General features: G+C 36.9%; 3 protein-coding genes, 1 non-coding gene and 1 pseudogene across 7 annotated transcripts; 2 read left to right on the forward strand and 3 right to left on the reverse strand.

Annotated features, from left to right (window-relative positions):
• Positions 1-20,106: 20,106 nt before the first annotated feature.
• On the reverse strand, positions 20,107-23,794 carry LOC149813148 (uncharacterized). The gene is made up of 2 exons (XM_089991067.1): positions 23,717-23,794; positions 20,107-20,517 (listed from the first exon to the last, which is right to left on the reverse strand). Exons 1-2 carry the CDS (start codon positions 23,792-23,794, stop codon positions 20,107-20,109), a joined length of 489 nt encoding a protein of 162 aa, XP_089847193.1.
• Positions 23,795-32,084: 8,290 nt separating this feature from the next.
• LOC149813149 (pentatricopeptide repeat-containing protein At3g47530 pseudogene) lies at positions 32,085-32,432 on the forward strand (annotated as a pseudogene).
• Positions 32,433-34,983: 2,551 nt separating this feature from the next.
• Positions 34,984-35,106, forward strand: LOC149813150 (small nucleolar RNA SNORA17). The gene has a single exon (XR_016428398.1). It is a non-coding gene; the product is annotated as a small nucleolar RNA SNORA17 (small nucleolar RNA).
• A 1,187-nt stretch (positions 35,107-36,293) lies between these two features.
• On the reverse strand, positions 36,294-49,810 carry LOC149813151 (chorismate mutase 1, chloroplastic-like). 4 transcript variants are annotated; one of them, XM_089991380.1, is made up of 7 exons: positions 49,579-49,810; positions 49,313-49,487; positions 39,839-40,061; positions 39,660-39,746; positions 38,391-38,534; positions 37,017-37,109; positions 36,294-36,949 (listed from the first exon to the last, which is right to left on the reverse strand). In XM_089991380.1, the coding sequence occupies exons 2-7, from the start codon at positions 49,474-49,476 to the stop codon at positions 36,662-36,664; spliced, it is 999 nt and encodes a 332-aa protein (XP_089847506.1). In that variant the 5' UTR covers positions 49,477-49,487; positions 49,579-49,810; the 3' UTR covers positions 36,294-36,661. The 4 variants fall into 4 exon arrangements, with proteins under 4 accessions (XP_089847506.1, XP_089847507.1, XP_089847508.1 ...); XM_089991381.1 differs by lacking the exon at positions 49,579-49,810 and having other exon boundaries at positions 36,294-36,944; positions 49,313-49,572; XM_089991382.1 differs by lacking the exon at positions 49,579-49,810 and having other exon boundaries at positions 36,409-36,900; positions 49,313-49,572.
• A 17,230-nt stretch (positions 49,811-67,040) lies between these two features.
• On the reverse strand, positions 67,041-68,864 carry LOC149813152 (pentatricopeptide repeat-containing protein At3g29230-like). The gene has a single exon (XM_089991068.1). It carries the CDS (start codon positions 68,862-68,864, stop codon positions 67,041-67,043), a length of 1,824 nt encoding a protein of 607 aa, XP_089847194.1.
• Between the last annotated feature and the right edge of the window lie 3,225 nt (positions 68,865-72,089).

Genomic DNA, 72,089 nt, shown 5'->3' on the forward strand with positions numbered 1-72,089 from the left:
TCCATCTATGAATGAAATCCCTGGCCTTCTCGTTTTCCTTCTGCCTCAGACTGCAGAGATGACTGAGAGTCGGGAGTGCTTCAGCATTGAATAGAAAGCGCTCAATAAATAAATTGACCACTTTGTCGAATTCTTTCAGTTCTATCGGATTAATGTGCTCTGAGTACCACTTTGCTGCGACACCTTCCAAACTGCGAGGGAAGCAGAGAAATAAGGCACGATTGTTCCTCTTGAACCTGGAACATTCTGCGAAGAATAGGGCGAGATGTGCTTTTGGGTCACCCGAACCATCAAACTTGATAAATTTCTTGGGGAGATTATCAAGATCATCATCCCCATCCAGTCCATCATAGAAGTCTTCACTTGTAAAGACTCTTTTACCCTTGTCATGCGCTTGAAGATCCTTAACCATCTTCACCACATCTTTCAGTTGTGACTGCGTAGGGTCGTCAACAGACTGATTCTTGGATTTGTAGGTCGATCCCTGCCCCTGAGTCGACCTTTTGAATTCTTGCTTGTTTTCATACTCTTTGTCAGTATCATCTGCTGATTCTGACTCATCAGACATTTCCTCATGACAATTCTGCTTTTTACTGGTCTTCACATTCTTGGTTGCATGACCCTTTTCTTTCTGTTTGGTCTGAATTTGCTCAGTACTAGCCTCAGCTTGCTCTGCCAGCATCTTGGTCATCATCTTTTTGAACATGGCGTACATTTGGGGATCGATGCCATCATCCGCCTGCTGACCCTGACTTTGGATTGATCGAGGTGAGTCCATCTCTTCTTCTGAAGCTACTGAGTACGCGACGCCTTCAACTGATGCGGCTTTCTTTCTGGATCTTGTATCAACCATCGGGTATCGCAAATGTTCTCTTGGATATTACTGATGCTCTCTGCAGGGCAGAACTGATGGTTAGGCTTCTGAAGGAAATTTGGTTTGAAGGAAAATATTTGTTGAGAATTTTGGTAGACAATTGAAATAATATCCCATTACTAGGGATTGAGTCGTCGCTGGGATTACGACAATTGCGTTGCTATTCTTTACAAGATAAACAACTGAAAATATGCCTTGTTACCTAGGCGAGGTCGTCAAACCAATGTAAAATAAAGGAATTTTTATTGAGAGGAAAAACATGATTTTATCAATAATACACTTGACAGAGGGGAGGGGGACAGACAATTTTCCACCACTCCAGATAATCAGAAGATACACGAGGACCAGGAAAAATAGTAAGACTGACAAAGGAATCCCAGCCATGTCTGGCAGAATGGTATGCTCCGGACCACTGATCTGATGCGAGATCGAATTCTGGCAGAACCCCGGCTAGTGGACGAATCTCTACGCGCTTCTGCCTCTGAGAGAACTGCCTGACACACCGCTCTGGATGATAGTATGCGCAGAAGAATGGGCCAAGTAGCCTGAATTGCTTGCCATATGCATAAGTATATCTGGGAGGTGATTCCTGGCGATCAAAGTAGTCTCATACGACCTCTTCCTCCTGAAGATTGTCGATCAAGAACCGGTATCGCGCAACTGGAAGAAGCTTTTCACCATTGTATCTGAAGGAACTGGCTCGGACTGGCACATGTTGGAGGAACCAAGACTGCAACGCGTAGGTGCACCCTTCGACTAGGATCGACTCTCCGAGTGCGAAACGAGTCAACCCTCGGTATAGAAAAGCGAGTGCGGCCATGGCTATTGAGAGGTGGCTGGTCTGTTGACTTTCCCATCTCCTTAGAAGCTGAACTATTCTGATATCCATGTAATTTCGTCCATCGGGAAAGAAAGCTAATCCTACCATGCACAGAACCATCGCGTGCTGAATTCTCTCTCGAGCTGTTCTGGACAACGAGCTGACTTCTGCAAATGTCCCATATTGTCTGTAGATTTCGAGCAGGTCCACATATTCGTTTCCATCCTCCTCGATCAATGGCCAAGACTTGCGTCCTGTCATGCGAGCTAAGGCATTCTTAGGGTCCAGACCCTTGACATTGATAAAAAACTGTTTCTCCAATGGATCTCCAGGCTGACCGGTTGGCTCAGGCAATCCCATAATCTCTGAAAATTCATCCATCAGCACTGTCATCTCGCCCCACGGGAACCAGAAGGTAGAAGTGCTCGGATTCCACCGCTCTGCTAGTGCATGGATCAAGTTGCCGTTGACTATCTGCTTTCCCACTGCGGACGCCAGTTCCAATCCACACTCGTCCAGATGGTCCGGAAACATACGAGAGAAGTTCTTGAACCATGAATAATACCACCGGGGAAAGAAGGATCCGGTGCTGAGGACTTGATGTTCGGGAAGACGTTGTCGCACCTCGTAGGAGATGTGACCCTCAGGGAAGACTGAATCAAGTTGACTGGATGCCATCGGACTGGAAGACATGGAAATTGGAATAAGACTTGGAAAATACAGGAATTTTGAGGAAAATGCAGGCAGGATAAAATGAAGCAGAAAATTCGAGATCCAGAAGAAAGGAAAGGTGGGAAATCACCTGGAGTTTTGAAGGAAATGAAGGGAAATTTGGAAAATCGTCCAGGGTTTGATGAAATATGAAGAAATGAAGCATTTGAAAAATCGTCCAAGGTTTAAAACTTGGACAGTACATGGACATAGATTGGGGAATTTTGAAAAATCGTCCAGTATTTTTAGAAAATATGACTATAACATATTCAATCACATTCTGCACAAACAAGTATGCACATACAGCATTCTCTAAAAGCTGACTCTAGATGCACAAATTTTGAAATGGCTATAGGACCTTAATCCTAACTCTAAAGTTCAGATCAACTGTATCCAATCCAGTTATGCCTATATACTCAAGCCAAGGCTCGATGTACGTGGCATAAAATCAATTTCTCCGGTTCTAGGTTCAAGTTTTCCAACATCCTTGAGCACCTGCCGATATACGTTGGACTATGGCCCTTGGTACGTGGCAGGGGGGGTTTCACCCAAATAGGTGGCCCAGTTGTGAGGCTTTGTCCCGAACTATGGTTCTGGAAGAGAGCCCAGCAACGTGAAGACCGGGACAATATAGGTGGGGTGATTTTTGAAAAACATGAGCACATGCAATCAAACAGAAGGCTCTAAGTCCTAAAGAGATAGAATTTTGAAATATTTGAAGAAGCAAACATTGTTTTCATACAATTCCTAAATTGAGGAGTGTTGTATTAGGCCTAAGTCTATGTGAGCATGAATAATTCTCCTCAATATGGTCCTACCAAACCATACCTAGTCTATATGCATTCCATGTCAGCTGGGTTCAAGTCTAGGCTCCTAGGTTCACATGATATCATAAAGCAAAGCTGACATTCCATGGAAATCGATTTTGACAATTTGAACTAAGTAGAGCATTAGATTGATCAGGCGAAGACAGGTCCCATCACGGTCGCCAAACCTGTTATCATCACAAAATTTTTACTTTTGCAAATCAAACTGACCTTTGAAAAAGTTTTTGAAAATAACTCGCCTCCGTTTTTTAAAATGCGGGAAAATTCCGTAGAATGGGACTCGCCTGTCGGTACGAGGTTCAACCGTTCCTGCCACCTTTAACAGGGGTAATTGAACCAAGGATCAATCTTATGCTCTACTCTATTCAACTTGTCTAAATCATATTCTAATTTCTAAATGCACATAGAATCAGGCATGTGCTATGAATTTTCAGAAAATGCCCATTTTGAAAACATGATGTTTGCTTTGAATGATTGAAATATTTAGAATAGGTATCACATGGAAAATCGTGAATTGGGATTTGAAATGTACTTCTGAGAAAAGTAAAAATCGATTTTGAGAAATCCTTAACATTTAGTGAAAATCGACTCTGAGAGACTTGGTTTCTCTGAATTCAAACTTTGAAATTGAAATTCTAACTTAGAAAATTTGAATTTGGAACTTGGGAAATATTTGAAATATCATTGGCAAATCCATATTCTTTTGAATAAGACTTAGAAAAATTCTAACTTCAAACTTTGAAATTGACTGCATAACTTTGGAAAATTGAGTTTATGAACTTGAGAAACACTTGAAATGTTCTTTGAAATTCAATGCTTTTGGGAAAATCGATTTTGCTATAAGACTTGGGAGATTTTGAGAAAATGAACTTCTTTGAATTGAAATTTGAATTGGAATTGGCAAATGCATGAAATGAATGAATATGGCTTTGAGGAATTGAGAAATACTTTTTGTATTTTTGAAAAATGCAGTGCATTTTGAAGTTAGCCTAAGAGTGTAGGCTGAATGTGGCTAATGTGAAGATCATAAATCTGGGTATCATTCGTATTCTGACTATGGCCATAAATACAAATTCCACCAAGTTTATAAACTTCATAGAAGCTAGTGCATGTGCCATTCGTGTAGACCATAGTGAGTTTGAATATGCATGAATCATCATCCATCACACATTAACATTATTTAAAAAGATAAACTATATGCAATGCAACCTAAGCTAAGCAGGAAATGTAAATTCTTATTCCAAAGTTTAATTACAAATTACATCACTATTGAAATTTAAATACATGAAAAATAAAGTCTTCAATGTACCTGCAAAACTAGAAAACTTGGTTAATGAATATATGTTGGCTTTTCTAGATTTATCCAACAATATCAGGAAATTGTTGGATTTTGCTAGATATAAGCCTTTTTGCCATGATTCCCTTAAATCAAAATGATAAAATATGAAATAAAATTGAATAAATAAGGAAGATAAGATATGAAATTTCGAAATTGGGGTCCAAATGACCAAAATACCCCTAATAACAAGACTATGGTCTTAAAATTAGGGTTTTTAGAAAGATATTTTGATAAAATGCAAGTTTTGGAATTTGAATGGAATAAACTCAAACCAAATATGCTATGACATGATTAAAAATATGAAATTAGGGTTAGGGATTTTGAAATTTAGGTCAAATGACCAAATTGCCCCCGATAGCAAGACTATGGCCTTGAAATCAGGGTTTTTAGAAAGAGATTTTGGTAAAAACTTAGGTTTTATGCACTAAATGAAATCAAATGAGCATCAAATTAAACCTAAAGCATCCTAATATGATTATGAACATGATTAAACCCTAAAAATATATGCTCATGCACGAAAATCCAATAATATCACAAAAACCGTGATTTGAGCAGTGTTTTGGATCTTTCAGGAACCCGGTTTTGCAATTTGCTTGATTCAGCCATCAAATGGATTCCAAAATCCATAAAGATTGGTACCTGCACTTTTTATAACCCTAATGTCGAATTGGAATTATAAAAATAATTTTTTGACATTAAATTAATCCAAAAATTGCATTAAACCCTAAAAATATGCTATTTTTGACCTAATTCACCAACTAGTCTCAGTCCAAGACCTGAATCAGGGGTCAAATCTCCATGGAAATTTATGAAATTTTACAGAGACTAACTAAGAATAAAGACAGAGATTTCCCAATTTACAGATCGGAAAAATCATCTCCGGTTAGGGAGAAACCCTTCCGGCAATCTGAGCTAAAATATATCACTCTTAACAGGGATTAAAACAGCTATTCCAGATTGAAAATACAAACATAAATAGCAAACCTAAACAAAAATCTCTGAAATTTTAATGGTGAACAGTAGACAGAAAAATAACAATGCTCACTTTTTACAGATCTAAAATCGGATCTGTGGTTTGGGATTTATGACTAACACAAGTCTGATTAGGGTTTTGGTAAACCCTAACGAGTTTTAAATTTAAAAACAGATTCTCTGAAAGGGGAAAAATACTAAACAGTGATCAAAAAATCTGAAAATTTCACAGAAGACATATCTACTCAACATGAATCCATATCACTTTCCAGATCTAAAATCAGATATAAGATGAGAGAAATATCATAACAGCAAGTTACCTTCCTGATTTTAACCATGATTTTAAAGCTTTAAAAACCCGATTTGATGTCTGATTTTTTTGACAGGGTTTCCGAGATCCAAAACCTCTGATGTTTCTACAGTAACTCAATAACTCATGCATGCATCACATATAAAAAAATCAGAAATAAACAATGAGTGCTTCAATCCGAACTAACATCATTTTTAGTGTTCTAAACCTACAACACACAGAAATTTAAGAGACTTGAAAAACCATGCATTAACTAATGTAAATCAATAAAATAAACCATAAAACAGTAAATAAAAATTATTTCTATGCTATAGAACGTAAAACAAACATGAATAAACCATGAAAATAAAATAAAAACAGGGAATCAATGGCTGGAATTTGATATCACCTTTAAAACATAGATTTAACCCATTAAAAAGGGTAAATCATATATTTTATTGGTTAATAATGTAAAGAATCATATTAAAATCAATTCTAATGGATTAAAATCTCTGTAAATCATCCAAAACAGGGTTAGATCACCTTCTTGGATCATTCTTGCTGATTCTTGATGGTTCTTGAGGTTGAATCCATGGTTTAATCCATGAAGGGGATGACACCAATGACTAAAATTGATTTAAAACATGAAAAAGTATTAAATAAAACTAAAAAATATTAAAAATATTACCTTGGTGCTTGCAGCAATGGAGGAAGGGCTGGAGAGGAGAGAGAAGATCCAAGAATCCAATAGGAGAGAGATGGATCAATCGACCCCCCTTATGCATCTATTTATAATAAAAAAATTAGGTTTAAAAATTGACAATTTTGAAAATTTTGGACTCTAAAGGGGGGGCGATTTTGGGGTGGAGTTACCTAACTACCCCTAGTCTAAATTATCCTAAATAGTTCCTAATTAACCCCTAGCTAAACCTAAGATTCCCCCAAATGTGGTGCCACTTGGCATTCTCTCACATTGGTTTTTTTAAAACACTTTTAAAAACCTTTAAAAACACTAGTTTTAAAAACTAACTTTCAAAAATGAGTTTTTCAAAATGGTTTTGACTCTTCTAAACCTCTAACACTAACCAAGACATCAACTAACCCTAGTCTAGCCCTGACTTACTCGAATATGGCGCCACCCCGAGTGGGCCCTACTTGAGTTTTTCAAAAAGCGATTTTAAAACTTGAAATTGAAGGAGTTTTCAAAAGATTTTCAAAAGTAAACTTAAAATTAGGATTTTTGGAATGGCATAAGGTCCTAACTGAGTTAGAATTCCTCTGGATATGGTGCCAACTGAGCGGGCCCACATCGAATTTTGAACATTTTTGAAATAAACACTGAAAATGGCTTTGAAAAAGGGTTAAAATTGACATTTGAAATTCAAGATCTTTGAAAATAGGGTCTCAAGCGAACTGGAACTCCGGGTTAGAGTCCTGAACTCTTAGGACTCTGAGATTTTAGATTTTAAAAGCCAAATGAAAGAATTTTCAAAAGATTTTATCAAGAAATGATGAAATAAGTCAAAAAAACACAGTCAGGGTTAGACTCCTAACTCGACCAAACTCTAAAATAGAGTCCTGAACTCTGTAAAATGACCTAAATTTTGAAAATAATCAAAAAAGATTAAAAATGGAAGTAAGACAGACTTAAAAACGGACTCCTGACTGGATCAGGACTCTAAGACAGAGTCCTGATCGGACTGAAACTTTCAAAATTTTGGGAAATTTGATGAATAGAGGAATTCAGAAGCGACACCACCTCAATGGGTCTCATCTGTGAATTGAAATCGATTAAAATGTGAATTTGGAATGAATCCAGCTTATTTTTCTGAGAAAATATTTCGAAATATAAAGTCCTGGGGTTGGAAAATGACAAAGTATTGAATAAAAACCCAGGTTTTGAAATTGATTTTGAAATAAAGCTTTACAATTCAAATCTGGATTGAATGTTTTGAAATAGGAGTGCTGGATCTCGAAAATGAGATGCAATGTCATACAATGCTATGCAAAATACGTGCAATGACATGCAATGATCTGTAATGACTTATGAAATGGACAAACACTGGATGAAGGTAAAAATTTGGGGTGTTTACAACTCCCTAAAGGCTTACTCTAAATACAATATTTGAAATGGCTTGTAGGACCTTAATCCTAACTCTATGGCTCAAATCATCTTATTTCAATCAAGGTATGACGATATACTCAAGTCGAAGCTCGAAGTACGTGGCATATAAAATATTTATCCATTTCTAAAGAAATGGCTTTCCAACATCCTTGAGCACCTACTGATATACCTCAGACTATGGCCCTTAGGTACGTGGTAGGGGGCGCTTAACCCAAATAAGTGGTTCAGTTGTGAGGCTCTCTCCCAAACTATGGTTTAGTGAGACAGCCCAGCAATGTGAAGACCAGGACAATATAGGTAGGGATGTTTTCAAAACATGTTCAACATGCAAGAAATCATATGACTCTAATGCAAGTCCTAAAGAGATAGAATTTTAAATGAAGAGAAACATGCACTTGCATACATTGTTTGCATTCAATCCCTAAATTGAAGAGTGTTGTATTTCTGACTTAAGTCTAAATGAGCATGAATAAATTCTCCTCAATACAGTCCTACCAAACCATCCTTAAATCCTATATGCTTTTATGTCAGCTAGGACAGAGTCTAGGTTCCTAAGGTTTGCATGGAAATAAAGCTGACATTTGTAGAATAAAGACTTAGATAACATCAAAGCAAAGCAAAAAGGCGCAAATTTGACCAGATAAAGACGAGTCCCATCATGGTCGCCAACTTCTGTGATCATCGCAAAATTTTTCCTCTCCTTCCTCTTTTCCTTCTCTTTGCCTTTCTAGCCTCTATTTCCCTTTTTGAAGAGGAATAAAAGATAGAAAAGATAAAAGAAAGGAAAGAAGAGAGAGGAACTCTTTTGCAAGGTCTCATTTGACCAAAAAATGTTTTGAAAATCACTCTCCTCCGTTTTTTGAAAATTTGCGGAAAAGATGGAGAGACGAGATTCGCTCGTCGGTACGAGGTTCGACCGTTCTTGGTGCCTTTACCAGAGGTAATTGAACCAAGGATCGAATTTTATGCCTTTTGCTTTGCCAAAATAATATCTAAGAATTTATTCTAACTCTAAAATGCACAAACAATCATGCTTGTGCAATGCAAATGCAGAAATGTATGCTTTTGAAAAAAATAGTTTAGAAATTTAGGATTTTCCAAGTGATCCTGAAATAGATTTGATAATATAGTGAAGAAATGATTCAGAGGGTTGAATTTGATTTGAAAAAGTTAGATTTTGAATCTAATTCAGAATTGGAAATAGATTTGGAAGAAGAGACTTGAAATTCCCAAGTCTCGGAATGATCAGAATTTGGAAAGATAAGCTTTTAGATGAAGAGAAAAGAAATTTAGAATCGGATTTTTGAAATAAGAATGACTTTTCAAAGTCATAATGAACTTTTGAATTTGGATTGATTTTCAAGAATCGATTTTGAAAAGGAAATTTTGAATTCAAGATCTAAAACAGAATTTGAATTTGAATTTAGACTTGAAAAATAGATTTGAAATTGGCTTGGGAAATGAGAATTGGAACTGGATTTGAAATCTGGAATCCTAGATAGAATTTGATCCAAAATCTGGAATCCTAGATGGAGTTGGATCTGAAGTCTAGAATCTAAAATGGAGTTGAATTAAGGATCTGGAATCCTAAATGGAATTGGATCCGAAGTCTGGAATCCAAAGTTGAGATTGGATTTGGAAATCTGGAATCCTAAATGGAATTGGATCCGAAGTCTGGAATCCAAAGTGGAGATTGGATTTGGAAATTTGAATTCAAGGTGGAACTCGGTTCTAAATCTAGAATCCAAGATGGAATTAGATTTTGAAAATCCAAATGAGACTTTTGAGGATGGATATGGATTTTGGAAATCCAGATTTGAATTCAAAAGAGAAAATCAAATTTTGAGATTCAGAATCAATCAAAAAAAAAAAACTTTGATTTTGAATTGAGAATCAAGACTCAACCTTTAGATAGAACTTTGAAAAATAAAGGATGAACTTGATTTAAAGCTTGAGTTTTAAAATCAAAAGATGAATAAGGAATTTCAAAGTTTAATTTGAACTTTGAAATTTGGCCTGAGATGCTAAATTGAATTTGAAATTGAATCCTGGAAATAAAAATGAATTTGAATTTTCAAAGTTTGAATTGAACTTTTGAAATTGGATTTGGATTTTGAATATGAAAATGAATTTGAAATTTCAAAGTCAAATTGGACTTTAAAATTGAAGTTTGAATTTTTGAAATAAATTGAAGATTGATTTGAGAAATGAAGAAGATGCTTGAAAATATATCTCAAAATCACTTGGATTTTGAAAAAGAATGTTTGAAAATATGATGTAATTCTAGCCTAAATGATGAAATGAAATTTGAAATTGAATTTGAAAAAGCATATTTCATTCTTTTAAGTGAATTAAAATAAGATTGAAGATATAATACATCCCTGACTATGGTCATTGAATGTATTGAATAATAATCATATTTAAATTCAAGTGAGGAATAAAATACATTTTTGTGCCTTTATAGAGTTTAAAATTAAATTTACTCTTAATATATCCTGACTATGGCCATTGATATATAGCTTGAGTTAATTTTAAATTAAACTCTAATAAAGGAAGAAAATATTTTGAAAACATGATGATTTTTGAAAAGGACCCAGTGTGGATCCAATGTTATTCCATAAAAGATGAAAAGCCTAAGTTTTGTTCACATCCTGACTATGGCCATTGATGCAAATCGTCAACTTAGGAATTAATCACCTTTTATTAGAATGATGCACATGTCATTCGTGTTCCCATTCGTGGATTTTCAAAAAATAAAGGCAAAATGATATGAAACAAGCAATTTATGACATTTACATGCTCATTCATTCTATCTAAGACTGAAAATGTAAACTTTTCATTAATATCTAGCTATTACAATATTGGATTTAACTCAAAATTACAAGAGTTTTTAATTCTAGGAAAGGAAATATCAATTCTTATGAATTTTCTATAAAATAGGATTAGCATCACACAAAGTATAAAGAACAATTCATAAATTCTATTGAGACTGGAATGTACATAATGATATCTAAATGTCTATGAGGGAATGGATATTAACACAGGTATGTGATGCACCAAACTAGTGAGAAAATATATATTGGAGTGCATGCGACAATGCTAAACTATATGTTACTATTCCTGAGCTTAATGAAGGCATAATGATATATGCACACAGGGAGAGGGAAAAACATACAATGTTGTTGCACTGCTGTGGAAAAGAAGCCACAGTCTTGCTTGGTACAGTTATAAATGCAAGGAGAACCTCCAAGGTGCTTGGAGAGATGTAGAAGAGGTATAAGGTGATAGACTGATGCAATTATGTTATAGACAGATCTTGGTACTGTGATGGATGTGATGAAGAGATTGTTTATGCAACTCAAGGAATGACATGCTGCAAGTGAATACTTATAAGTAAATGGCAAGGCAACTGGAGAATGGTATGGCAGCAGGGGATATACATAAGTGTAGCAGTTGTAGGGACTGCTACGTATATTGGTAGTGGTGTATTGGTTGTGAAGTGTGACAGGGATACATAGCCAGGGAAGGTGAAGCTGGATGTGATGAAAGGTGTGGGATAGCACGGAAATGATGTGTTAGTAGGCAGGTGCTACAGTGATTATACAAATGCAAATGCATTGCTGGCATGCCAAATGTGGAGCGCTCAGTGGTTAGCAAGTGCATTAGATGGCAATGTGGATGTGCAGTGAAGTGTAAAGGTGTAGTGCAGAAGATGATAGTGACATGGTGAAAATGAAAGTGTTGTGGGAATGAAGATGTTGGTAGTGAAGTGGGTATGTGCATAGTATGGGTGTGTTACTGTTGTTAATAGGGTGTATTGTTACCACATATAAGTATCATGATGAGGAGGTGTTATCATCGCAAAATTTTTCCCTTCCCTGCGGGAGAGAGGGGAAACGATCCTGCAAGTCAAACTTGACCAAAGTTTGAAAAATTGTTTTAAAATACTCGCCTCCGTTTTGAAAATAGCAGGAAATATTTTGTAGAATGGGACTCGACCTGCCGCCTTTAACAGGGGTAGTCAAACCAAGGATCAAATGTGTGTTTGACTTGGTTAAATCATCAAAATCGTATTTTATCCTAAATATACAAAGAATTCAGGCATGTGTTATGAAATTTTGTAAAATGCAGGTTGAAAAACATGATGTATGCTTGGAAAATATTTAGGAATTGGAAAATATTTCTGAGGCCAATGATGGAAATCGATTTCTCAAGAAAACCCTAAGGAAAGGATTTAAAATCTTAAGAAAATTCATAAAGAGTTGGGAAAATCATGAATGGATGAAGATCCTGGGAAAATAGAAAGAAAATGTTTGTCATGAAAACTTCCACTTTGAAAATTTTCTTTGGAAAATGATTGAAGATTCATAGGAAAATTCTTTTTAGTAAAGGAAAATCAAAACTCAAGAAATGGAAATTCTGAGAATCTTAGTCTTGAAATGTTGATTTTGGATTTTGAGAACAATGTAAAACTCCCTTTTGAATCATTTAAAATGAATTCTAAGGAAAGCATATTTTTCAGAAAAATCCTGGAAAATCTGGCTTGGGAAAATCCGATTTTGAAAATTTAAAGATTCTCTTGGGGAATCGATTTCCTTAGAATGAAATTTTCTTGAGAAAATCATTAGAAATGCAAATGATTCTATGATGCAAATGATTTGAATGGATTAATGTACTTTAATAGAGATATCAAAAAAAAATTCTGAGGAATTTGTTGGAAAAATGTGTATTAAACCAAAGTAAACTCTTCACATATTCCGACTGTGGCCGTGAACATGTTTAGAATTTGATTGATTTAATTCACAATATTTTGTAAAATTGAAAATATGATGTGCTTTTGAAGATAACCTAAGAGTGTAGGCTCGGTGTGACTAATAGAAAGATGCTGAATCTGGGTTTCGTCCATAATCCGACTAGGGCCGTAAATATGGACTCCACCGAGTTCATCAACTCCCTAAAAGTTGGTGTTTGTGCCATTCGTGTTCATACACAGTGATTTTCTAAATAAAATGTATGATTCATGTAATCAGGACATTGCAGAAGGAAACTATATGATATGCATCCTAATCTAAGCAATAAAAGTAAATATTATTCCAAATTTACATTTGATTGTTACATTGTTGACAAAAAAAAATGAAATAAAGAAAAAATCAAGAGAACTGACGCCTTCTAGACTTTCCTGCAAATGAGAGTTGGTACAAGAAATGCAGCATATAGAAGAGAAATTGGAAATCTCATATTAACGCTAATACACCTGCGATTATGTGTAGATTACAATAGAAATGCATAATTGGATGCCAAAAGCCTGAATGGAATGCATAGGAAAGTGCCTAAATGCCTATATGCAACTACCAGTATAATATATATGTATACAGGTGTTGTGATACTAAAGGCTGAAACAGATGGCGCCTAAGTACATTGCACAGGAATATATCATGTTACTAATGATGGGTAGGTATTAAGATGATGCTATAGGAAAAAGAACAAACACCAGTGATAAAAAAAAATTCAAATTGCAAGGTGCTGTGATGAATGGATCAATAAACAAATTCAAAAAGTAGGTGTAGAGAATAGGCTGTGTAATAAAGTGAGATGTATACAGGGGAAGAATATAGGGTGCAAATGCAAGTGAGCATGAATAACAAGAAACAAAACAAAATCCAAGGGTGACAATATGCTGATGGTATGCAGTGATGAAGTTGCTAGTTACTGTGGAATGCATGATGAAGTTGCTAGTTACTGTGGAATGCATGGGTGGCTAATGAATATGCCTCAAATGAACTGCCAGCTACAATGGAATTCCTGCAAACTGATTTTAGTGGTCAACAGTCAAGGGCCATCTTATCATGTTAAAAGCTTCACCATACATACATACATCTGTTAGTAACAGTGAAAAACCATGACAGGCTTGTCCTAGAAATACAGGCTTTTTGTATATAGCATAGTCCCTTGATTTCTGCAACTAAGAATCAGGAAATTGATAATATGATGATAGATGATATGAAGTGTTAAGACAGAATGAAAATGCAGTTGTGACAATGGAAGTGCTGAAGGTAAAGTGTGTAAAGAAACAACTGTTGTGGCTGAATATTGATGTAAAATGACATTGATGATACAGGAAAATAGAATGACATAAAATAAATAAATAAAAAAGGAATTAATGATGCATGATGCTATCTAATGCCAATGGAATATATGGGTGGTCTTTAACTGGCTGTGGTTACCATGAAAAAAGAACCCAATAGGCCTGCAAGCGTATAGCTTCAACGAAATTAGAAACTTGGGTAAGATGCCAATTACAACTCCCAAACAACTAGTTGATCATCACATGAAGCATAAAAGGCCCAACGGATTAATCAAAACCATAATATGCTATAGGATTGATAATTTAGTGAAGGACATGCAATATATAACAAACGACATTGGGGCAGTATCATGAATACTATCCAAGTTTATGCATGTAACAAACATAACCAGGAGTGAATGCCAAACAGGAGGTTGACCCACTGCATTAATAAAATAAAAAAAAAATTGTGCAGTAACAGTGACGTATAATACTTAAGCATCTTAGTATGAGCAAAACAATCATTGTTCTCAGGATCAAACTTAATGAAAATGTGTTGAGTAATGCGCTAGATAAAAGAGCTAACTTTAAACAAAAGGAAAGTGACAGCTAATGAAAGACTAAATGCATATGGGATGCAAAGACACTTATGATATATATATATATATATATATATATATATATATATATATATATATATATATATATATATATATTGTAAAAGATGGTATAAGCCATTCAACAGAGCAGAGATACACATGAATATGGATGAATAGGGGAACAAATATGATACCTAATGTTGGTTGAATATGAGATGCTACGTGAAATAACCATATGAGACACACATGAATTAATGCAAATGCCAAAATGAGAGATGCTGCATATGTTAGAAACAGGAAATGACAAGGGGAACGTAATGAACAAAATTCATCTAAGCAATATAACAGACATTTAAACAAAGACCAGAGAGAAAGTGAAAACAATACATTAAAGCAAAGGGTAAATTATGTGATATATGTTGGCCTCAAATGCAATATGCCTCGATACTGTTGCAAAACTTGTAGCATTGATGCTGTTATTGGCAGCTCAATGATACACAACACTGCTTTTGGGTGAACAGGGAAATAAGAAAAGGGAAAACGTGAAGATCCTAGAAAACGAAATGGAAAAAAGGAAAATATCATCGATCAAAGAGGGAATTGCTTACCGTGAATCAGAGGAGCAGATGCTTCCCTATATATTATTGCTACAAACTAATCTCGCAGATGAAGTGATGCCTTCGTTGTCTATTGAGATGAATCGAGTTCTTCCATGAGACTGGTGCTTCAGGGCCAACTTTTACGAACCAGTCGAAGGTGAGCTTCTATTATCATCGCAAAATTTTACTTTTGCAAGTCAAACTGACCTTTGAAAACGATTTTGAAAATAACTCGCATCCGTTTTAAAATGCAGGATAATTCTGAAGAATGGGACTCGCCGTCGGTACGAGGTTCAACCGTTCCTGGTGCCTTTACTAGGGGTAATTGAACCAAGGATCAATTGTGTGCTTAGCTTTGCTCAACTTGTCTAAATCATATTTTATTTCCTAAATGCACAAAGAATCAGGCATGTGCTATGAATTTCTGAAAATGCATATTTGAAAACATGATGTTTGATTTGAATATTGGAAAAGATTTGGAGAATTCTTGGAAAAGATGTCATTTGGAAAATCGTGGGCTTTATGAGAGAATATTTCTGAGGAAAAGTGAAAATCGATTTCTAAAGAATTCAAGTGTTTTAGGAAAATCGATTTCTGAGAAATTTCTAAATTAAAAAAAAACTTGATTTCTTTGAATTCAAACTTTGACATTAAAGCTATAACTTGGAAAATCGAATTTTGAACTTTGAAAAATACTTGAAATATCATTTGAAAACTTAGAGTTTTGAGAAAATTGATTTCTGAATAAGACTTAGAAAAATTTGAGAAAACTGATTTTCTGATTTGCAATTTGAACTGGCAAATGAATGAAATGAATGAATATGGACTTGAAAGACTTGATTTTGAGGAATTGAGGAAATCCTTTTTGTATTTTTTAGAAATGCAGTGCATTTTTGAAGTTAGCCTAATAGTGTAGGCTGAATGTGGCTAATACGAAAATTACAAATCTAGGTCTCATTCGTATTTTGACTATGGCCATAAATACAAATTCCACCAAGTTTGTCAACTCCATAAGAGCTAGTGCACGTGCCATTCGTGTAGACCATAGTGAATTGGTAAAAATATGCATGAATTAGCATACATAACAGTTATATATCAAAGTTTAAAATTATATGCAATGCATCCTATTCTATGCAGGAATTGAAATTCTTATTCCAAAATTAATTACAATTTACATCACTAATAAAATTTAAATACAGGAAATAAAGGAAAATAAAGTCTTCAATGTTCCTTCAAAACTAGAAAACTTGTTAGTGAAAATATGTTGGCTTTTCAAGATTTATCCAGTAATATCTAGAAATTACTGGATTTTACTAGACATAAGCCTTTATCCATGACTCCCTGATATAAACTTAATAAAATATGAAATAAGATGTAATGAATAAAAATGGAATTTGAAATTTCGAAATTGGGGTCAAAATGACCAAAATACCCCTGATAACAAGACTATGGCCTTGAAATCAGGGTTTTTAGAAAGATATTTTGTAAAATATAACTTTTGAAATACAAATAATGATAAATTAACTCAAATATGATATGACATGATTAAAATGTGAAAATTAGGCTTTTGAATTTCGAAATTTAGGTCAAATGACCAAATTACCCCTGATAGCAAGACTATGGCCTTGAAATCAGGGTTTTTAGAAATAGGTTTTGGTAAAAACTTGGGATTTATGATTGAAATAAAACACAAAATCAAACATAAAACACCCTAACATGATTCTAAACATGAACTAACCCTAAAAACACACACTTATGAACAAAAATCAAGAAATATCACAAAAAAATGTGATTTTGGCAGTGTTTCGGGATCCTACGGGTGCCCTGTTTTGTAATTTGATTAATTCAGGCATCAAACGGATTTTAAATTTCATACAAATTGGTACCTGTACTTGTTATGTCCCTAAAATCAGGTTAAAATCATAAAAATAATTTTTTGACATTATTTTAATCCAAAAATTGCATTAAAACCCTAAAATATGCTATTTTTAGCCTAGGTCACAAACCAGTTTCAGAATTAGACCCGCATCAGGGGTCAATCCTCCATAAAAAATTCTAAATTTTTACAGAGGCAAACTAGATATCAAAACAGAGGTTTTCCTTTTTACAGATCGGAAAAATCATCTTTGGTTAGGGAGAAACTCTTCCGGCAATCTGAACTAAAATATAACAAATCTAACAGGGGTTAAAACAACTACTGCGAATTGAAAATACAGAAATAAATATCAAACTTAATCAAACATTTCTGAATTTTTAGCAGTAAACAGTAGACAAAAAAATAATAAAACTCTTTTTTTACAAATTATGAATTGGATCTGTGGTTTGAGATCTATGGTCATTACAAGTCTGATTAGGGTTTTGGTAAACCCTAACGAGTTTTAAATTTAAAATCAGACTTTCTGTCAAAGGAAAAATACTAAACAGAGGCCAAAAATTACAAAAATTTTACAGTAAATAGATCATCTCAACATGAATTCACAGCACTTTACAGATCTCAAATTGGATATCGAATGAGCAAAAAAATATAACAGCAAGTTACCTCTTGAATTTAAATAATGATTTTAAAGATTTAAAATCACGGTTTGATGTCTAATTTTTCTGACAGAGTTTTCGAATCCCAAAACATACGAATTTTTTACAGTAATTCAATGACATATCCATGTTTCACATATTAAAAAATCAGAAATTTACAGTGAGTGCTTCAATAGAAATAACATATTCTTTGCTGATCCATACTTAAAAACACACAGAAATTTAATGAAATCTAATAAACCATGCATTAATTAATGAAAACAATAAGGAAAATAGTAATCTGCAAAACGAAATTGATTTCTATGTTAAAACACATATAATAAACATAACTAAGTAAATAAATAAAAAAAAAATAGGGAATCCATGGCTGAAATTTGATTTTACCTTAAAAGGCATGGATTTGACCCATTTAACGGGTAAATCGCATGTTTTAATGATTAAGAACATGAAAAACCATGCTATAATCGATTCTAGTGGATTAGAATCCCTGAAAAAACGTCAAAACAGAGTTAGATCATCGTCTTGATCCTCTCTTGAGGTTCTTGGACTTGAATCCATGGTTTAATCCATGGAATAGATGGAGCCAATGGTTAAAATTGATTTAAACCATTTAAAAAACATTAAATAAAAAGCTAAAAATAAAAAAAAAATATCTTTTGGTTGTTGCAATGGAAGAAGGGTTGGAGAAGAGAGAGAAGCTCCAAGAATTTCTAAAGAGGTGAATGGAAAAATCGTCCCCCCTATGGCATCTATTTATAGAAATTTTTTAGGTTTAAAAATTGAGAATTTTGAAAATTTTGGACTCTAAAGGGGGGCGATTTTTGGGTGGAGTTACTATTATACCCCTAACCTAATTAATCTAATTAACACCTAATTGAAGTCCTAACTAAACCTAAAGACCCCCAAATGTGGCGCCACTTGGCATTTTCCACATTTGTTGTTCAACTAAATAGGAGAAAGAGCGATTCTAACAGCATTTTTTTTCTCATAAACCCATTCATATTTATTTAATTTCAAACTAATTGTATTAACACCAGTAGCATTTAACTTGTTGAAATGATCAAAACATCTTTAAAAGCAATATCGCTCTTTGTGAAATAGGCATCAGCTGAGCAAAAGACGTTCTTATCCGCTAATCTTGACTTCACGAAGGATGCTTACTCTTTCATCCATGCATCATTCTAAGGGAGTTTGAGCTGGTGTTTTAACTCAAATCTCTCATGCAGCGAGATTACAGAGATGTGTTCATCTTCTGTGACACCACCAGGGGCGTAGCTAGGATTCATGTGGGGGGGGGGTGTGGTGTGCAAACAGGGGTGTAGCAAAAAAAAATTTGGTGTGATAGCCGAGGGTTCGGGGGCAGCGCCCCCCAAATTTTTTTTTTGAGATAAAAAAAATGGCTACAATTATTAATAAAAATCTATTTCATATGGACAAATTAAACTATTTGCTGCAGTCTTTCTCAACCTCAACGGAAAGTTCTTAAACATTATCTAATGACAATATATAACATTGGTGCGATAATTTGAAGTTCATAACAATGCATAAATTTTATTTATGACAAAATAAATCAAAATACAAAAGTACCAAATAAAATAGACCCCGATGGTTACCCGCAGCATAAAATTCATCTATAAGAAAATCTATAACTAAATTCATAGTATATTCTTGTTCGATGTGCAATGTCATACAGTCAGCAAGAAAACCATCGTCTATTTTGTTACGAATTTTTGTCTTCACATGCTTCATCACTGAAAATGCTCGTTCTGTAGTGGCCGTAGAAACTGGTAATGTCAATACAAGACAAAATAATCTAGTTAGCATGACATACCTTTCTGACCTTCCACTTGCAACCAACTTTTGATACAAATCAGGTAGAGTATGTACTTGAAATCGAGGATCAGAAACCACATCAATCTGATAATGTTGTAACTCTGCTTTTAAGTAAAATATATCTTGTGGTGTAAAATCTTGAGGATAGAACTTCTCTGCAAGCTTGCAAATATCAGCTATATTAAAGGATTCAAATGAGTTTTTAGGATCCAATGCTGCATCGTGAGAAAGATGTTCGACTAATGTGTCATTAAATCCAGTATTTAACTCCACCAACAAGAAATCTATAGCTTTATTGAAAACATCAAAATGATAGTGATGCTCAACTGAGGGATACTCACGACCATGGAATCGACCAACCATATATGAACCACTAAAGTCAGGTAGTCAAATATCATTTGTTGAACAAAATGATGTTACCTCTTGAAGGAATTCTTTACAACCATCTTCTCTCAAAGCTTGAAGCACATTCTTTATAGTGTAGACAAATTTCATAACAGTCAAGATATCTTGATTTTTCTTCTAAAGGGCCTGACATAGAATATCAGTAACTGCAAATATTTGATTCATCAAATGCAAGACAAATACAAATTCGAAACCTGTAATACAAGTGTATGCACCATCAACTTCAGCTTGAAATCTAGCACTTGGAGAATTTTCAACCAGGCACTCAACTACTTTATATGTTGCAACGTACATATCCATCAAGCTCTTTACAGATTCATAATGAGAACACCAACGAGTAGCTCCAGCTCTATGCAAGTTCCCAATCTGATTAGCCTCACTTCCTGTCGACCGTTCTCCAGCTTCTAACAAATGCTCAATTTCTTTTCTGTGTGCAGCTTTCAACTCATCAACACGCTTAGGCGAATAAGTAATAATGTTAACAACATTATCCAAATGAGAAAAGAATTGCCAAATATCACGAACATCCTTAGTTGCAGAAACCAATGTTAATTGCAAGTGATGCGCAAAACAATGAACATAATATGCATAAGGACAATCCTTTAGAAATAAAGCTTGGAGCCCATTTTAAGCACCCCGCATATTACTAGCACCATCGTACCCTTGTCCTCGCATATTCTGAATTTGAAGGTTGTGACTACTTAGAATACAAAAAAATTGATTTTTCAAATTCAACGAGGTAGTATCACTAACACTTTTAATTGCAAAAAATCATTCTCTTAAAATTCCTTCTTTATTGACAAACCTCAATATAATGCACATTTATTCTCATTTAGATGCATCTTGTGCTTCATCAACAAGGATACAATACAATGCATCTCCAACTTCATTACAAATCATACCTCGTACTCTGTTTGCCATAATGTGCAAAATCTCTCTCTGGATATCTGGAGAAGTGTATGTGGCATTTCTTAGAGCATTAGCCAAAACAACTTTACTAACATCTGCATTCATTTTTTCATAATAATCAACCAGTTCAATAAAATTTCCATAATTCAATGAAGATAAAGATTCATCATGACCCCTAAATGTGCAACCTTGGAGCGCTAACTACTGAAGAGCTAACATTGATGTTCTTACTCTCAAACGAGCTTTCTGACGTTCCTCTTGGGATACAACATTCATCACTTTGTCAATGTGATGACCCAGTCTCATCAAAATCTCTGCATTTCTTACACATACATTATGATATGAAGACAGTGAAGAGCCGACGAAAAGCATATTTTTCTCCTTGACTAACCCTCTTTCAATTATTAAACCTAACTGTTGTCAATGCTGAGAGATTCGAAGAAGGGTTATTATCAAGAAAAAGAAAGCAATAAAAACAATATGCTTTATCTTCTGTCGGAGAATACTCTAGCCAATGAAACTTATCATACCAATGTTCTTGACATCGACACACTTGTTTACCACATTGTCTACTTGGGTATTGTGCAAGTTTTGGCTGAAAAGGTCTCGCCCTAAGATAAGCTTGTCTAATTCAATCTATTTCATTAACAGGGTGATCATACATACACTTTATTTTACCCGGATCTCTTTCAATATAAAAATCAGATTCAGAAGTTGGATTCGAAGATGGAATATGCTCAGGTGATGATGGAATGGTTGGAGTAGGACTTGGAGTTTCCTCAACTTGTCCATCTGAAGAGTTGTCTAACTTCAAAAAAAATGATAACAAGTTTTTTCTTTTCTTAGTGCTCGAAGATTGTCCTCTTTCCATTTCAAATTCTACAATTAAATAAGATACTACATGAGCAATCAATCAAAAAGCATATTGTAACAGAGGGGACTCAGGAGAGAGTGATGTAACTTGAAAAGACGTAGGGGGCGTTGGCTCTCTGTCGGGGACGACGCCCCTTCTCTGCAACTCGAAAAGACGTAGAAATAGAGAGCATGGAGGAGACTCGTGTTACGACAATAAAGCCATACATGATACTTCAAGTACAAGGTTTTGATGATGAACAAGTGAATCAACTGCATTTCAGCTAAGGCAATAAAGAAAGATGACAATCATTGAAGAATTCGATGAAGAATCTTTGAAGACTAGTGTGCAAATATTAAATTCATTAAAAGTCTTAGATTCTTGTAAGAGCCTTACTTAGAGTGCATATTTCGGTTGCATTTCACCTAAAAAGTCTTTAAAAAAACTTTTCTAAAAGTACCCTTCATGAAAATCTTTTTAGAAAACTCTTTATTTAATTTTTCATGTTTATTAGTCGACCAATAGACTCACCAGTCGACTAATCCTTTCGCGCTAAATTTTCTAAACAAAATGTCATTTTTGTCAAATTAGTCGACCGATGGTTTTATCAGTCGACCGGACAGAATGTCTGTTTTCTGAAAATTTAGCAGCAGTCGACTAATGATTTTATCAGTCGACCGGACATAATATGTATTTTCAAAAAAATTTAGCAGCAGTCGACTGAAAGGTTTTTCAGTCTACTGATGATATTATCAGTCGACTAATTTTTTCTCTAGTCGACTAAGTTTCAAATCTTCAGATTTTCAAACGGCTTGATAAACACATTAGTCGACCGACGATAACTGTCAATCTACTAATAGTTAATTATCAGTCGACTAACTATTGTTCCAGTTGACTAATTTTGCCGTTTTTCCTGAAACTTTTAAAAGGCGTGTCTTTTCATTTTTCAAACGTTTTGATCGTTCAAAATGGACTATTTTGACACCCTTTCATACCCTCAACATATGAAATCTTTCAACTATAAATATGATTGCATTCTACACTCAAAAGTAATCAAATTGAATACAATTACATTGAATTATTCTTTGCTTTTCACTCATATTCAGTTTCTCACTCACTTGATATTTTTCACTTCAGTTTTTCACTCAAATTCCTTTGAGAGACAGTGAATTCGTGAGTAGAGTATTTCAACAACCTCAAAAGCCAATTGCATCTCATTTGCATTCATAAGAAGGGCTCGTAGGTTGTTTTGTAAGTTGTTACTTCTTTCAATTTTCTGTAAAAGGAAGGACTCCTTGGTTTAAAGTAGTTGTTTGCTTTTAGTAGGTGTGTTACTAAAAGTGGAACCAAATTTCGTTTGTATGATCTTGTAGTTACATAAGGTTGATAGTGGAAATCTCAAGTGGGTTTTGCTTGGGGACTGGATGTAGGTCGGGAAAGACCGAACCAGGATAAATTATTGTGCTCTTTGTGTGATTGCTTTGCGAATTGCAAAATCCGTCAAAATTCTGAAAACGATATTTAAAAGCACTATTCACCCCCCCCCCTCTAGTGCTCGTTGCATTGATCCTACTGTACTTTCAACTCAGAGGAGAGTGATACAACCGGGGGGAGTCGGTTCTCTGCTGACCTCCCAACAAATACGATACAAAGGGGGGGGGCTCCCTACCGATGATCTGAGAGAGGCGTAAAGGAAAAAGGGGCATGGCAGGGGGCCATCGGCCTCCCGCCGATCTCTCGGCAGCACAGAGAGGCACAAAGGGGGGAATTGGTGCAGGGAGGCCTGTCGGCCTCCCAGCAAATACGATACAGAGGGGGAGGCAGAGCGTCGCCTTAGGGGGGGGGGCTCCCTGCCGACCTTCCGGTGACCTTAGAGAGGCATAAAGGAAAAAGGGGCACGATAGGGGGCCATCAGCCTTCCTCCAGTCTATCGACAACACAAAGAGGCACAAAGGGGGGAATCACCGCAGGGAGGCCCGTCAGCTCCCTGCCAGCCTCCTGGCGATCACAATTCAGAGGGAAATCACAACAGGGAGCGGCCATTGGCTCCCTATCGGCCTCCCGAGTCCCTGAAACATGCATAGAAGGGGAAAGATGAAGGAGAAAACAGAGGGAGAGAGGGACAGAGAGACGGCGTACCTGGATTCTGCTGGCATCGTCGGTTGCTGCAAGCAGGGAGCGAGAGATGGGGGAGAAAGGGAATACATAATGGAGGGAGAGGCTGCACTTGAAAAGGAAGAGAAAGAGATCGGGCTGTGATTTAAAACCCTATAGGGTTTCATATCCGGATCGGGTCCAACCTGGCTTCTGAGGCAGGACTGGGCTAGCCCCCCCCCCCCCCCCCCAGCTCTGCCTTTGGACACCACAACTTTGCCATTTAAGCTGAAGAATCATCATCATGATTGTGATCATGGTCATCACTATCATCATGTGCATCCACATTGGGCATGTGTCATCTGCATGAAGCCAGTTGTCTAGACGAGAGGTTCCCACTTGTTGCCAAATGCCTACCATGTGTTGTTTAAACTACCATCCAAAAAATACGAGCTGCATGTAAATTCAAAAGTTGAACATGTCTTCCAGTTGGTATGTCATTCTCTACCACACTTTCAGACTGTCACGGGCATAAAATTTTTTGCAAACCTTTGACGCGTCAGACGGTTTAGTCTGGATAGCCTAACGGTCAAAGGCCGCATACCAATACTTTTTCATGTACTAAATCATTTCATTGGCCCTGCGCACCACCTCGTGCGTAGCTGCCTAACGGAAGCTAATCAAGCACATCTTCAAATGCGTATTCTAGGTAATCCATGCCACTTAGTGCATAACTGTCTCATACTAGCTATCACTTCTAAAAAGAGTACAAACTTGCCTTAGCCTTGCGTGTCATGGAACGTATTGCGACTCCATGTGTACAGTATAACAAAACCTCATCACTGAAGGAACAAAACCTTACGCCCCCCAGTCCGAAAACCAGTTGATAATTGAACACCATAGCACCACCCAGACTCATTCAGCGATGCTTAAGCATTCACTCGCCTAGCCCTGAGTCACCATACTCGGTTGGAATCACCTAAGGTGATGTTTGGGGGAATTAGCCCTAACCCACACGCACTCCTGTGCGTCCAAACGTTATGTGTGAAAAACTCCTACAAGCTGAGAGATCCTTAACCAAATCTTCAAAAGCATCCTTTGATCCGCTGACATTGCTTAACCAAAATGCTCAATGTTTGTACCGCCATACAAAAATGCACTAACGACGATATTGTTGCTTATCGCGTACCTTATTATCACCGCACGCCACCGATCAAGCCAATACATACCACATATTTCTACACTCATTTTTTCACTCAGTAGAGCATCACACTGCACCTGCCCCCATTCTGAAAGCTCTGTTCGGGACCGACAATGTTAGTACCATAATAAATAAAGTTGCAAGAAATAATCAATCAAATAAAAAGGCTCTTGACACCTCATGAAACTGAATTTAAATCAGTCAGTCAAATTTTCAATATACCCATTATTTAAAGCAATAAGATTTTTTTTAGTACCAAATCATACTCAATATATACGAGAATGGGACATGAGGAACCAGCATTAAGAGTTCCAATCAAGGTTTGGAACCTCAAATAGGAGTGTCTCATCGTTTCTTTCTGGGGATGGAGAGAACTCAACAAAGGTTGCTGTTGGCCCCTCCTCTACAACGAGGGATCGACTTTGAACCATGGTGCTATCCCAACTCCCATATGTCCCATCACCAATGATCTCGCAATAGAAAATGTGCATTGCAAGTCGGAGACCCATTCTTAACAAAGGGATGTTCATGGGCACCAAAGACTAGCCGAAGGTCTCGAGCAATCCTTTGAAACTACACTCAGATGTTGAGATGCATTCTGCAGAGAGGTCTTTGGTTACCTGGAACACCATGATCACCGGCCTAGTGCAGAATGAGATGCGCTCGGGCTTTTCCGGCGGATGCAAACCGATGGCATGAGGCCGAATGAAGTCACATTGGTTGGTGTTCTTTCAGGTTGTGCTCAATTGGGTGCGCTGGAGGTTGGGAAATGGCTGCACAACTATGTCGACAAGAACGACATTAAGCTGAGTGTTTTCTTTAGTAATTCTCTCATAGATATGTACGTGAAAAGTGGAACTTTGGAATACGCACAAGTTTTGATGGTATGTGTGAGAGGACTGTGGTCTCGTGGAACGCCATGATATCAGAGTTGGCACTACACGGGCATGGGGAGGATGTTCTCACCCTCTTCTAACAGATGGAGAAGGAAGGAGTTGAGCCCAATGATGTTATTTCATTGTCATTTTGAGTGCCTACATGCATGCCGGGTTGCTTGACGATGGAAAGCGGTTTTTCTATCTCATGCTTGGAAGATATGGAATTGAGCCCAAGGTGGAGCATTATAGGTGCATGATCGACCTCCTTGGTCGAGCTGGGCGTGTGGTTGAGGCTCATGAGCTGGTGAAGTCTTTGAGGGTTGCACCCAGTGGCGGAGCCACGGGTGGGCGGCCGCCCACCCTAAACTTTGAAACCGAGTCGACTCATGACTCGGGAAACCGAGTCGACCGGGACCCGGGCTCTCGATGAGTCTAGAGCCTGCCAAAAGGGGCGAGGGGTAAAACCCTTGCCAGTTTTCTAAAGCTTTGCCCCTCCGTTCCGGCGTTCCCCTTCTGTCACAGGCAAGGCGGCAACCCCATTTGCCGGCAACCCCTGTGCTCTGCAGTGTCGTCGGGCCGCCGGCCTCCCTTCGGTGAACCCGCGGTGGCGGTGCCCCCCTCCGAGCTTCTCCCTCTCTGCTGCAATCTCCGGCGACGCGAGGCACTGGTGTCGCAGTCAGTCGGACCTTCACCAATCTCCGGTGACCATCGCTAGCAGCCGACCGTCGCACTGTCTCAGGTAACCTCCCTAGTCCCTACCCTTGGGGTCTTGTCTCATGAGTCTTTTTCTTTCGCTTGTTCGAAGGTGAAAGTCTGAATTTGATTCTTCCTCCCCACTGAACACCCACCACTGCAACAACATCTTTTCTGTCTCTTTTCGTACAATCTCATCCATTTCCAAATTGCCATGTTTTCCTGAATGATGGAAAGTCAATTATTCCTTAAACAAGGTTGTTATCACTGAAATGGGTGCTCCTCATTGAGTCTTCCTTCTTTCTGCTTCCTTTTTCTGTATAAATGGTAGCTTCAGTGGGTGCATCTTTCTCTTGGTCTTCCTCTTCTAACTCCCCAAGTTATTACCTCCACAATTTCAGGGTATGTTTTCTTTTCCTTTCTCCTCTTTGGGCTGTGAGCAATTCTGTTTGAGTTTTTGTTATGTTTCATTACCATTTGTTGTTCTCGTGAATTTTTGGTTGAAAATCTCTTGTTGGTTTATGCTAGAAAGGATGAAAAGTTTTTCTTTTCTTTTCATGTTCTTCATGGTATTGAGATTATGCTTTGCGGTGTCTTTCAGTTTCGGCAAACTATTGTGTGTTGATTTTGGTTGGCGGGGAATTCATTTAGTCATGTTTTAGTACTAAATAGTTTTTTTTAATCTTCTTATACCTGCATAATTTTTCTATGCTTTGAATTGTATTCATATTTCATGATATTCATTAAATTTGCTTTTCCTAAAATGTTCTTTAAGTGGCGAGTTTTCCTAATCAGTTAGGTATTTAGGGAAAATATTGTCATTGTTATTGATTATGGATTTATGAGTACCCCCTCTCTCTTGTTTTTCTTGTCGACGATAACCCTGTTTGCGGTTTCTGAGAAACCAAAGCCTTCGGTTTCTCAGAAACCGCAAAGCATCAGCAAGAGCGTCTCTTACTAGGAGGTGAGATCTTCGGCGGTTCCTCGTCGAGAGAATGAGTTTCTAGTTTTTTTTTTACTTCTAATCCGAACTGGGGAACATGAAAAATCTTGTTTGGTGTATTTACTTCAGAAAAAAGAAGAAAAAACTATTTCAGGTTATTATTTAGTGAGTCTTTGTGGAGCTATGTGATGGATAGGGATGCTAATGTTTTTGACAGTTTAAGTGAGCTATTCGTGAAAAGTTGGTATATTCCCTAAATTTGATTTATGTGAGATTGATATATCATGTTAAAGAGCTATTTAATTTTCATGGAAGGAACAAAATTGTCAATTTTTCTAATGCACAATGTAAAAGGTATTTTTAATTCGTCTAGTTAGATGCATGTCTTTACTCAGGAAGGTATTTTAAATTAGACACAAGTTTTTAGTATTTAATCATGTAGCTTGGACTTGTTTGGGGCAATATATTTTTCTAGCTTCTTTTGGTGTCCAATTCTAGTCCATCTACATGGCCTGGATTCAAACACTCGATATTTCTGCTATACTAGGCATTGTCTAGGTTTTGAGTGTGTTTCTTAACTATCTTTTGCTATTTGACTCTTCAACTAGTAATATTTCACATTTTGTGCCATGTATGATTTGATTTAACTAGTAATGTTTCACGTTCTGTTGTATGTTTCTTTGTAATGAAGATCTTTGTTTAAGTTGAGGTGGTATGAAATGCTTGGTCCATTTTCTAAATAGGATTGTGATGAATGAGCCCATTTTGCAACAATAGCACAACCCTTAAAACTCATTTATGATTAGATGAGCTTTGTCAGCCTGTTGTATCAGGTAAGTGAGCTTGAGTGACATTGACCTGGGCCAACTTGGTCGATTGATACAGAATAATGTTTTTGAAATTTTAGCCATGTTTTATGTTAATTCTGTTTGTTACTACTTATGAAGCTTCTCATGTTTCTTTTTGGTTGAGTGATTAATGAACTTTATTGTTTAAATTCTTCTTCCAGCTCTCTCTCTCTCTGTAATCTTGACCCTCACTTCTTTACTAAAGGCTTCCTTATACTATGACTTCACGGAGTGTGTCTCTACAAATGGTAAAGGGGCATATAGGTGAACTGTTTTTATGAGGTATAGAGGTGGGAGCATGGTGCTTATCTGTATGTATCTCATACTACAGAGGTTGTTTTCTGACAAGGACTTTGGTTAGTACGGAAAGTCTGATAGTATATAAATGTTTAAGTGATTTAGATTGTGTATGGTAAATTTATAGAAACTTGTAGGATGCTATCCTAAACTTTCAAGAAAAGTCATCCATATCCCTTTATATACAAGTCATACTGGAAACTTCATAAAAATGGTTGTATTCCTGTATCTGCAGTCGTATCCATGTGACATAGGTTGTAGGCATTCTGACAGCTTGTTATGAAAGAAGGTTAAACCTATTTATCTTGATTTCAATGACTAATTTATGTGTTATGAGTTGGCTAAATGAATTATCATTCATCAAGAACTTGATTTTTCAGACTGACACTGGACTTTGCTTCCACTGCCTCATCTGATTGCTAACAGGGGGCTTCGCCCCCTGCCTTGTTCTTATTGTCATTTCATTTTACTCGATCATTTTTTGCAATGAGATTTGGCTTATATAACATTGTCATATTTTTTTTCGTTGCGTAGGAATGGATAAGTTTATATCGAAAAGGTCAATCTTTGATAAATCTTCTGTAACTCGAGAAGGAGAACCAAGTTAGAAAATATACAAAACAGAAAATGATGAATCAGAGTTACCTGCAGACCCTGCACTTCGTCCTTCTATTTCTAGTTATCATCCTAATATCCAAGATAATGTTCGTAGAGCATATATGATCTGAGGTCCTTGTCAACCTCGAGATTGTATGTTTCAACTAAACCATAAAAAACAAAGGTTCATTCCAGCTTGGTATGATGAGTATAAGGATTGGTTGGAGTATAGTACAAGTAAGCATAAAGCATATTGTTTGCAGTGTTATCTTTTCAGGCCAAAAAGCACAGAGAAGATTAGTTTAGAGGCATTCGTATCTGAATGATTTGATAACTGGAAAGACAAGAAGATGTTTGATAAACATGTTGGAAGCTCTGGCAGTTTTCACAATTCAACACGAATGAAGTGTCAAAATTTGATGCAACAAAAACAACATATTGATTCTATACTTTATCAACAAAGTGTTCGACAGAAAGATGAATATAGACTTCGCCTTTGGGCAACTGTTAATGCAATTAGATACTTGTTAAGTCAAGGATTGGCATTTCGAGGGCATGATGAAGCTAAAGAATCTCTTAATAGAGGAAATTTTATTGAGTTGTTGAAGATATTTGCAAAGATCAATGATGACATAAATAAAGTTGTATTGAAAAGTGCTCCAGAAAATAACAAATTGATATCTCCTGATATACAAAAGGATATTGTCAAGGCTGCTTCTATACAAACCACAAATGCTATTATCATGGAACTTGGAGATACTTTTTTTTCTATTTTACTTGATGATTCTCGTGATGTATCAACTAAAGAACAAATGGCTATTATTTTACGGTTTGTTAATGAAAAAGGTCGATTGGTTGAGCGATTTCTTACTCTTGTGCATGTTCTTGAAACAAGTTCTTTGTCACTCAAACAAGCAATTGAAGAAGCATTCTGTAAGAATAAATTAAGCATATTAAGTTTGCGTAGACAGGGTTATGATGGAGCAAGTAATATGAGAGGGGAGTTTAATGGATTGAAAAGTCTTATATTACATGAAAATGCATCTGCATATTATATTCATTGTTTTGCACATCAACTTCAATCGGCATTAGTTGGTGTTGCTAAAAAAAATTCATTGCTTGATGTGTTTTTCAATATATTAGGCAGGTTGTCAACTTTTTTCTCCACTTCATGCAAGAGATCTGAGCTTATTCGAGAAGCAAAATTTATGCGAATTGCTGAAGCACTTGCATTGGGTGAACTTGAAACAGGACGAGGATTAAATCAAGAAATAAATTCCAAACGACCTGGTGATACTCGGTGGGGTTCTCATTACGATGCTTTAGTTAATTTACTCAGTATGTATTCTTCTGTTATTCAAGTGTTAGATTTCATTGCAGAAGATACATATTCAGGAAAAAGTTCAGATGCAATTATTTTATATCATCATTTGCAAGATTTTGAATTTGTATTTTGCTTACATTTGATGTGTAAAGTTTTGGGAATAATTGATGATCTTTCACAAGCACTTCAGCGAAAAGATCAAGACATTGTGAATGCTATGAGTTTAGTCACTATATCAAAACAGTGCCTTCAAGGTCTGAGAGACAATGGATGAGACTCTCTCATAAACAAAGTGTTCATATTTTGTAAGAGATTTGATATTCTGATTCCTGATCTAGGGGACTCATATACACCTCAAGGACGACCAAGACATAAGGTTGAAAAGATCACCACATTGCATCATTATCGTATTGATATGTTTTATGTTATTATTGATTTGCAACTTCAAGAGTTGAATGATCGTTTCACTGAAGCAAATACAGAGCTCCTCCTTTCAATGGCATGCTTGAGTCCAAAGAATTCTTTTTCTGCTTTTGATAAAGATAAGTTGATTCGTCTTGCCGAGCTTTACCCTAAGGACTTTTCTAACGTAAACATAATTAGACTGGAAAATCAATTTGATATATATATTGCAGACATGCGAAACAGTGATCAGTTTTCAAATTTAAAATCTTTAGTAGAGCTAGCAGAGATGATGGTAGCAACTCAAAAGCACATTGTATTTTCTCATGTGTATCTATTGATTAAGTTGGCATTAACTTTGCCAATTGCAACAGCAAGTGTTGAAAGAGCATTTTCAGCTATGAACAATATCAAAAGTCGTCTACGTAATAGAATGGGAGATGAATGGATCAATGATGCTTTGGTTACTTACATAGAGAAGGAGACATTTGATACCATCAGTGATGATGCAATTATGAATTGCTTTCAAAATATGAAAAATAGAAGATGCCAATTGTAAAATTTTCATGAATTTAGTTGTTTGTATTTCTTAAGTGAACAATTTTTTTTTTAGTTTAAAGGTACAATTTAAGGTTTTATCTTATTATGTTCATAAATTTAGTTGTTTGTGTTTGTAACAATTGTTATTTTAATTCAAAGGCTTATTTAAGTTTTATCTCTCCACGAATGACTGTTCCTCCAGCGAAAAAATTTTGGCTCCGCCACTGGTCCGAATAAATGGATCGTCCTTCAAGACCATAGCATTGTCTCCGAGACTTGAAGTCTGCCCACCCAAGGAAAAACTTCTGGCTCCGCCACTGGTTGCACCAGATGCAGGTATCTGGGGTGCCCTGCTCTCAGCTTGTCGTATCCATGGACATATGGAGCTAGCTCAAGAAGCATTGCTACAACTTCTTCAGTTAGAACCATGTAATGTAGGAAATCATGTACTCTTATCTAATATTTATGCTGCATGCGGGCGTCCAGAGGACGTGAAACAAATTCCCCAGATGATAGATGATGAGAGATAGGAATGTTCATAAGACGTCGGGATCAAGTTCTATAGAAGTTGAGAGATCGATTCATGAGTTCATTGCAGGTGATAAATCATATCCAAGATCTGATGAGATCTTAAAGAAGTTGGAGGAACTGGGAATTGGATTGAAGCTTGCAGGTTACGTTCATGATACCAAGTCTGTGTTACATGATATAAAGGAAGAAGAGGAGAATGCGCTTAATGTGCACAGTGAGAAACTAGCTATGGATTATGGGCTTAGCAGCATTGCTATAAGGATCATGAAGAATTTGCGTGTATGTGTAGACTTGCCATGTCGCAGCGAAACTCATATCCAAGATTGTCGATAGGGAAATAATTGTTAGAGACCGAGTGAGGTTCCACCATTTCAAAGATGGGGCTTGCTCATGTAAAGATTATTGGTGATGAGGGATACGTGGCTGGCTTGCATCTAAACAAATGTAATTGTCTAATTGTGCTTCGTGCGCCTCAACATCTGAGCGTAGTTTCAAATGATTGCTCGAGACCTTTGTTCAACTGAAAATAGCCTTATCAGTTGGACGACATTCGCACATCAAATGTGTGAACCTCACAACATTCACAATTGAAGACAACCTTATCTATTGGATGACATTCACGCATCAGATTGTGTGAACCTCACAACATTTGCAACTGAAGACAACCTTATCCATTAGATGACATTCACACGTTAAAATGTGCAAACCTCACAACATTCACTGTTGAAGACAACTTTATCAATTGGATGTCACACATCATAATGTGAGAACTTCACAATAATTGAATGACACATCAAAGTTGTGAACCTTAAGACATTTCCAACTAAGGACTTAACCTTATCAATTGGATAATATTCTCACATCAAAATGTGTGAACCTCAAGACATTCACATATAAGATTATAAAAAAATCATTTTTTGACATATATGAGGTTCACATGCAGTCAACACATTTTTGCGAACTTGAAACCATATTTGCGAATGTGGTCACATCCATCTTCGAGAGTTGTGAAGGTCAAGACATTCACATAGCATATTTGTAAACTAAACATGTATTTGTGGATGTCATTTTGCAAGTTTAAGTTATTGTATACTTAAAGTAGATCGACATGAAAGTCCCCACATACGCAAATATGGTTTCCGGTTTGCAAAAATGTGTTTATTATATGCAAACCTCTTATTTGTTAAAAAATGACATACACTCTTATGTGCTAATGTCATGAGGGTACACTTTGATGTATGAATGCTATCAAATCAAATCAATAAGGTTACATCCTCAGTTGCGAATGTTCTAAGGTTCACAACTCCGATGTACAAATGTTCATAGTTTCTCACACTTCGATGCATATTCGTATCTATACATTCATACATTCATTCATACATTTATTAAAAAATGAATTTGCTCATACATATATTCATTCATTCATTAAAAAAAGAACCCATCAATACATATATTCATTTCATTCATTAAAAAATGAACATGCTTATGCAATCATTCATTAAGAAAATGAACTTGCTGATAAATTTATTCATTTCATTAATTCAAAATGAACCAGCTCATCTATGCACATTGAATTTGTTTGTCTCATCAAATAATAAAAATTTTAAATTTACTAAAAATAATAAAAAATAAAAAAGATCATGACATCAATTTATACTAAGCAATTAACCTTGACTACTAAGAAACATCTTACACATCTATCAATATATTAGTTGTCTGAAGAATTAACTTTAAGATAAAAAAAACTGAAAAAAAAACTATAATTAATACAAAAAACATTAATCCAAAATGACATATCTTGCCTTTGGATATCTTAGTTGACATTTTCAACATTTATAGCGTTCAATGTCATCCTCATTTTTGCAAGGAACACAGAAAAAAGAGTTTGAGCAAATATATGGAGATAAAATTAAGCAAAAATAAAATTTACCTTTAATTTTAAATGCAATGCAACAAGAGAACAATATATTTTTTTGCATAAGATAAATTTGAAGCATAGGATAAACAAGCATGCCTAAAACCCAAAAAATACGTAGAATAAGAGAAATAAAGCAATTTTAAGAGTTGTACATTTATCTATTCATTTAATAAAAAAAAGGCCAAAACAACTAATGCATGCAAATGCACAGCTAAAATAACTAATTCATACAAAAAAATAATTGTTCACGACTGATGATGTCTCGAGCGCTCAAAAAGTCCTCGATGAAGTGTCACAAAAAATAATCATAAAAAATACTAAATTTTTTTGCCAAGAAAACAAGATGGGGTAAAATGGGTTGGAGACAACAAACGTTTTTTAAATAACAAAGTGTTGCAATTAATGCTCGTACAAACATTCACAAAAACATGAGAAGATTCATATTTAAGTCTTGAAAAAATTTACGAATCTCATGTTCAATGTATGAATATTTGAAAAGCCTGCAAATGAAACACAAGATCCGCGTGTACGTATATCTACGAATGCCAAAGTATTTATTTAAGTGAAGCTCACATGTTATATTCACGAAGATCATATTATAATTGCAAAGGTCATATTGTATTTGCAAAGGTCTCAATAGAGTGCAAAAGTCAATGACATTCATAACCTATGTCACACGGACTCGGCTAAGGAGGTGCCGCACCCGAGTCGACACGCCCCGACACGGGTGCGGACTCGGGTGCGGCTTCGGACTCGGCCCGGACTCGGTCAACGCCGAGTCGGACTCGGTCAACGAGTCCAGGCCGAGTCCGTCCACATTTTGGACTCGGTCAACTTTGACCGAGTCCAAAAATGTCTCTAAAAAACTAATTTTTTATTTAAAAAAAAATATATAAAAAAGGCACTGTGACTGTGCAGTCTTTGCAGTGTGCACAGTATGTGACTGTGCACAGTGCACAGTCTGTGACTGTGCACAGTCTTTGCAGTGTGCACTGTGCACAGTCTGTGACTGTGCACAGTGCTGTGCACAGTGCTGTGCCTGTGCACAGTGCACAGTGCTGTGCCTGTGCACCGTCACAGTCTGTGACTGCACAGACACCTGTGGCATTTTAAAAATAAAATAAAATTATATATATATATATATATATATATTGCCGAGTCCCCGTGTCCAAAAATTTTAAAATTGTGCCGCACCCGTGTCGCACCCGCACCCGCACCCATGTGACATAGTTCATAACTAATATTTGCAAATGTTAGCAAACATTTACGAACTTCTTCAAAGAGCATTTAATTATCAAAAGTTTGCAGATTATATTTACAAAGGTCATGTTATATTTGCAGTCAGAGTAAGACACTCACAATTGGTATTTGCGAATGTCACACATTTGCAAAACTCCTTAAAGCATATTTAGTTAAGGTTCACATATTATATTCACAAAGGCCATTCTGTATTTACAAATGTTCCTAGAATCTTCTTTTTATTAAAAGGTTGCAACCTATATATCATGCAAATCTCAACATGTCTGAAGGACAAAAATGTCTTGAAATTGTCAAACATCAACAATTTTGAATATGCAAAGGATTTTGTCAAATAACTAGGTATTTCAAGAAGCTCATCATTTTGCAAGGACATTAAAGTCATTTTATGTATTATATATCTTAGAGAGTAGATGGTTGAAGTGTTTGGCTTGCAAGCAATAAGTTTAGAGTTCAAATCGTATTGGGAACAACTTTGAAACAATGTATTAATTTGTAACTGCATCAGCTACAGCTTAGCAGAGCGAGTTTAAAGTTCAATTTCTTTTATGTTTAATTTTAAAAATGCTTTTTTTGGTTAATGAGTCAGCTTGAGCTCACCACAAGAATGAGCAGAGCTTGAACACCCTCTGTTTGGTTCGTTTGAGAAGTTTACCAACCATACAAGTTATGCAAGGCATACAAGAGTAGCATGACCCAATCAACAAATGTTTAAAAGTTGGGGTACCAGATAACCAGCCAAAAATCCTAAACTATTGGGTCTTAAATGAGTGAAGAAACAGGACAGCAAAAAAACAAGCCAACAGAAAATTAAGCAAGCAAAAGATAGAAACTCTTCAGGCATCACAGGCTAGAGGAATACGGGGCAGGTTGGAAAAGGCAAAACAGTAAACCAAGACAGCCATCCAGTTGGCCGGTTGAGTTCAACAGAGAGTGGTCTACATTGGGTTACCATTATAATAGCCTCTATTTGCATCCACTGAGCTCAAACATGTGATACAAAGGCAAGAGCAGGAACATGGAATAAATAGCAGCCCTCTTGTGCTAGGATTCTCTATAAATGACATGAAATCAACTCTCTCAAACAGAACACTCTAGAAAAAAACTCTCTCAAACCGAAAGTGCAATAAATTTATATTGCAATATTCCACTAGCATATGCATAAATTAAAGCATCATCCTCTAGAAGGGTGCATCAACAGGAAAAGTGATCAAGACACAAGATAGCTAAACTCAGAGTAGCCATGGAAACCATTGGCAAAGGGGTGCACTTTTTGTAACAAAAAACCCCACATTTAGTGTAAACTAAAGATTCTATAGCTAGTAGAATTCACGACTTAATGCAATGACCCGCTTAGGATCACATGATGAAAAAATGCTCTTGCTGCTTAATCCAACCTTCTGAGCAAATACTCTACCTGTACAAACTTTGTTAAAGGCATGATCCAATCACTATAGAGATCAGCAACCAGGCTTGGTTGGATTTTGTAGTTTGTCTCATCTGTTTTTGGTTGGATTGTGAAGCTTGAATCATCTGCTTTTTTCCCATTTAAATTTACATCAGGAGTATGTAAGTTCACCTCTTGCCCATAAATCTTTGCTTTCATTTCCACTCTCTGCTTGACTGCTGCTTCCACAGTCTCATATGTTAGCAGATGCATAAGTTGAGCCCTATCCTACAAAAATAAATACATTGCATGATGAACTAACATATGAAAAATGAAAACTAAGGGAAAACCATACTTGTGTCCGAATAGCAGCCTTATAGACAGCTGGTGATTGCTGGAATTTTGCCTCAGCTACAAATTTTCCATAGTGGATCCTCTTAGAGAGTGCCTGAAAAGAATAAAAAACATTGAAGAGTTTGAAAATTCTTGGGACTCTGAGGCTTGAATTTCTTTATTAAAACCAATAAATGTGGAACATATGCTTCATCTAAGTATTCCAAGTGATGTGCCAAAGAAAGTGGAGAGAACTTAAAAGGACTTCCATGCAAATACCAGACATTTGTAGACTTTGCACATGTTTAGATAATTTCAAATCTCAGGTCTATTTACAGATCCTGTGAATCCCAATACTTGCACTCTGCATGTAGACAGATTGATCGACAGTGAATCCGCATAAACAAGACTTCTATTACTTGGAAGCCAGTGAAAGGATGGAAGAAACACACTTCCTGTAGCCACCAACATACTTTTAATTTCACTTTTACTACTGTGCTTCTTCCCCTAAACAGATTAAAGCCCCATTTACCACAATCTCCTTACAGTGTTTAACTATTAAATTTGATCATAAATGGTGGCTACAATGCTGAAGAAACACACTTCCTGTAGCCACCAACATACTTTTAATTTCACTTTTACTACTGTGCTTCTTCCCCTAAACAGATTAAAGCCCCATTTACCACAATCTCCTTACAGTGTTTAACTATTAAATTTGATCATAAATGGTGGCTACCTTGCTGTCAAGTTTAGGAAATTACAGTAGCATATTGCAAAAGGAATCGGCCATTATCAACATGCAACTTGGTTCCTACTAGGGTCTGGGAACATAGACTGGTTCATGTTTCAAGTCATTAGTAGTAGCAATGAAAACTTTTTCCTCCTCCACTACCAGATGTGTGAGATTTAGGCTCTCCACCAAGCTATCATTATCTATCATTAGTCGTGCGGCGTGCCCATCATTTTTTATTCTGATAACTTTGAGTGGTATTCATCCCTGCTAAATATTCAATCCAGCAGATATGAAATAATTGTTCCACTGATTGAAACAATACATTTTGAAAAATTAGCAACTGCAGTACTCTATTTTTAAAAGTTGGTCACCTCCTCTACAAGCAGTCCTGCCTGTATGCTATCTGTAGACCTGATGATGCAGTCTGGAACTTATCCTGATTGATCTGAATACCAGTCCCAAATCCCTGGGGTTCACACAAATTATAGTTGCAACACTGAATTACAATGTAAGACCAGCATGCTTACATGTCTATTTTAGGCACTGGTCCTCCTGGTTCAACTAGGTTAATTAAACACATTACATGTCAAAAAAAAGTCTTTTTACCACATTGCCTCCTTATGCTTTACAAGAAAATCCTCAAATGAAGTAGAAATGTGTCACCTGAAGGCACATTGTGTCGCACACTGCACTTGATCCACAATTACCATCATCTCCATCTTCAACCAATCTCGGAAGAAGATCCTTGAAATACATATTCCATATCCTAGGGTTGATATTGATTGTATCAGCAACATGATGCAAGACCTTATAGAAATCATAAATTAATCAGTAAGCAATAACCCAAATTCAAGTTTAATAGCCTAGAGAAAATATCAATGATAAGTTTGACAGCATGATCTATCATATAAAAAATTATCACTCATTTTAACATCAAAATGGAAGCAGAAAACCTAGCCCAGAAAATGTCAAAAACAAATGTGCCTGGTGAAATAAAGTTACAATCCAACTGAGAACAAGCTTAGGAGGCAGAATCTACTCTCACCAAAAGAAGATATCTTTCTAAAGAAAGACAAATTATCAATATGGTTTATATAAGGTACAAAAGTAACCAATTCAATGTACAGCATAATTTTGTAAAACACATATATTTTAGTATGACACTGCATTAAGTTCAATATCCTTTAACCCCAGAAGTGAATAAAGATGCTACACTGTTATTTGAGTTGCAACAATATGACAAATTTGGAAAAGCCACAACATCCATGCTAAGACTGCACAATAGTATCCATCATCTAGATAAGACACTCTCATCTCGAATTATGCTGCTAGGTTCTTATTCAAAAATACCATGTGAATACATCCACATGCTTGGGAAACTAAGGTTGGATAATATAATGTTTATGCAAAAAGTTTTACACTAGTCAAAATTATAAATTAGTCACCATACAGAACCACAATATCTAATTTCATACAATGATATTATGGAATTGAGATGACATCTTTTTTACCCAATGACTTGATAATTGACCAGAACAACTATTTAAACATGGTTGAGGGCTGTGAAATTAATAGAAAACAATTTGGGGCATGAAAAGCCAAGGAAAGCCTTAGTCTTGCATCCTGAATAATTGCCTTGTTACTTTTCTGAAATTGAGGCCTTGTGCGGAAAGTGAAATTCGAAATAAGCAAAAGCACTTAAAAAGCGAGAATCGGATGAACTGTCAAAGTAACTTTCTAACCTGACCAACCAAGCCATTTAACACATTCATAAACTTGAATGAAAGCAACATGAATTTGAGAAGAAAACTTATTTACTTCAATACACTTTGATTCCAAAAGAAGAAAAGGTTTATTTGAATTACTAAGAAACTTAGTAGATTTACATGACATCCAAAACTTTGAGACTAATCCTTGACCTAGCAATTTTACCTGAGGATATTGCATGGGAGGCAACAGAGGCTTAGGTAAATCATTAGGAAAGAAAGGGTGCTCATCTGGGCTTTTGTATCTCCCCACCTGAATAACAAGACAAGCCCATTGTAACAACTGATGAATAGGATGACAAAATAATAGCAAACAAATGGTCCTCTATATTGTTCAAAAGGTACCTGGGCATGAAGTTTCTCAGTCTCCCTGACCATGAACTCGACCAGAGAACCTTGGAACCCATCCGTGGAGAAAGCATTCTGATGGTAAGTGTCAGCATTGTAACAATACTGAGCCCTTTCAAGAAGGCCGAAAATTATGCTATCTTCCTGTCTGATTAAAGAATGACGTATGCTCTCGAGGGTCAGGCTATCACTCTGATCCACCCTTTTTTTCTTTTCCAATCTATAATTATTCAGATGGAGCAAAGGCTAATATTAGAAATACTAAGTCAATAATAAGCAATATATATACATACACACACAGAGAGAGGGGGGGGGGGGGGGGGGGGGGGAGGAATAGTCCTCCCACTAAATGGTCCACTCGTCTGTCCTCACCTTCAAAAGTCATTTGTAGATGTGTTTTTCGGCAAATCTGACCATACAGATGTGATCCCCTTGGTCAAAAACCTACAAAAAAACTCTTAAATCAAACTTCTTTGATGTGTAGGCAGGATTTTACAAAGGCCTAAAAATCAATGGTTCTGAAATTTTGAAACTTTCTACTTATAAAATCTTACCTACACATAAAAAAAGTTTGACCCCAAAGATCATTTCTATGTTTTCAACCATGAAGATCACATCAGTATGGTCGATTTGCTGGAATATACGTACAAACTTTTAAGGTGAGTGTAAGAAAGTGAAAAATGCACTACAACAAATATCTCTCAACAAGTTCTCACAAATACACCACAAGAACCACAAGGGTTCACAAAGAGAATTCAAGAATACACACTACCCGAAAAGGGTATACAACATGAAAAATAAATAACTTTATTGAGTTGGGATAAAAATCCCACACAAGAGATGGATTTACAAGGAGAATAGCCCCATATTTATAGAGAGGTAGAGAGGAGCCTTAAGGGAGCTGTTGGACTCCCCAACAGCTCTATTAGAGCCGTTGGGGGGTCCAACGGCTCCTTTGAATTTACCTTTTCGACTAGGGCAAAAAGGTAAAGGCCAAATCAGTCCAATGAGGGACTGGTTTGGCTAATCCTAGTTGTATTTCAACTAGCACTAATTAAACTAAAAATCCTTACTAGAAAGGAGATAAAACATTACATGTCTATGAGATTACATATGAGATATTATATGAGATTACATATTTTAACACTCCCCCTCAAACTTACGGTTGGATAACCAAAAGTTTGCCTAAGAGAAAGTGAAACCTAGGAGCAGCGAGAGGCTTCGTGAAGAAATCGGTCAGCTGATATTCTGAAGCAACATAGGGAAGATTGATGGTGCCGCGCAAAAATTCCTCTCGAACATAATGGCAATTCATTTCTATATGCTTGGTGCGTTCATGAAATGTTCGATTGCTTGCAATATAGATAGAGTTTTTGTTGTCACAACACAAATTTGATGCTTTTGGACTTTCAACTCCCATATCGGAAAGTAGACGTCGAAGCCAGACTAATTCCATAGTAGTTGTGGCCATTGCCCTATATTCAACTTCAGTTGACGAGAGAGAGACTTTTTGTTGCTTCTTACATCGCCAAGACACCAAGGATTTTCCCAAGAAGACACAAAAACTTGTAGTTGAGTGACGGTCATTTGGATCACCACCCCAATCCGCATCAGTATAAGCAAACAATTCTAAGTTAGAGAAAGCAGATAAAAATAAGCCTCGAGAAATAAAAATTTTAATATATCTAATAATACACAAAACTACACCCATATGAACAAAAGGTGGGGCATGCTGAAATTGACTGTCTGTATGGACAACATGTGCAATGTCAGGTCTTGTGATAGATAGATACGATAGAGCCCCAATAAGTTACCTATACGGAGTTGGATTCTCGAGTGACTCTCCATCATCAATCTTCATTTTGACATTCACAATTTCAGGAGTATCAACATGTCTTTCATCTAAAATACCTGACCTGGCAACAATATCCAATGCAAACTTAGATTGAGTTAGCAAGTAACATCTAGGTGAGTAGGCAACTTCTATACCAAGAAAATATTTCAAAAAACCCAAATCACTCATTTCAAAATGTGTTTTGAGAAATTTCTTAATATCATAAACTCCCTGTTTATCACTTTCAGTGATGATCATGTCGTCAACATAGAGTAGAAGGATGATAATACCTGCATCAGAATTCTTAACAAACAAAGTTGTGTCAGTAAGACAAAAACGAAAACTAAAATCAAGCATAACCTTACTAAACCTGTCATACCAAGCTTTTGGAGCTTGCTTGAGACCATGCAAAGCCTTGTTTAGGCAAAATGTTTTCCCTTTAGGCACATTCATTCCTGGTGGTGGGTTCATGTATACTTCAGCTAAAGTTCCATTTAGAAAAACATTTTTAACATCCATTTGAAAGATATGTCATCCCTTTATTGATGCAAGAGCTATTAGGATTCTAACAGTGGTCATTCTAGCTACTGAGGCAAAGGTCTTTTCATAGTCTATCTCATACTCTTGGGAATAGCCTTTTGCCACCAACCGGGCCTTAAATCTTTCAAGAGTGTCATCACTCTTAGTTTTCACCTTGTACACCTAGCGACAACCAATAGGTTTCTTGTTGTTTGGAGGATGGTCTTGAATGGTCTAGGTATTTGCCTTTTCTAAGGCTTCTAATTCAACTTCCATAGCCTGACCCATTCTGGTTGATCCTTGGCTATATCATAACTAGGAGGTTCTTCATAAGAATGAATTAGGGCAATGAAGGCTCGATGTTTTGGTGAAAAAGACTTGTATGACACAAACTTTTCAGGAACCCTCGAGATCCTAGTGGATTTTCTAGATGAAGATGCAGATTCTTGCTCCCTTGTGTATTTATCCAGGGTACACTGTCTTTCTAAGTTTCTTCGTCTAGAGTATTGAATACAATATTGACTATTGCTAACAGGATCAAAATTAGTCACATCCATCTGATCATCTAGATCAATTTCTCTTTCACTATCCAATGGAACTAGATCCAACGAGAAGGAATACTCATCTATTTCATTAGAGGTTTTGTTTTCAAAAAAACTTTCATTTTCTAGAAACGATACATTCCTTGAAACATATAACTTGTTGTTTTTAGGGTCAAAACACTTGTATCATTTTTAATGACTGGCATATCCTAAAAAGACACAGGAGACAGCACGAGGAGAGAATTTATCATTCTTATCCTTAAAAACAAAGCACTTGCACCCAAACACCCTCAGTCTAGAATAATCAGGACTTTGTTTATAAAGCTTTTCAGTAGGAGAGATATTGTTTATCGAGGATGAGGGCATCCTATTAATAAGATAAACAACAGTCAAAGTAGCTTCGGACCAAAAAACTTTAGGAACTTGATGTGTGATAAGTAGTGTTCTAGTCGTTTCTATAATGTGTCTGTGTTTTCTCTCAGCTAACCCACTCTGTTGAGGGGTATAGGGACAAGATTTTTGATGTGAAATTCCATGAGAGTTCAAATATTCTTTAAATTCAATTGATAAAAATTCTCTTCCTGAATTAGTGTGAAATATTGAAATATCATTCTTAAATTGATTTTTGACCAAATTATGAAATATTTGAAAAAAAGAGAACACTTCAAATTTGTGTTTGAGAAAGTAAATCCAGATATATCGTGTAAAGTCATCTATAAAAATTACATAATATAGAAAACCACATTTTGACATAACCGGTGCAGGACCCCAAACATCAGAATGAATTAACTCAAGTGGTCGAGTGGAGACAAAAGTTCTTTCTTGAAATGGTAGTCGTTTCATTTTTCCAAGAATACATTTTTCACACGTGAAAGTTTCAAAATTATAAAAAAATTTCATGTTTGGAAAATACTGAAGCTTGGATATACAAGGGTGACCAAATCTTTGGTGTAAAAGATCCAAGCCTACTTTCTGAACATTGCAGCATAATGTTTTCTTGGGTAATTCCAAAAAGTCCATGTAATACAAACCTCCTTCTCTATGGCCTTCCCCAATCAGCTTCCCTGACTGGTGATCCTGTACTCGAAAATCATGAGAAGAGAAGAAAACATTACACCCATGATCAGTTAATTGAGAAACAAATAAGAGGTTTAGATTGAGTTTAGGGATATATCTAATTTTTGGAACACAAAATCCTTTTGAGTTTTGAGAGTTGTTTTCGAAATTTCCTATTCCTTTTATCTCAAGGGTTGTTCCATCCGCAGTAAAAACACTCGATCCACTTGAGTTATAACAGTGCGTCAGTAATTTTAAATTTGGTGTCATGTGAAAGGAAGCACCAGAGTCAAGAAGCCATAGGGGTTTACCTGGATCGGAGATGCCAACAGAAGAAACAGTAGCTCCAATAGAGGAAGAAGTTCCTTTAAGAAGAGGTTATAGAGCTTCCACCAGCTGAGTTAGAGATATGTTTCCAATGGATGTCTCATTTGATTCTTTCGTTGATTCCACAGTAGCTACCTTCTTCTCATAAGGTTTTTTCAACTTTGGACAGTAAGTTTTAACGTGTCTTGGTTCATGACAGTAATAACAAATAACTTTTCTTATTTCAAAATCGCCTCCTTGTCTTTTATTATTTGTCCTTCCAACATATGACGGTTTGTATGTGCAAATGTGATTGCCTGGTCTTGATACAGCTAGAACTGTATCATCATCACTCTTGGCGACTCGTTTTTTGAGTCTATTTTCTTTCATACTTAGCTCTTCAATTGTATCTTCAATAGAGGGAACCTTTCCCCGATGTAGAAGAGCGGACTTGGTTGTTTCAAATTCGGGTCTCAACCCATTGATAAATTGAAAGAAATGCTCCACATTTACTTGATTTTGGTGAAGCTCAATATCTTGTGAGCAATGTCACTTTTGGTTCAAGAAGAGCCAACTCTTTTCATAGCTCGGATAAGTTATTACAGTACTCCCTAATACTCTTCTCCCCTTGTACCATATTCCAAACTTTTTCTTGCAAATTACAAATGTGAGCAATATCTTTAAGAGAATACATTCTCTTAAGATACTCCCATGCATCATTGACGTATTCAAATTTTGTGAGACTTGAACACTTCTTTATATCTACACTAGAGATTAACAAAGACATGATCTTGGCATGGCCCATTCTCCATTCTTTCCAATTTTTCTCATACGTGGAGATAGCCTTATTTTTTTCAACTTCCGAAAGAGGTACTTCTTTACCTCCTTCTTTGGTGAGAGTTAGTTGAGGTTCCTCGTCGGTTCCATCAACTAAGCCCCATAGACCTTTTCCCCAAATGAGGTGCTTCATGATAGAAGCCCATGTTATACAATTTGAGTCGTTTAATTTTATGGGCTTAGTGGTGACATTATCATTGTCATCCATTTTACAATCTTGAGAAAGAAAGGGGAAGAAAGAAACAAATAAGAAAAAGGGAGTACTTTTACCACGAAAACAAGAGTGGGTAGCCTTCCAAGCTTTTCACGGCTACACAAAATCAATTCTTCAAAGAGCCTTCACTTTCTTGAAGAAAATACTTGAATAACATGCTTCCCAATGCACGTCCACCAATGGCTCTGATACCATGTAAGAAAGTGAAAAATGCACTACAACAAATGTCTCTCAACAAGTTCTCACAAATATACCACAAGAACCACAAGGGTTCACAAAGAGAATTCAAGAATACACACTACCCGAAAGGTATACAACATGGAAAATAAATAACTTTATTGAGTTGGGATAAAAATCCCACACAAGAGATGGATTTACAAGGGGAATAGCCCCATATTTATAGAGAGGAGCCTTAAGGGAGCTGTTGGACTCCCCAACAGCTCTATTAGAGCCGTTGGAGGGTCCAACAACTCCTTTGGATTTACCTTTTTTACTTGGTCAAAAAGGTAAAGGCCAAATCAGTCCAATGAGGGACTGGTTTGGCTAATCCTAGTTGTATTTCAACTAGCACTAATTAAACTAAAAATCCTAACTAGAAAGGAGATAAAACATTACATGTCTATGAGATTACATATGAGATATTATATGAGATTACATATTTTAATAGTGAAGACAGGTTATATATATAGGGTAGGGGGAAGTTACCCGACTGCATCCCTACCAGATAGTACTCAATTGCTTAGGACCATCAATTTTTGGTGTTTTTTCGAAATTCTGACCTTATAGATGTGTTCAGCATGATTGCTTTACTAGAAATTGACACTTGGATCATTTGATTCCGAAGCATGGACAGGTTTTTATAAGGTTTAAAAATCATTGGTCTACAATTTTCATAAATTTTTTAAGCTTCAAATATCGTTTTTTCATCCAAAATGCATGATCCAAGTGTCAATTTCTAGTAAATCAATCATGCTGAACACATCTGTAAGGTCAGAATTTCAAAAAAACAACGAAAAAAAAATCTTAGTGGTTACGGTTGGTACGTTTTCTATCTGGTAGGTCTCTCTCTCTCTCTCTCTCTCTCTCTCTCTCTCTCTCTCTCTCTCTATATATATATATATATATATATATATATATATATAAAATATTAGCTACCCTCATGGGTTCCAAACCCCCTAGTTGAAGCTCATACGGGAAGGCTATTTTGACCAAATCTGACCCCATGGATATGTTCAACATGGTTAAGATAGTAGAAATCAACCTCTTGATCATATTTTTTCGATGTAAAAATATGATTTTTGAAGGTTGAATCGGTACATTACAAGTTGTTGATCTTCCCACCCCTGGAAAATTCAACATATACGTCGGGAAAACATGACCCAAGAGCCAGTTTGTGCTAAACAAAACATGTAGATTACATCTAAAGAGTCAGATGTGCAAAAAAAGAAAAAGAAAAAAAGCGCTTTTCAATAGGGGATTTGGATGCCCATGAGGGTAGCAAACATTATCTCATATAAACCACCATAACTTATAGTGGTTCAGTCATGATTTACACAAATCTGATACCCAAATGCTAAAACTAACCAATGTATCATGTTCAGTAGGATATACTTACTATTTTCATGTATTAAATTTGAACATTGATGTTTTAGGTCATTTTTAAACCATCCTCAACTTCCTGAATCAGTTGATTTTTCAATATTTTGAAATTGAATCCTAGAGTGTATCAGAGATGATTAAACCTAGTAAGATGGAAAATAAATCAAGGTTAACACTGTCAGTACAGCCAGATCCAAAATTTGATCGCTAGATCCACGCACACCAGAGTGTGCACCACTGTATGGTATCGTGATACATAACTACAATAGATTTTCGATTTTACAGACAAACACACACGTGCAAGCACACACACAGGTATCTACCATGGTACTGAATAACTCTAATGTACGGTGGCACACTACACAAATCTAAATCTCCGAAAGGAAAAACTAGCATTTGCATCATGTTTGGAATGTCCTGTTTACTATTTTTATGTGTTAAAGTGGACTCCAACCTGATGTCTTGGGTTATTTTTAAACCATCCTTATCTTCTTGATTTGCAAGCCACTGATTTTTCACCACAATGAAAATTGAATTTTATGATATATCGAAGATGATATGCCTACTAACATGGTAAATAAATGACACTAAAACCAGAGTTGCTAGTTGAGGAAGCAGGAACGGGAAGCGATTCAGGAAGCAAAAGTAGGAAGCGAGACACTTCTAAAATTTTAGGAAGTGAGAAGCACAGGAGAACTTAGAAGCGAACCGGGAATCATCTCGAAAGCGAGAAGAGAAGCAAACCAGAAGCGAAGAGGAAAGCGACCTAGGAATCAAGTTTTCCTGATATTGAGCAAAAAAAATTGTTAAAGACTTCAACCCCCCAAAAAAAGAAAACTCACTTCCTGATACTAGGAAGCGAGAGGGAAGCAAGTAGAAAGCGAGCTTCCCAATAATGAGAAGTGAGTTTTCCCAGAAATGGGAACCACACTTTCCATTTAAAAGGGTCGCTTCCCCGCACGTTTTGAAAGCGATGTGTTTCGTGCTTCCCTGAGTCCCATAGCGTTTCTGATAACCCTGCACTAAACGCATACAACCAGTCAAATCTAATAATTGGTGGTTGAATCTATGCAAACAAGAGTGAGAACCACTCTATGGTGTCTTAGTTCAGAACCACAAATAGAAACAAGAAACATAACCTATTTATGAATCTCAATTGTGCCAACACACGGGCACCCACACACCCACACAGAGCTTAGCATGGCACGCATTTTGTGGAAAAATAAAAGATCAATGTAGTTTTTTTTCCTATCCATGTAAAAGGGCCAGAAAAACCAAATGGACAGAATTCAATACAATAGGAAATAATAGAATCGAGCAGCTTAAGAAAATGACCAAAGAGGGCGATGAAAGACACTGCAGCAGCTTGGCAATTCAGGAAATTCAATGGTGGCACAAGCAACAATTCGAAGATGCTTGGTTAGGCAAATGTTGGAGGCAGGTGTTTAACATTGCTATCTGGAAGATCTGGAGATGCAGGAATTGGGTGGCCCACGAGTCTACTAATTTCACCATCCATAGAATGACTCAAAAGGTATGGATGGCCTGCACGCAGAACTTTCTTAAGATGGCTAACTCAAAAGAAGAGGTCCTTACAACCAAAATATGGTCGAGATTTGGATACAGGCCTGGGGGTCAGATCGACATACAACTGGCAACCTATACGGTCAGGCAGAAAACCAGAGTAGCTTTTGGGGGTCAGGGATGAGCAAGGTTATTTCACACGCTGAAGGATACCCACTATTGCATCGAGCTGGAGGTGCTGGAACGCATTCTGGGTCGGTTTGATAGTGAGGCTGGTATTATCGCCATCAGCTGCTCCTCTCGAGCAGGCAGAAGGTGGTTAGCAAGCGTTCTAATCGGGAAGAGAAGGGTGGACAGAAACCTGGTGAGATTGTCTCAAGCTATTCCACGTATGAGAGTGCTGCAGACTAATCCAGCAATGCAAGTCTTTTACTTTTTGGGCAATCAGAGTTAGGTGTGTGGCAATTCTGGAGAAATAGACCTCAAGAGTCAAGAGTGGGATATTGCCACAGAAGGGAAGATCAGGATCTGATCGTCTATCTGTTTTGTAAATCTTTCTTTTGACTGTACATAGTTGTATTTAATAAAGGTAGGGGCCATCCCTCAGCATTTTCCTGATGGAAAAAAACTTGGCAATTCAGGAACCCGATCTGTGAAAAAAGACTAATTTAAAACAAATCCTATATGAAAGCACCATAAAAACCTATTACCACTTCCACAAAATAATGGGCTCAAGATAACAGTACTGAATGAAGTCCCTTTCTGGATGGAAAGAAGACCAAAAACAGCACACAGCCCCTTTGGAAGTTCAGCAGAAGCACAAGGATAGGAAACAAAGCGATTAGGGAAAGGGCCCAGAATCCCACCACAAAACCAAAATCGAAACAATTATGACGGAAACCATTAGAACCACAAAACTCCACCTTTATAGGTGAAAATAAACCCAAAAAAGTGGGTACCCATTTCGAATTTCATGTACAAGTACAAAACAAAACCACCATTTTTGGAAAAAAAAGCCCAAAATTTTCACTTCTATTTACCTGTTCGAAGAGAAAGCACAAATCCTAATGGGCCGAACGCTCTTCCCTGCAGAAATAGAACCGAACCCAAGTTGCGAATTGGGGGGCAAGAGTCTCGAGCGGTAAATGGTGGAAGAAGAAGGGGGAGATGGAGGAGACGTCTTCATAAGAGCCTTCAGTTCCATTGCTGAAGGAGCTGCTCCACAGAACATAAAACTAAACTAAACTTTCTACAAAACTTGGCAAACAAAAAGAGAAAAAAGAAACCCAAGCAGACAAACACATACACAGGTCCAAAGGAGTAGGCAAAGATGAAGGAAAAGAGAAGTGGGCAGTCTTCCTCTCTCTGTTTAAGTGTGTCCTACGGAAAGGAGAATGTCTCCTGCACGTGAGGTTGGGTCGGACCACCACCACCAAACGTTGGAAGCGAGGGGAAGGGAGAAAAGCTCCACTTTGATCCAATCAGAGGCTCACTCTTTCAGGGGTTGGTAAATCCAAGGGTGAGGAAGGCCCCAATCTGACCGCTGACCCTCCTCGCGCGAGATTAATAATCAAACATAAAAAGAAGATTGGAAAGGCTTTTAACGGAAGTTGGAACGCTGTCGGGCGTTGAAACCCCGGTTCTCTTTTAAAATTTATCAAACCTTACCTGACCCATACCAAACCCGCTAGAATAAAAACGTTAATTAGCTATGGACATTTGCGCCAGATTTTTTTCGTCGGAAATTTGTGATGAATTAGCTAGAGAAAACTAATCGTCCCTAAAATTAAAATTAGTGATGGAGTTTGAGACGCATTTTTTTCGTTGCAAAATAGCTAATTAGCGACGGAAAAATCTCGTCTCAAACTCCATCGCAACTTCACTACGGATGAGCAACAAAATTTGTTCATCGTTAATTTCATTGCTAATTAACGGCGGATTTTGTGATGAAATCTTTTCATCGCTACTTTTTTATTTAAACTGCGATTTTTTTTTTCACCCCCTTCGCACTTTCCCCCCTTTCACTATACGCAGCCACCCCCCGAGCTTTTCTCTTCTTCTCCTTTCTCCTTGGTTGAGCCCCATCCACTCCCTGATCCAGGCGGTTTAGGTGACCTTGGCGGAAGATGAGAACTTGGTCTTCTACCGGACCTCAAGCTTATTCTCGGCGATCGCCCGTCGGTCCGTGGCTTCCCAAGTCCTGTCGCAGACCAATTTCCCGAAGAGGGGAAGCCCCATCACCGCGAGATCTTCGAGAGTGATGGTCATCCCCCCCCCCCCCCACGGAAACACGAAGGTGTTGGTCTCCCACGACCACAACTCCATGAGCGTCAGGAGCACGTCCTTCTGCCGCTTTATCTCTTCGAGAGACCCCTTGAGTGCGTCGTAGACACCCACCCTCTTCCACCCATCGCCGAAGTGTGGCTCCAGGCGATCGAACCACCAGCAGACCACCAAAGCTTGGCGGCGTCGGGCTGCCTAAACCTCGGTGCCTATTTGGCCCTCCCGATCTTGAGCTCATCTTCGAGGAGCAGCATCGGCGTCAAAACCACGCCTCCTCCTTCGGGCTCCGGCACGGTGGGCAGCAGCAGCTTGGCTTCGTCCTCTCGAACCTCAACCACCGCCCTGAGCTTCGCATTGATGGTGGCCATGGTCGTGCTCACGGCCATCACACACGAGTCCATCTTGGGTTTAAGTTTCTCAATAATTCCATTATTGCATCCTCATTCAATCCTTACACATTCATATCATTGCATTTCTAATTTCACAATATAATTTTCATTTAGTATATCTTAATCGGCATCCATTTTTCACATTTACTTTCTTGCAACTTTTACTTTACATTCTTGTATCTTGTATCTTTATTGCTTTGTATCATCTTGTGTTTTGCAGAAAAACATGAAAGATATTGGTTTCTCTTTTATATTAGAAAATTTCAATATTTAGTTTAAATTTGAAGATTATAATAATTTCATTTAATGAGAATTTCTATTTTCTATTTAGATTAGAATGGATGAGCATGTAGTTGTATCTTAATTCTTCATAATTGATTGTTGCATTTCATTTTATTTTTCTTTCAAAAGGGCACTATGGTGAAACACGAATGACACATGCACCCTTTAATAGAGGATAAATAAAACTAAGTAAAGTTCGTATTCACGGCCATAGTCAAAATATGAATAATACTTAGAATTATTATTTTCTATTAAAATATAATTCATTTTCAAAATCATCATATTTTTAAATATATTTTCTTCCTTTATTAGAATCTAAAATAAAGATTAAATCAAAGTATATTCATGGCCATAGTCATAAATATATAAAAATTTAATCTTATTTTAATTCTATAAAGGCACAAAAATTTATTTTATTCTTTCTTAGAATTTAAATAAAGATTAAATTAGAATATATTTGTGACCATAGTCATGAATATATTAAAATTTATTCTTGTTTCCATTTTATTAAAGCATGAAATTTGATTTTGATTCTAATTTCAAATAAATTCTTTTAAATACATTCACCATTTAAGATAAAATTATATCATTATTTAACAAATTATTCAAAATATTTTCAAATTCAAAATATTTTCCAAATGATTTTCGAAATTTATTTTCCATTTAATTTTATTTTCAAGAATTAAGTTCAAAACTATTTTAAAAAATGAAATTCAATTTCAAACTTAAAATCATTTGTAAATTCAAAGTATTTTCAGAATCATTTTCAAAATCATTTTCAAAATCCAAAAAAATAATTTCAATTTTGAATTCAATTTCCATTTCACTTCAATTTTCAAATTCGAATTCAATTTTAAGTTCAAATTCCTATTTCAGACTTCCAAACTTCAATTCTAATTTCAAGTTTAAAGTTCAAATTTTAGATTCAATTCTGATTTCAAATCCAAAATTTGATTTCTAAGTTCAATTCTCAATTCAAAATCAAATTCAAATTCAATTTTCAATCAATTCAGATTTCAAAGATCTTAACTTTGAATTCAATTTCAAAATCTTTAAATTCAAGCTTTCAATTCAAGTTCATTTCAAGTTTCAATATTTCAATTCAAAAATTGATTTCTGAACCTCAAAGTTTACTTCTTAAAAGGACATTTTCAAATCCATTTCAGAATCATTTGGAAAAAGCCAAATTTCTAAAATATTTTCAAAGAGCATACACATTTTTTTTAAGTTCAAATTCATAGCATAAGCCTGATTCAATGTGTGTTCTTAAAAGGACATTTTCAAATCCATTTCAGAATCATTTGGAAAAAGCCAAATTTCTAAAATATTTTCAAAGAGCATACACATTTTTTTTAAGTTCAAATTCATAGCATAAGCCTGATTTAATGTGTGTTTAAGACTTGAGATAATTACTTAGACAATTTTTGGCAAAGCAAAGGCATAAGTTTGATCCTTGGTTCAATTACCCTTGGTAAAAACACCAGGAATGATTGAACTTCATACCGACGAGCGAGCCCCGTCTTCCTATTTTCTCACAAATTTCAAAATGAAGGCGAGTTATGTCAAAATCAATCCATTTTCAAAAGGTCAAGTGGACCTTGGGAGAGTTTCTCTTTATTCCCCTAAAAGAGAAAGAAAGAATTTTTTTTGCAATGATCACAGGTTTGGCGACCGAGATGGGACTCATCTTCGTATGATCAAATTAATACATTTGTCTTGCTTAAATTTTTCTAAGTTATTATTCATAAATGTCAGCTTCATTTTCATGCAAACTTAGGAGCCTAGACTCTGACCTAGCTGACATGATCCATATAGGCTTAAGTACAGTTTAGTAGGATCAAATTGAGAAGATTTATTCATGTTCACTTAGACTTAGGTCTGAAATACAACCCTCCTCATTCTAGGGATTGAATGCAAACAATGTATGCAAGTGTATGCTTCTTATAATTTTTCAAAATTCTATCTCTTTAGGACTTTGCATTAGAGCCATCTGATTTTTTGCATGCTTGAATCATATTTTCAGAACATCCCCACCTACATTATCCTGGTCTTCACATTGCTGAACTTTCTCACTGAACCATAGTTCGGGAAAGAGCCTCGCAACTGGGCCACTTATTTGGGCTAATACCTCCCTGCCACGTTCTAAGGGCCATAGTCCAAAGTATATCGGCAGACACTCAAGGATGTTGAAAAACCATTACCTTAGAACCGAAGAATTATTCTTATGTCATATACTTTGAGCCTCAGCTTGAGTATATCGACATATCTTGATTGAATTTAGATGATCTAAACCTTAGAGTTAGGATTAATGTCTTACAAGCTTCTTCAAATATTGCATACTAGAGTCAGCTTCTTAGGAAATGTTGTTTGTGTATCCTTATTTGTATAGCTTAGTTATAATTCTTCAATTCTTGTTTATTATATTTCTTTACATCTTCAGAATAACTTTCCCAAACCCTGGGTATTTCCTTTAGAATTTCCCTTCTATTTTCAAAACTCAGGTGTATACTTTCCTCCTTCTTCATCTCTTCAGATCAACTTTTCTCAAAAACCTTGGAAATTCTTTTCTGAAATTTCCTTGATTTTCAAAATTCCAGGCGTATATCTTTTCTTTCTGGATCTCGATTTCTGTAAATTCTGCTTTCTGTTTTTATTAAGTCCTGCATTTTATATAATCCTTTCTATTTTCTGCCTCAATCTTATTCAATGGAGTCCAATTCACTTGACACTATCTTCCCCAAGGACCATATCTCATATGAGATAAGGCAGAGATTCCCAGATCATCGGGTCATTTATACTTGTCCCTTTTTTCCTCGGTGGTATTATTCATGGTTTGCCACCTTCTCTTGTATGTTTCCGAACCACCTGGACAACTATGGGTTGAAATTGGCGTCAGCAGTGGGCAAGCAGATCGTCAACGAGGATCTGATTCAAGCTTTGGCAAAGCGGTGGAATCCATGCACCTGCACATTTTGGTTTCTATGGGGAGAGATGGTGTTACTGGTAGATGAGTTTCACGACATCATGGGATTACCAGAGCCAGCTGGTCAGCCAGATGATCCCATCGAGCAGCAGTTCTTGATCAATGTCAATGGGGTGGATGTTCGAGATGCCTTAGCCAGAGCAACTGGAAGTAGATCTTGGCCACTCACCAAAATGAATGGAAGTCAATTCATCGATCTATTCGAGCTCTATCGCAAGTATAGAGCATACAAAGAGATTGACACTTTATCCTGAGCAGCCAATGAAAGGATTCAACATGCCATGGTTTTATGCACAGTAGAACTAGCTTTCTTTAAAGATGGCCAGAATTTCGTTGATGTCAGAGTTGTCCAACTCATGCGAAGATGGGGAAGTCGGCAGACCCATCATCTTTCAATTTCTATAGCCGCCTTAACTTTTCTCTACCGCGGTTTAACTCGTTTTGCTCTTGGAGAAATTGCCCTAGTAGAAGGATGCATCTATGCCTTACAGTTGTGGTTCCTGCGACATGTGCCATCAAAAGCCAATTCATTCAGATTCAATAGCAAGAAGCCATAATCTACTCTTCAGCATCGAGCCCTAATCGAGAGTTTGCATAAAAAAGAGATCATTTGGGATTACTTCAACCGGCAAGAATCATTCCTCGCTACACCTATGCGCGTGGCAAATGCTACAGATTGCTTGGTCTGTTCTTTTGTGTCGATTACCAGCCAGAAAGGTATCTCAGGCAGTTTTCGCAGCGACACTCATGTCAACACTCATTTTTCGATGGGTATTATGCTAGAGTTTGATCTACGGCCAGATCAGTGGTCCAGAGCATACCATGCGACCAAATACACTTGGGATTCCTTCATTACTCTTTTTATATTTTCTGGACCCAATGTATCTTCTGAATATCAAGAGTGGTGGCAAACTGTATGCCCCTCTCTTTGTCTTTGATTTGTCATCAATAAAATTTATTTTTCTCTCAAAAGTTTTATAAAATTTTTTATTTTTCAGTAGTTTTTTTTTCTCCTTAATAAACAATACAATAATCACAATTCTTGTGATGACCTCATCCCTAGTAATGAGACATTCTCTCCAAATGTCAATTAAATCTTCATACTTCTCTATTTTTCTTCAATACCTTTTATCATGGTTGACGACCTCACTATGATTGTTGCAAATTTTTTTCCTTTTTTTATTTTTTAAGGGAAGAAAGAAAAAAACTCTCGCAAGGTCTCACTTAACCTTTTATAAAGATGTTATGAAATTACTCTGCTGCATTTTGAAATTAGCGGGAAAATAAAGAGACAGGATTCGCTCGTCGGTACGAGGTTCAACTGTTCCTGGCGCCTTTACCAGGGGTAATTGAACCAAGGATCAAATTTATGCCTTTGACTTGCCTAAATTTGTCTAAGAAATTATTCTAAGTCCTAAAATGCATATTGAATCATGCTTGTGCTATGATTTTAAGTTTTGAGAATATGTATGTTTTTTATAATTTTTCAAAAATTTGAATCTTCCAAGTGATTTTGAAATGGATTTGAAGGTATTTAAGCGATGACTTTGAAGTTCATAAATTGATTTAGATTTGGAAATTGAAATGAATTTGAAAGTTTGAATTTTGAAGATTTTGAAATTGAATTCTAAGTTAAGAAATTTATAGTTTGAATTGATTGAAAATTGAATTTGGAATTGGATTTTTGAATTGAGAATTGAATTCGGAATCAAACTTGGAATTTTAAAATTGCTTTTTAGAATTGAAATTAAAGATCAGAAATAGATTTGAAGTCTAAAATTGAACTTTGAATTTAAAATTGAAGAGTTGAAATCTGAAATTGAAAATGTAATTGAATTTGAAAATTAAGTTGGGAATTAGAAATTGAAATTGAAAAATTGGAATTTAGAATTGGAAATTCAAAATGAAATTTGAATTTTAATTTGAAATAAAATTCGAGAATTAAAATTTGAAAAATAGAAAATTTTGAAATTGACATTTGAATTTGAAAATAAAATTTGAATTTTAGAATTTGAAAATAGAAAATTGAAATTAAAAATGGAATTTAAAATTTAGAATTGGAAATTTGAAGGAAAATAGAAATTTGAAATTGAAATTTGAAATTGAAATTGAAATTGAAATTGAAATTGAAATTGAAATTGAAATTAAAATTTGAAATTTAGGATTTGAAAAATAGAATATTAGAAATAAAAATCAAAAATTGGAAATTGAAGATAAATATTTGAAATAGGATTTGAAATTGAATAAAATAGAAAATAAAAATTGAAAAATAGCTTTAAATTTGTGAAAATAGAAATAAGAGATGACTTTGAAATTTTAAATGAAAATTGTTTTTGAAAATTATTTCGAAAATCACTTAGAAATTTGAAAATAACTTGAAATAATAAAAAAAATGCTGAAATTCTATCTTAAATGATGAATGTATTTAAAAGAATTTATTTAAAATTAGAATTAAAATCAAACTTCATTCTTTAATAGAATTAAAACAAGATTAAAACTTTAATATATTCATGACTATTGTGACACCTCAGAATTTCGACTTGTAAAATCCTTTAGATTTTCAGGGTAAACTCTTTTTTTTTAAATGCATTGCGCAAAGCAAAAAAATCAGAAAGGGAAAACAAGTGGAGAGCTCTGGGCGGATTACAGAGAGAACAACAAAAATATGAAACATTTTATTTATCATAGCTTTATAAAATGATGCAACATTTCCCTTTACAAAAACACTGCCAAGATCTCCGACGTTCTAGAAGTGTGGGTTCAGTCCTCCACCGTACATCGAGCTCCATTGCACACCTAAAGGCAAACACCTGCATCCCTATAAAACGGGGTCAGTACTCTTGTGAGCTGGTGAAAAATCTACCACGATAATCTATTATAGCATTAATAACATAATTAATCCAAGCAACGACATACGTGAACTTATCATGTCGAAACAAGTAAGATATCACAAGCAGTGCATATGTACAAGTGAACATATATGTGCATCGTATGACAAGTACGAGAACTAGTAATGTAACAATACAAAATAATGTGCATCATGATGAGACAGTTAGAAACATTTAGCCAAGGTAAGGCGTCTCTATGAGATGGGTAAAAAGCATATAAACTATGTATCTCTAACATAAGTGAACTCGACTCACAAGGGGTAAAACCAAAGTACATCACAGTGAATCTTGACTATAATTGGAGTAGGTGGAATAACTCAAACAGTGTGTGCATACATGTATGTGCATTGTAGTGATACAGTTTAGCATATCTGGAGAGAGGAACCAAGTGTAACTGTGATAAATAGTGGAAATAGCATTTAATTGCAATAAGGAGCATTTCATCAACTGCCTAACTAAAGCAAGGCTTCTCTAAAAATACATCACACAAGATGCACTTAGATGGAAAAGATCGTATGGCATCACATTGTTATCCTTGGTGAGCTCTACTCACGAGGTGGGGCCATTGCCCACACTAAACTCGCCAAGGAGTTCTACTATCCCACAAGTCTCAAGGACATGGGTAATACACTTCCATCAACAAGTCTTACACGAAATCGATCGTCGTGCCACATGTCATTATCCCATGATATCTTGAATTTAAGAGCTATTACACTTATGCGACTAAAATTCATATGCGCTGAGAGGCTTACACATGTCAAGTGGTATAAGCACACATTGGGAACGTAGTGCCCAAATTATCAAACCAATGCTCCCAATTATTCCAGTTAAGTGTGAAAACATTAAGCAAGTGGTATCCTTATTGTTCAAGTATTTTATAAGACACAACATAGCGTAATAAGCTGACAATAACGCACATTGGTGACATAAAGTGCAAGTGGAGAGTTATCACACGTATGGGAGATATTTATTTTGCATTTCCATGGTAACAAGAAAAAACACGTGCCAAAATGTGAAGCAACAAAGGTGGTCACGCTTGTCTTGCAAAAACCACCCCAAACGACCATTGGAGCCATGGCATGGGGAATCCAAAATATAGCAATGACGGAGGTCGACAGCATGTTGTCTTCAGCTGTTGCAGTAACACTATACGGGGGCTGCACCATGGCCACGATCTGGCCTCAAAACCTGTGCACACCAACCCATGCCGCCAACTAAACACCGCAACCTCATAACACCAACACGACTCAGAGGCGACACCTCCCAAGTGTCCCAGGCAGGGTACTGCTGACCCGCGGGTCAAGTAGTTTGCTGGTCTGGACAGAGGTCCAGACCCAAGCCACTGGACTAGGTGGCTCACACAACCTGACAACAAGTCTGGATGTTCGGTCCAGACTTGCCTGAACATTGGCACCTAAGCGCACCACCTGAACCAGATTCGGTTTAGATGCTGCAGTCGTCTGACTCAGGCCTGGTACAGGCCTGGGTCCATGCTCGGGTCCTGAGCACTGGTCTGGACCGAGGTGTTCAGAGCAACAGAGGTTTTGATCGCACCAATGGGAAAAAGGAGCAGGGCTCTGCAGGCCAACGTCTGCTACAAAGGTGCCAGCGTCAGCCACAAGGGCTCCAGCGCCTGATGGCCAACCGAGTGTGGGTCCAGGACTCGGCTCTGGCCTCGACACTATGAAGGCCACCCCTCTCTGTTTGAGTCGTGTGCTCAGACCCGGAGGTGCCTAACGTCCAGTCTGAACCATACTCAGTTCAGACTAAGGCAGGCCGAGAGAGAGAGAGAGGTGGCGGGTTCGGCTAGATGCAAGCCCGAACCGCCACACGAGCACCACGGGGAAGGTGGCAGCCTTGCTGCCAACCCTTCCACCATGTGTGGTAGCTGCAAAATGAGCAGACCACGCTCATGGCTCCGCAACTCCAACAGAAACGAAAAGGAACAACGAGAACCCCAAAAGAAAATGTAGCATTTGAAAAATACAATCGAAAGAAGAAAAATCACGCCACTCTTATGCAAACATGCAATGAATCCACACCACTTTCCCATGCAAAGCATGAATCGAAACTACATGCTATATTATATGCAAGACATGAACAAAGGAGTACCATCATTTTAAGAAAGCACAACATGCTAATGGAGGATGGAGGAAATCTCACCTCCGACGACTTTCAAAACGATGGAGAGGGCCTCCTCTTGCTTAGGCGTGTAGGGTGGAGTTCACGTAGTACCCAACCCTACACACTAGCAAGGAGGAGTAGGGGAGCTCGACAATGGGTATGGTGGAAGAGCCCCACGGTTTGGGGGAATGAGGAGAGAGAGGGGAGAGCAAGAGAGGAGAGAGAGAAGGAGCCAAAATTGCCCAACCTTCTCTCTCCTCTTTTCTTCAAAAAACATAAATACTTAGGGTTTTAGAATATAGGGCTAGGATGCATTGGGGAAAGATGGAGGGCTGGGGTGAATCATGCCCCCCCATAGCCGCCCACTCCACCATTCGTTTTTCTCTATTTGAAATTATACAAAAACCCTTTTCAAAATGCCATCCAATAGAGTTTGTAATTGCCATGAAAGTTTAGAAAATTTACAAGGGGAGCCCCCAAGCTGCCACCCCTTTCAACTAATGGAAGTGCGCCATTTTGGCTGCACTTGAATACTTATAAGAATGCCATGGGTTGCCGCCCACCTGACCAACCCACGACAAGGATTCAAATGGGAAGTTGGGTTTTTACATCCATGCCACCGTCTAGCTGTTCAACCCTTGACCAGCTGGTCCACCAAGGCCAAACACATCCCACTAGAGGGTGGGTCTCCCCATGGGTTTGGGTCACCCCTGGTCGGACCCAACCCAAAGTGATATATATATATATATAATGCTTATTTATTCTTTAAATAAGAATTAAATTTACCATGCCGTATTATCATTTTAAAATTCCCAATCACCATATAATTTTCAAAGCTCCTTTGAAGAATTTCCATCGTTTGCAAGAATTGCTCTCGTTACGACTCGTATACTATCGATATGCATTTTTCAATAATTCACATGCACTGACGATGTTTTTTTCTCGTTTAGGTCTCAAATTCGGAGATATACTAAATACATATATTATGAATTTGCCCTTAAATTTTCAGAAGTTAATTCATCCAGAATTATATTCATATCGCTTTGTACATTTCACTTACACGATTTCAGACCTCACTCATTATGAATCGAAAATCAAAGCATAATACAAATTATACCTAATTATGCGTGCTATAACCATGTAAACATACGAAAGTGTATACCTCACAATCACATAAACATTGAATTCCTCAGAAAAATTCACAGGTCTTACAACTATTGTCACAAACATATTCTAATTTTAATCTTTATCTAAATTCCAATAAAGAATAAAATGATTTTTTTTGCCTTTATATAATTAAAACAAGATTAAATTTTTGTATATTTATGACTATGGCCACAAATATACTTTGATTTAATCTTTATTTTAGATTCTAATAAAGGAAGAAAATGTATTTTGAAATATGATGATCTTTTAAAATGAATTGTATTTTAACAAAGAATAACAATTTTAAGTATTATTCATATCCCGACTATGGCCATGAATACAAAATTTACTTAACATTATTTATTATTTAATAAATGGTGCATGTGCCATTTGTGTTTCTATAGTATTTTTAAGAAATAAAAAAATACAATAAATTAAAATGAAGAAAATTAAACTAAGATGCTCATTCATTCTAAACTAAGCATAAAGTAAATTTTCTCATTAATATATTATTACAATACTTGAATGAATTACATTAATTGAAAAGAAAAGAAAAGAAATTTTTTAAAAATGAACAAACATGTTAGAAATAAATGTAGGTGTTTATGGATTTTCTTTAATTATTGAAAAATTGAAGAAAAATCCAAGATTTGCCTATTTATGCTCCAAAAAATAAAGAAAAATCTATAAACATGTCAAAAAATTATGAAATTTTATGTGAATAAACTAAAATGAAAGAAAACCCTTTTTTACGGATTTCGAAAATAAATTTTCATTAAAGATGACACATCAAAACAAGTTGAAATGAAGCTTGAAAAATGCTTAAAAGGGCAAAATGATAGTGTTCTGACTTTTGATCAGAATCGAATATGAAAACTTTTTAAATTTTTTTGAAAATTTAGGAAAATAAACTAGACATGTAAAGGAGAAATCTCCAATTTACAAATCTAGAAAATGATCTTCCATGAGGGGGAGATCTCATCTGATCAAGTTGATCAAAAATCTGTAAAAGCCTGTGAAAGAAATTTCAACAGGTTTCTGATTTTTGATCCAAATGACAAGTAAAAACTTAATGAAAAATTATGAAAAGTGATATACATAAATGAGACATTATAAAAAAACTCCTTTTTACAGATCTAAAAAATGATCTCCCATTAGGGAGATATGAATGCGACAAGTTGGTTTTAAGTCAAAATAATGCTTATAATTGAAAACAGACAAGGTTTCAACTTAAAATGCAAAAGAAATAAAAATATCCTATAGAAATAGATGAAAATTTGCATAAGAAAACTAGACATTCATATTAAAAAGATCCTTTTTATATATTCTGAAAATAATTTCCCATTAGGAAGAAATGACTTTGATAAAATAAACAAAAATCAAAACCATAAAAGTGCCATAGTATAATAGGGTTGCAGTTTTTAGCCTAAATTAGATATCAAAACACTATATAAATTGATAAAAATTTACATGAAAAAACTAGACTCAATGTTGAAGATTTTTTTTTTTACAGATTTGAAAGATCATATTTGGTTAGGGAGAAATCACTCAAACAAGTTGGTCTAATTTTAAGAAAAATCCGGATGAGGCTAAACAGTAGGGTCCGAATCCTATTTTTTTTGAGGGATCAAAACACATCAGCATGATCTGGTTTTTTGTGTGGATACCGAAAACATATGCATGATGATGCTGTAAAAACATCAGATCAAAATAAGACCTAATTATATGTGAAATGATGAAGGCAAAAATGGACCAGAATTAAAAATATCATCTCAACACCATTGAATCGAATAGAATCTCAAAATGGATTGATCCAATGATCAAAATGTGAGATCTATCATTCTAGATCATTGATGATAATAAAAACAATATAAAAACATAAAGAAAAGTATATAAAATGAAATTGAAAGCATTGGGGCATAAATTGAAATTGATTTTGCCCATAGAATGTAGAATTTGATCTATTGAAGATCAAATCTTAACTCTAAACGGCTAAAATAAAAATGCATAAAGTAAATAACAATTTGAATAGATCAAAGCATAAAAAATAGAAATTTACATGGAATTAAACTAGATCTACATTGCTATTACATAAAATTGAAAGAAAATGCAAGAAAGAAAGAAAAAAAAAGAGGGTGATTTTGAGAAATTGAAAAAAATCAAAAGAAAAAAAAATCAAAAGAAAGGGAAAAAGTTGGCTTACCTTGGGCTTTTTCTTCCTTGCTCCAGCCACCACCTTCAAGCTTAATTCTTTTATGGCTAAAAAGGTCATTCTTTGCTAAAAATAACAATACATGATTCTCTCAATGTGATCACGATAATTTGATCACCAAGTCGACAACATAATGTTTTTTTGTTCACAAACATTTTTTTAAAATTTTTGATAACATAGACCCTAGCCCAAGAGATGCTAAACAACAAATAATAATAATTTTTTTGTTTTTTCTTTATTTTTCATTAAATACCATTATGTGTATATCCTATCTTTCGAAAAAAACGGAAAATGGCGATTCCAATATGCATTATTGGTTTGAATTTGAATGTGCGACGCTCAACGTACCCATCAAAATCTGCAGCCAAGAGGACCAGAGAGATTGAAAACTAAGAGCTTTTTTTAGAAAACCAAAAGAGCTATTGGACATGGATGCATTTACTCACATGCCATCATCCATGTTCAAGATCCACCTATGCATCTATTTGTGTGTAAGAGAAAGAGTATTATTTAGGTAGCTGTATAGAAAAGGACTAGAGAGATCCAGGTACCATTTAAGGTAGCTGCATGCATATTTAAGCTGATTCTCAGCTTCATTTCTGAATGCATCACAACCATTGGATCTCAAAAGACTTAACAACTAATAGAAGAAAGTAGGTGTTTCAAGAGCACCGTAACATTACTAATATTAAAATCACACAAACTCTGTGGTTAGACCATCTCTCTTCTAGGGATGGCAGTGGACCGGGGCAAGGGCGGGGGACAAGGTCTCCACCCCTGTCCCATCTCAAAATCCTACCCTCCATCCCTGCACGGGTTTTGATTTTAACCTCCATCCCCATTTCATGTCCTCCAACCCCGATCCAAACAGGATGAGAAGAGGTGAGACCCGTTTCCCTTCGTTGTCATCTCCGGGGATCGAGGACGAGGATGGGATGGGACGGGGCGGGGGATAACGTAAGTCCATCCCTGAACAGGTCTTGATTTTAACTTCCATCCCCATTTCATGTCCTCCATCCCCGGCCGGGCGAGGAATTGATCGATGCACTTTGAGCATGGGGTATTGAGCTCTTCACCTGTATATACACTCAGAAATAAAAAAAGATCACTTCACGTGTATATGCATCGAAGTTTCAACGAATCCTCTACCCGTTTAAGAAGCCAAGATTTATATATTGAAAATGATAAATGAATCACTCAACTGATTGAAAATATTTCTTGCCCAACTTGGGCCTTGCAGCATGAGACACACCAATGGGTTTTGAAGTCGTGACATCTGTTCAACTTGGTAACTTTCATGAGTTGTCGTACCAGGTGAGCAGAGCACTTGTGGCTTGAGGATCCTCCGACTGATAAGGGAGATTCATCGAATTCTAATGCAGCTCCCTCCCATCTCCTAATGCGCCTTTGGTGGGTGCATAACTAAATGAAAATTGAGAGAACCTCCACTAGAGAATTGGGTCTAGGACAAGTATCCAAAACCTACACTAATAGGAACGGATCCAAATCCAAGGTGGGCAGTTCAATTTGTGGAATACAATTTTTTGAAAGATGCAAGGGTCTGTGATAGCATCTTGCAGCTACAAGCATCCAAAACGATCATAAGTTCGCATGGCATGTGTCTTTTGTGGGATTACTTGCAATATTTAATAGCATATTAAGTACTTTTAATAAAAAAATGTGAATTACTAGACCCAAGGGGGTTTGGCTTAGTAGGATGGGGGCTTAGGCTGTGTGAGGGCAGTCTAGGTTCAAATCCTATGGGCATCAAGAATCCCTAACTAAAATGGATATGTACAACGATCCGGTAGATAAGATACTCCTGCCCCTTCCTTTTTTTTTTGTTCCTGAGCATTGCCAATAAATACGCATCATTTTTGTGTTGCAGTATGATCATTTTTCATTTTATATTTCGTGATAACCTTTTTCTGCCTTTTTTTTTTATCACAAAGTTTTTTTTACCATATCGCTATATATCGAGTTGTTTCCCCCATATATAAGATATGAATTGAAGCCGTGCCATAAAACGAGGGCTAGCACTGACAAACTCAATCTGGTGAAGGAGGCTCGAAACTTGGCCTTGGTTCGGAAAAAATGGACTTCATCATTTGGCCATCAGAGGACTTTATCTTGGTACAAGGTATAGGCCGGTGAAGACTCTCCCAAGTTGCTGATGATATAGCCTTGGTGTATATAGTAAAAGATTGGCCACTCTTGAAACTTGGAAATGCATTTTCTCCGGCAGAAAATAATACGTATACTCTTTTTTCAATCAATCTGATCCAATGAACTGTGTTCAACATGGAACCACACTTTTGGATCGAAAAAGATGATTTTCCTCTTCTAATTTTATCAATTTAAGTGCATGGTGAACTTTGATTTTCGAAGCTCTTAAAGCATCTCTTTACACATCAAATTTGGACGATCTGAAACATGGTTTTGTAAATAAACTACTTAAAGCAAGTATGATACTAGCAGGGGTAAACAATATTTATTTTGTATATATAGAGAGAATTCGGAATATGTGCGGACAAGCTTAGGTGCAAACTACATATGAATGGGGCGTTTAGGATGTGTTTTTCGTAAATCTGCCCTGCAAGTATGTTTGACATGGTTAATTTACAAGCAGGAATCAATACTTAGATTGTGTTTTCCAGCGAATTATTTGAGTCTTGAATATTTATGAAAATTTTGGGTCGTTGATTTTCAAACCCTATGAAAATCTACTCGATGTCACAAGCGGATACTTCAAAAAGTCAATTGTTACAAAATGAAGCATGTAAGATCACATCTACACAGTCAAATAAATTTTTTTTTTTTTTAAAAGAGAAGAACCCCACAACTTGTTAAGGTTGTAGTGATCATGTGGAAAATGGAAGGCCAACGGCCTTTTGTTTACAAAACAGCCTTATTGTTTTCCACTGGTGTTTGTCCCCAGATGCAGGTTGTATTTTCGGTTTCCAGAATGGATAGATAAGGTGTTTTGACCCTTGAATCAAAATTACATCACCAATCCTCTTACGATTCATGATAGTCGTTATACTTCAGTTAAATAATACCAAACTTTCAAGACAAACTCGCCCCCAGTTGAAGGCAATTCTTCAATATATAAAAAGAAGACGAGAAGCTTTCAACTTCTTCGACAAAACATCTTGAATTCTGACCATATGCAACCATCATCCAGCCTCATGCGTTTTGATAAAGCACCATCAAGTCCCACTCAGAGAGTATTATTATTATTATTATTATCTTAGTACATCTTAATCCATCCGTGACCTAAGATTCCTTTTCTTTAAAGAATGAAAAGACAAACAAACCAGTTATTTAATAAAGCCCAGATAAACATCCATGACCACTACTGATGTCAGCCTTCATCAGCACCACTAGTTAGCTATGATTAGCCTGAAATAAAGGTCAACAAATGAAATGCATTCTCCACTGCACAAGTTAATTAATAGGTCCTAAATTTCAACCCAAATTCTGGTAGCAATCTTTAAGCAAATATTCAGCCAAGAAGAAAGATGGTACAGTAGCTTTCAAAGCAATAAAAAACAAGCACGAAAGATGCAGAAAGCTCATCACAGAGTTGGACCACATAGTGCACCAATTATGTCAAAGAGCTACCGAATCATCAAATAAAAATTTCAACTAGAAAAGTTTTCCAGGTGAGCCTTGACAAACATACAACACTATTATATAAAATCATGTTACTTGAATAACTTGAGGATTGATAAATAACTTCTGCATTGAAGGACTACGTGGAGACCAAAGGTAGATGGATTTTCCTTCCTTTCCGCCATATATCAAGTTGTTCACAAGGGCCAACTTCATCTTCTTTCCCAAGGATCCTAGGTGAAGAAACCTTAGGAGAGCCATGACTCTATCATCTACATACAATCTACACTAGATCTGACCAATTGTCAACTACTCATGTTTACCTTTATGTTCTTCACAGCCCACTTTTTTCTACTAGAATCTTTCAGTGGCATGCTTTGATCCACTTACCTATTACTTGAAAAAAAAGTGAGCCATCAATTTAGGTATAAGGCACTATCATTAACACCCAAATAATTAGACATCCAACCCGTAATTACAGCGACCCAAATTGCGAGGGCAGAACTCTACCAACAGCACTCTCCATGCAGAGTTACTCCTGAAGGTTGATGAATGCTGCATAAGATGCACTGTCAAACTTGATCTCACACCACTTAATTCCCCAGAAGTTCGTGGACTTTCAACTTGGTGCCCCCCTCCCCACCTATTCAGAATTGAAGAAGCTGGACCCAACTTAAACGATCACTGTAGGGCACACTTGTGGAGGATTACCAGCTCCATATGATAATCAAGAGTTCATCTGGATCATCCAAGTAGACAGAAGAAGTGGCTTGGCTTAAAGCACTTTGAAGCACCAAGTTCACTGGGTTGGCGAAACCACTATTTCATATCAATGAGCATATGGTGTTACCAAAACAAGCCACCACCTTGTGCCTTTTGGACATAACCTAAGTGCTTAAGATGATTCCCAAGCCTCTCCAACATTTGATAAATCCTTACAGATTGAGGATGACTCCTATCTCCCACAGTGAACTTATGAACCGCATCGTTCACCTCGATGGAGCTAGCGCCAGACTCCTTTTGCACCTCTATGCCCTTCATCTTCACTCTTACCTTTGCTGCATCATCCCAGTGCCCGGCTGCGGAATAGATATTAGACAAAAGTGCATAATTCCCAGCGTTTGTAGGTTCCAATGCCATAAGTTGATCTACCACCTTCTCAGCTATCTCTACACTATTATGTGTTCTGCAGGCTGCAAGAAGAGTACACCAAACAATAGAATTAGGCTCCATGGGCATACTCTTGATCAATTTGAATGCCTCTTCTACATGCCCTGCACGTCCAAGAAGGTCAACCATGCATCCGTAATGCTCAATTTGAGGAACAATTCCAAAAACCTCTTGCATGCTTGAGAAGTAACTGTGTGCCTTGTCGACCAGACCAATATGTGTACACGCAGACAAGACGCCCAAGAAGGTAATTGCATCGGGGGCAACTCCCTCCCTCTGCATCCTTGCAAAGAGATCAAGTGCTCGATAACCATGACCATGGATTGCAAGCCCTTGAACAATACAGTTCCAAGAGACTACATCTTTTCGAGGCATACTGTGGAACAATTGGAGAGCTTCGGTCAAATTCCCACATTTTGCATACATATCCAGAAGCGAATTGCACACTCTGGTATCAAACCTCAATCTGGACCGATTGATGTACGAGTGCAACTTCTTGCCCAGGCTAAGCAATCCCGATTGTGCACAAGCAGACAATATGGTAGTGGCGGCCACTTCATCAGGCTCAAGCTTTGCCATTTCCATATCTTCATACAACTGCGAAGCCGCCGCGACGTCACCCTTCTCTGCATACCCGGAAATCATTATAGTCCAAGGAACCATTGTCTTATACGGCATCTTGTCGAAAAGAAGCCGAGCCATCTCCAGATCCCCAACCTTACCATATCCACTCATCACAGTCGACCATGAAACAACATTCCTCTCAGGCATTTTAACAAACAGTTGGTAAGCTGACTCCATGTCCCCACAGCGTACGTACCCGTCGATCACCGTGTTCCAGCTCACGACGTCCCGCTCGTCCATGGCATCGAACAACCGCCTCGCAGGGACCATCTCGCTGGCCTTGGCATACGCAGCAAGCACGACGTTCCAAGAGACGACGTCTCGTTGGAGCATTTCGTCGAACACTTGGCGGGCGTCCTCCAAGCAGCCGCATTTAGAGTACATGTCGATGAGGGCGTTGGGGACGAAGACATCGGCGAAGAGGAGGCCGGATTTCACGACGTGGGTGTGAACCGTCCGGCCGGTCGCGGCGGCGGAGAGGGCGGAACAGGCCTTCAGGAGGGCGGGGAAGGTGAAGTTGTCGGCGGCGACGCCAGCGCTCTGCATGAGGGAAAAGGCAGAGAAGGCGTCGGAGAAGCGGCCGTGTTGGGCGTAGGCGCGGAGGAGGGTGTTCCAGAGGAAGACGTTGGGGTCGGGGAACTGGTCGAAGGCGGCGCGGGCGTGGGTCATGAGACGGGCGGAGGAGAGGGCGGAGACGAGCCTGGGGACGACGAAGGGGTTGTGGTGAAGGTGGGCTCGGATGATCTGGGCGTGGAGCTGTTTCAGTTGCCTGGGGTCCGAAGCCCTATCGAGGTCGGAGATGATCCTCTCCTCGAGAAGCCGGCGACTGGACGTCCATGCTGGTGGACGGACGGCCGCCGGAAGTTGCTTCAGCATGATGCCGGCGAGTGCATCACTACACTGCTACGCCACTCTCCAGCCGAGCGTGGTGTGCGTGTCTGTGTGTGTGTGGGGATATGAGACGCTCTGCTCACCTTGCGCCACAAACGTCGATAGCAAATTAGCAACATTCTTTTACAAGTCGCCAAAAAGTACATTTTTTTTTTTAGGGAAAGAAAGGATTCATTTACCCTTAAGAGCGTTAGTTTACAGTTAAGCTGACAAAGAATCAGCCATCAAAACAGCATACAGATCAAAAGTACCAAATATTTTCAAAATCGTTTATATGAACAAAATTGTTTATATAATTAAGGAGTTTCGAGAGAAAATTGCTGTTTCATACATGCATTTAGTGATAGATAATTAGATATCAATGATTTTCAAATGGCTTTTTTGTTTAGCGTTTTTAAGGGAAAAAAGCCTTGTTATGTAAAAAATGTTGCTAATGATGTCTATGGCGTGCAGGCTTCTTTGTCCAAGGTTCGACCTGCTGCGTGTGTTGATGCCTTTAACCGGTGGTAAGGGCTTGGGTGTTTGTGACCCCACCCAAGGGTTTACCTCGCAGGGAGATGGGCCCATTAAGTGACTCGTGATACTGACCAAGCCTTGGTCTAAGCCTATGGGTCGACTACTATGCTTGGGCGGGTTTAGGGGGGGGGGGTATCATGGAAATTATTGTAAGCCCCTCAAGGGCAGTTTGGGTATGGGCTGAGGGATGGTCAGCAGGTTATTTCGGTCTTTTTGAGTCATTTTTTGGAGCTATAAATAGTAGCACTCTTCTACTTGTAAAACATTTTATCATTTCAATACAATTGACTCCTTTGTGGGATTTGGCTCAGTTCTCTAGTTGAGATTAAGCCCCCAACTACTTCTAGTTGAGAGAATTCCCTCTCCTAACCACTTTCTATCTTCCCTGATCTCTCTCTCTCCCCCAATTCCATAGCCCAATCCCCCATAGCCGATCTTCTTGCTACTCTTCCTTTCTTCTCTACCACCATTAAAGCTTGACCTCACATCTTGGTTACCAACAGTAGTTAACAATTCTGGTACCAGAGCATCAAGATCCATCACCAAACATTCCAGCTATCATCAAGAACCAAGAGCTTGGCATGGAGAAGATTTTCACACAAGGGAGAAGCTCACTCAACCTGATTTTGAAGAGCTAGCAATTTCTCATTCAAGAACGAGTGAAGAGAGAAGTGTTGCTCCTAATTCGCGTGGACACCATTGAGAGGCTGATTGAGGTAAGTTTCATTCTGAACTCACTCTTGGAATATCAATTTTGGTGTATGAGAGCCATTTTTATTGAGCTCTAGCATGAGATCCTACTCTACTACTGACTTCCAAGAATTGAACATGGGAGTGATTTTTGTGGAGAATTCGTTAGATCTTATATTGATCTGATTTTGGGTCCTACATATATTGAATCATAGTATATTACAAGGCGTCTGAAGGTGGTGTTTCTGGAGCTTTTTGAGATTCACACCAATCTTGGGCTGAATCTTGATTATACTACCTAGTGCATGACTACCTTTCACGGGGGGTTCTAACTTGGGCGATTTTGAAGAATATTTCAAAATCCTTGCATAATCTTGCTTTGGGTCAGATGTGCGTTAAAGAGTATTGAATTTCATGCTTTTTGAAGTTAGGTTTCAACTTGTTTGATATTTGAGTGAGAATTGGGTCAGTTCTTGATTGAATTGTGAGAATCTATCTCTCAGTGGAGTTCTCAAGATCTTGCTCAAGAAAGTTTTTGTAGTTTAGCTGAGAATTATGCTTTGTTCTTGTTTTTATTTGTTATTTGGAGTATATTGGAGTGTGAAGAAGTTCTGAAACACGTGAGTTTGTGTGGATACCTGTTTGGAAGAAGAACTACCAAGTTCTTGATTTAGAAGTGGGTGCCAATTCAGTCCAGCCCAGCCCAGCCCAGCCCAGTACAGATCCTGAAATTTGGTCCGATTAAAAAATTTCATATCTCCCTGAATATATGGAGTTTGAGTCTGCAATTTTTGCATAAGTTGCTTTTACATATTACCTTACTATCTTCTAATTTTGAGAAATTTTTAATACTTAAATTCTAAGATATAATTTTTTTGGTGCTACCTGTTTTTATCACTGTAATTCTAAACCCTGTCATACTTTAACCAACTTGAATTGTATACACAGTTTGACCTAGCTACATTGACCCATTTAACCTAAAATTTTGACTGAACCTACCAAAGATATATCACATCAAGACTGAACCAAGCCCTATCTATGATCAGACCCTAACGTAACTCAATTGTTCAATAACTGAACCAGTTTAGACATTGACAAAACTTGTCAACCTTGTGGTGACCTATCTATGACAAGACATGTTTGACACATTCAAAGTTGAGAACCAACATAAGATTAAGCAAGTTGGGGGAAAATTGAATAGTCTTGAACAAAGAATGGGCCTCTTGAAGAAATTAGAGTTACGAGGCATGGAAGTACACCTAGACACCATGAATCCCAAGAGACTCAAGGTGAACCATGTAGATCAAGCTCTATGAATGACCATGGAAGACAAACTCGCCTCAAGTTTCTTACCTTCCATGGCACGGACCCTACCAATTGGATATTCAAGGTTGAAAAAACTTCAAGGTGGGCCAAATCCAAAAAAATGCGAGAGTAAGCTTTGCTTCAATCTACTTGGAATGTGATGTAATAAGATGGTTTAGGTGGTTCGAGTTCAATCTTGGGATTCCCAGGTGGTTCGAGTTCAATCTTGGGATTCCCAATTGAGAAAGCTTCATAGAGGTCCTTCAGTCTTTGTCAACTACATTATGTCCCTATCTAAAATCAAACAAGTGAAAGGTGTGGTTGATTATCAAGAGGAGTTTGAATCCTTGAGCAACATGGTGAACGGTTGGTCACATGATGTTTTGATTGACACCTTTATACTTATAATGTCCTACAAAAATTCAATCTTTTAAAACTGTTTGCAAAACTCAAAATTTTGAGAAATTTTGTATTCATGTAAAACTAAATATAACTTTTAAAGACTAATGAGGGTCATGTTTCAACCATTCTAAATATTGGACGACTTGCCTGAACTCAAGCACGAGTTTATATTAGCCTCCCAGTAACATGTACAATACAAAACTATCCATAGACACAACTCAATTGTGTTTATTATGCTATAAAAAATTATATAGTAAATGCGGAAGACAAAATATATTTAAAGGTTAAGATATTTGA

The sequence above is a fragment of the Nuphar pumila genome, chromosome 16, assembly GCF_984573655.1.
Source record: "Nuphar pumila chromosome 16, dmNupPumi1.hap1.1, whole genome shotgun sequence".
Lineage (NCBI taxonomy): Eukaryota > Viridiplantae > Streptophyta > Magnoliopsida > Nymphaeales > Nymphaeaceae > Nuphar > Nuphar pumila.

Excerpts from the sequence above, each read along its gene's own strand:
- LOC149813151 (XM_089991379.1), bottom strand. The coding sequence starts at position 49,503 with ATGTTCTGTGGAGCAGCTCCTTCAGCAATGGAACTGAAGGCTCTTATG. Across the intron at positions 37,110-38,390 it reads GCGACACAATGTGCCTTCAG|GCACTCTCTAAGAGGATCCA; the intron begins GTGACACATTTC and ends TATTCTTTTCAG. Across the intron at positions 36,950-37,016 it reads AGGCTGCTATTCGGACACAA|GATAGGGCTCAACTTATGCA; the intron begins GTATGGTTTTCC and ends TTATTTTTGTAG.
- LOC149813152 (XM_089991068.1), bottom strand. The coding sequence starts at position 68,864 with ATGCTGAAGCAACTTCCGGCGGCCGTCCGTCCACCAGCATGGACGTCC.
- LOC149813148 (XM_089991067.1), bottom strand. The coding sequence starts at position 23,794 with ATGGCCGCTCCCTGTTGTGATTTCCCTCTGAATTGTGATCGCCAGGAG. Across the intron at positions 20,518-23,716 it reads AGCTGACGGGCCTCCCTGCG|GATGTTCGTGATATTTGGCA; the intron begins GTGATTCCCCCC and ends TCTGCAACTAAG.